Source organism: Tenrec ecaudatus, chromosome X, assembly GCF_050624435.1.
Source record: "Tenrec ecaudatus isolate mTenEca1 chromosome X, mTenEca1.hap1, whole genome shotgun sequence".
NCBI classification, from domain to species: Eukaryota; Metazoa; Chordata; class Mammalia; order Afrosoricida; family Tenrecidae; genus Tenrec; species Tenrec ecaudatus.
This window is the reverse complement of record NC_134548.1, coordinates 61,706,701-61,778,789: the sequence shown is the minus strand read 5'-3', so window position 1 is coordinate 61,778,789 and position 72,089 is coordinate 61,706,701.

Below are 72,089 nucleotides of genomic sequence, written 5' to 3'. Positions count from 1 at the left end.
CTAGCGGGCACTTGGACTATCTAGCTTACCTAGCAGGTACTAGGACTATGTACGTCCCCTAGCGGACACTTGGACTATTGAGGTTAACTAGAGGGACTTGGACTCTGTAGGTTAACTAGCGGGAACTTGGATTATCTAGGTTAACTAGCGGGCACTTGGACGATCAAGGTTAACTAGCGGGCACTTGGACTATCTAGATTAACTAGCGGGCCCTTGGACTATCTAGATTTAATAGCGGGCACTTGGACTATCTAGGTTAACTAGCGGCCACTTGGACTATGTAGTTTCCCTAGTGGGCTTTTGGATTACTTAGGTTATCTAGTGGGCACTTGGACTATGTAGGTTACTTAGCGGGCACTTGGACTATGTAGGTTAACTAGAAGACACTTGGACTATCAAGGTTACCTAGCGGGCCCTTGGACTATGTAGGTTACCAGTGGGCACTTGGACTATCTAGGTTAACGAACGTGCACTTGGACTATGTAGGTAACCCTAGCGGGCACTTGGACTGTCTAGGTTACCTAGCAGGCACTTGGCCTATCTAGGTTAAAGAACGGGCACTTGGACTATGTAGGTTAACTAGAGGACACTTCGACTATCTAGGTTAGCTAACGGGCAATTGGACTATCTAGGTTACCTAGCGGGCACTTGGACTATGTAGATTCCCTAGCGGGCACTTGGACAATTTAGATTACCTAGCAAGCACTTTGACTATCTAGGTTAACTAACGGGCACTTGGACTATGTAGGTTGCCTAGCGAGCACTTGGACTATGTAGGTTCCTTGCGGGCACTTGGACTATGTAGGTTCCCTATCAGGTACTTGGACTGTCTAGGTTAATTAGCCCGCAATTGGACTGTCTAGGTTACCTAGTGGGCATTTGGACTATGTAGTTTACCTAGCAGGCACTTGGACTATGTAGGTTACCTAACGGGCACTTTGACTATCTAGGTTACATAGCGGGCACTTAGACTATGTAGGTTAACTAGCGAGCACTTGGACTCTAGGTTACCTAGCGGGCACTTGGACTATCTAGGTTACCTAGCGGGCCCTTGGACTATGTAGGTTTCCTAGCGGGCACTTGGACTATGTAGGTTTCCTAGCGAGCACTTGGACTATGTATGTTCCCTTGCGGGCACTTGGACTATGTAGGTTCCCTATCGGGTACTTGGACTGTCTAGGTTAATTAGCCCGCAATTGGACTGTCTAGGTTACCTAGTGGGCATTTGGACTATCTAGGTTAACGAACGGGCACTTGGACTGTGTAGGTAACCTAGCGGGCACTTGGACAGTCTAGGTTACCTAGCGGGCACTTGGACTATCTAGGTTAACGAACGGGCAATTGGACAATGTAGGTAACCTAGCGGACACTTGGACATCTAGGTTACCTAGCGGGCAATTGGACTATGTAAGTTACCTAGCGGGCACTTGGACTATCTAGGTTACCTAGCAGGCACTTGGACTATGTACGTCCCCTAGCGGGCACTTGGACTATCGAGGTTAACTAGAGGGACTTGGACTGTGAAGGTTAACTAGCGGGCACTTGGATTATCTAGGTTAACTAGCGGACACTTGGACTATCAAGGTTACCTAGCGGGCCCTTGGACTATGTAGGTTACCAGCGGGCACTTGGACTATCTAGGTTAACGAACGTGCACTTGGACTATGTAGGTAACCCTAGCGTGCACTTGGACTGTCTAGGTTACCTAGCAGGCACTTGGCCTATCTAGGTTAAAGAACGGGCACTTGGACTATGTAGGTTAACTAGAGGACACTTCGACTATCTAGGTTAGCTAACGGGCAATTGGACTATCTAGGTTACCTAGAGGGCACTTGGACTATGTAGGTTCCCTAGCGGGCACTTGGACAATTTAGGTTACCTAGCAGGCACTTTGACTATCTAGGTTAACTAACGGGCACTTGGACTATGTAGGTTGCCTAGCGAGCACTTGGACTATGTAGGTTCCCTTGCGGGCACTTGGACTATGTAGGTTCCCTATCGGGTACTTGGACTGTCTATGTTAATTAGCCCGCAATTGGACTATCTAGGTTATCTAGTGGGCATTTGGACTATGTAGTTTACCTAGCAGGCACTTGGACTATGTAGGTTACCTAGCGGGCACTTGGACTATGTAGGTTAACGAACGGGCACTTGGACTATGTATGTAACCTAATGGTCATTTGGACTGTCTAGGTTACCTAGCGGGGATTTGGACTATGTAGGTTAACTAGCGGGCACTTGGACTATGTAGGATCCCTATCGGACATTTGGACTACTTAGGTTAACTAGCGGGCACTTTGACTATCTAGGTCTACTAGCGGGCCCTTGTACTATGTAGGTTAACTAGCGGGCACTTGGACTATCTTGGTTAACTAACGGACCTTGGAATATGTAGGTTAACTGCGGGCATTTGGACTATCTAGGTTACCTAGCGGGCACTTGGACTATGTCGGTTAACTAGCGGGCACTTGGACTATCTAGGTTACCGAACGGGCATTTGGACTATGTAGGTAACCTAGCATGAACTTGGACAGTCTAGGTTACCTAAAGGGCACTTGGATTTCTAGGTTAACGAACGGGAACTTGGACTATGTATGTTGCATAGCGGGCAATTGGACTATCTAGGTTAGGTAACGGGCATTGGACTATCTAGGTTACCTAGCGGGAACTTGGATTATGTAGGTGACCTAGCGGGCACTTGGACTATCTAGGTTAACGAACGTACACTTGGACTATGTAGGTAACCTAGCGGACAATTGGACAGTCTAGGTTACCTAGCGGGCACTTGGACTATCTAGGTTAACGAAAGGGCACTTGGATTATGTAGGTTACCTAGCGGGCACTTGGATTATCTAGGTTAGCTAACAGGAACTTGGAATATCTAGGTTACCTAGCGGGCACTTTGGACTATGTAGGTTACCTTGCGGGCACATGTACTATCTAGGTTACCTAACGGGAAATTGGACTATGTTAGTTAACTAGCGGACACTTGGAATATCTAGGTTAACTAGCGGGCACTTGGACTATCTAGGTTAATTAGCTGACCTTGGACTATGTAGGTTAACTTGCGGGCACTTGGACTATCTAGGTTAACTAGCTGACCTTGGACTATGTAGGTTAACTAGCGGGCACTAGCACAATGCAGGTTCCCTAGCGGGCACTTTGACTATGTAGGTTCCCTAGCGGGCACTTGGACTATCTAGGTTCCCTATGGGCACTTGGACTATCTAGGTTCCCTAACGGGCACTTGGAATATATAGGTTCCCTATCGGGCACTTGGACTATGTAGGTTCCTCAGCGGGCACTTGGACTATGTAGGTTCCCTATTGGGAATTGGACTATGTAGGTTAACTAGAAGGCCCTTGGACTATCTAGGTTACCTAGCGGGCACATGAACTATTTACATACCCTTGCAGGCACTTGGACTATCTAGGTTACCTAGCAGGCACTTGGACTATGTACGTCCCCTAGCGGGCACTTGGACTATGTAGGTTCCCTAGCGGGGACTTGGACAATTTAGGTTACCTAGCAGGCACTTTGACTATCTAGGTTAACTAACGGGCACTTGGACTATGTAGGTTGCCTAGCGAGCACTTGGACTATGTAGGTTCCCTTGCCGGCACTTGGACTATGTAGGTTCCCTATCGGGTACTTGGACTGTCTAGGTTAATTAGCCCGCAATTGGACTGTCTAGGTTACCTAGTGGGCACTTGGACTATGTAGGTTACCTAGCGGGCACTTGGACTATGTAGGTTAACTAGAAGGCACTTTTACTATCAAGGTTACCTAGCGGGCCCTTAGACTATGTAGGTTACCAGCGGGCACTTGACTGTCTAGGCTAACGAACGTGCACTTGGACTATGTAGGTAACCTAGCGGGCTTTTGGATTATTTAGGTTACCTAGCGGGAACTTGGTCTATGTAGGTAACCTAGCGGGCACTTGGACTGTCTAGGTGACCTAGCGGGCACTTGGACTATCTAGGTTAAATAGCGGGCACTTGGACTATCTAGGTTAACTAACGGACCTTGGAGTATGTAGGTTAACTGCGGGCACTTGGACTATGTACGTCCCCTAGTAGGCACTTGGACTATCTAGGTTAACTAGCAGGCACTTGGACTATGTAGTCTCCCTAGCGGGCATTTGGACTATTTATGTTACCATCGGGAACTTGGACTATGTAGGTTACCTAGCGGGCACTTGGACTATGTACGTACCCTAGTGGGCACTTGGACTATCTAGGTTAACTAACGGGCACTTGGCCTATGTAGGTTGCCTAGTGGGCACTTGGACTATGTAGGTTTCTAGCGGGCACTTGGATTATGTAGGTTCCCTATCGGGAACTTGGGTTATGTAGGTTCCCTACAGGGCACTTGGACTATGTAAGTTAACTAGCGGGCACTTGGACTGTCTAGGTAACCTAGGGGGCACTTGGACTATCTAGGTTAACGAACGGGCACTTGGACTATGTAGGTAACATAGCGGGCACTTGGACTGTCTAGGTAACCTAGGGGGCACTTGGACTATCTAGGTTAACGAACGGGCACTTGGATTATGTAGGTAACATAGCGGGAACTTGAACTATGCATATACCCTAGCGGGCACTTGGACTATCTAGGTTACCTAGCGGGCACTTGGACTATGTAAGTACCCTAGCGGGCTCTTGGACTATCTAGGTGAACTAGAGGGCCCTTGGACTATGTAGGTTAACTAGCGGGCACTTGGACTATCTAGGTTAACTAGCGGGCACTTGGACCATCTAGATTAACTAGCGGGCCCTTGGACTATCTAGGTTTACTAGCGGGCACTTGGACTATCTAGGTTAACTAGCGGGCACTTGGACTATCTAGGTTAACTAGCGGGCATTTGGATTACTTAGGTTACCTAGTCCGCACTTGGAGTATGTAGGTTATCTAGAGGCCACTTGGACTATGTAGGTTAACTGGAAGGCACTTGGACTATCAAGGTTTCCTAGCGGGCCCTTGGACTATGTAGGATACCAGGGGCACTTGGACTATCTAGGTTAACGAACGTGCACTTGTACTATGTAGGTAACCTAGCGGGCACTTGGACTGTCTAGGTTACCTAGCGGGCACTTGGCCTATCTAGGTTAACCAACGGGAACTTGGACTATGTAGGTTAACTAGCGGACACTTCGACTATCTAGGTTAGCTAACGGGCAATTGGACTATCTAGGTTACCTAGCGGGCACTTGGACTATGTAGGTTCCCTAGCGGGCACTTGGACAATTTAGGTTACCTAGCAGGCTCTTTGACTATCTAGGTTAACTAACGGACCTTGGACTATGTAGGTTAACTAGCGGGCACTTGGACTATGTACGTCCCCTAGTGGGCACTTGGACTATCTAGGTTAACTAACGGGCACTTAGACTATCTAGATTAACTAGCGGGCACTTGGACAATCTAGGTTACCTAGCAGGCACGTGGACTATGTAGGTTAACTAGTGGACACTTGCACAATCTAGGTTAACTAGCAGGCCCTTGCACTATGTAGGTTAACTAGCGGGCCCATGGATTATGTAGGTTTAGTAGCAGGCACTTGGACTATCTAGGTTAACTAGCAGGCACTTGGACTATGTAATTTCCCTAGCTGGCATTTGGACTATTTATGTTACCATCGGGAACTTGGACTATGTAGGTTACCTAGCGGGCACTGGGACTATTTACGTACCATAGTGGGCACTTGGACTATCTAGGTTAACTAACGGGCACTTGGACTATGTAGGTTCCCTAGCGGGCACTTGGATTATATAGGTTCCCTATCGGGCACTTGGATTATGTAGGTTCCCTATCGGGCACTTGGACTATGTAGGTTAACTAGCGGGCACTTGGACTATCTAGGTTAACGAACGGGCACTTGGACTATGTAGGTAACCTAGCGGGCACTTGGACTGTCTAGGTTACCTAGCGGGCACTTTGACTATCTAGGTTCACGAAAGGACACTTGGTCTATGTAGGTTACCTAGCGGGCACCTGGATTATCTAGGTTAGCTAACAGGAACTTGGAAGATCTAGGTTACCTAGCGCCCACTTGGATTATGTAGGTTACCTTGAGGGCACTTGTACTATCTAGGTTACCTAACGGGAACTTGGACTATGTAGTTTAACTAGCGGACACTTGGATGATCTAGGTTAACTAGCGGGCACTTGGAATATCTAGGTTAACTAGCGGGCCCTTGGACTATGTAGGTTAACTAGCGGGCACTAGGACTATCTAGGTTAACTAGCTGACCTTGGACTATGTAAGTTAACTGGCGGGCACTTGGACTATCTAGGTTAACTAACGGGCACTTGGAATATATAGGTTCCCTATCGGGCACTTGGACTATGTAGGTTCCTCAGCGGGCACTTGGACTATGTAGGTTCCCTATCGGGCATTGGACTATGTAGGTTAACTAGCAGGACCTTGGACTATCTAGGTTACCTAGCGGGCACTTGGACTATGTAGGTTAACTAGCGGACACTTGGACTATCTAGGTTACCTAGCAGGCACTTGGAATATGTACGTCCCCTAGCGGGCACTTGGACTATCGAGGTTAACTAGAGGGACTTGGACTATCTAGGTTACCTAGCGGGCACTTGGACTATGTAGGTTAACTAGCGGACACTTGGACAATCTAGGTTACCTAGCGGGCACTTGAACTATGTACATACCCTAGCGGGCACTTGGACTATCTAGGTTACCTAGCGGGCACTTGGACTATGTACGTACCCTAGCGGGCACTTGGAATATCTAGGTTAACTAGAGGGCCCTTGGACTATGTAGGTTAACTAGCAGGGACTTGGATTAGCTAGGTTAACTAGCGGGCACTTGGACTCTCTAGGTTAACTAGCGGGCACTTGGACTATGTAGGTTAACTAGCGGGCACTTGGATTATGTAGTTTCCCTAGCGGGCTTTTGGATTACTTAGGTTACCTAGTGGGCACTTGGACTATGTAGGTTACCTAGCGGGCACTTGGACTATGTAGGTTAACTAGAAGGCACTTGGACTATCAAGATTACCTAGCGGGCCCTTGGACTATGTAGGTTACCAGCGGGCACTTGGACTATCTAGGTTAACGAACGTGCACTTGTACTATGTAGGTAACCTAGCGGGCACTTGGACTGTCTAGGTGACCTAGCGGGCACTTGGCCTATCGAGGTTAAAGAACGGGCACTTGGACTATGTAGGTTAACTAGAGGACACTTCGACTATCTAGGTTAGCTAATGGGCAATTGGACTATCTAGGTTACCTAGCGGGCACTTGGACTATGTAGGTTCCCTAGCGGGCACTTGGACAATTTTGGTTACCTAGCAGGCACTTTGACTATCTAGGTTAACTAACGGGCACTTGGACTATGCAGGTTGCCTAGCGAGCACTTGGACTATGTAGGTTCCCTAGCGGGCACTTGGACTATGTAGGTTCCCTATCGGGTACTTGGACTGTCTAGGTTAATTAGCGCGCAATTGGACTGTCTAGGTTACCTAGTGGGCATTTGGACTATGTAGTTTAACTAGCAGGCACTTGAACTATGTAGGTTACCTAGCGGGCACTTGGACTATGTAGATTAACGAACGGGCACTTGGACTATGTATGTAAGCTAATGGTCACTTGGACTGTCTAGGTTACCTAGCGGGGACTTGGATTATGTAGGTTAACTAGCGGGCACTTTGACTATCTAGGTCAACTAGCGGGCCCTTGGACTATGTAGGTTATTAACTAGCGGGCCCTTGTACTATGTAGGTTAACTAGCGGGCACTTGGACTATCTAGGTTAACTAACGGACCTTGGAGTATGTAGGTTAACTGCGGGCACTTGGACTATGTACATCCCCTACTGGGCACTTGGACTATCTAGGTTAACTAGCAGGCACTTGGACTATGTAGTCTCGCTAGCGGGCATTTTGACTATTTATGTTACCATCGGGAACTTGGACTATGTAGGTTACCTAGCGGGCCCTTGGACTATGTACGTACCCTAGTGGGCACTTGGACTATCTAGGTTAACTAACTAACGGGCACTTGGACTATGTAGGTTGCCTAGTGGGCACTTGGACTATATAGGTTTCTAGCGGGCACTTGGATTATGTAGGTTCCCTATAGGGAACTTGGATTATGTAGGTTCCCTACCGGGCACTTGGACTATGTAGGTTAACTAGCGGGTACTTGGACTGTCTAGGTAACCTAGGGGGCACTTGGACTATCTAGGTTAACGAACAGGCACTTGGATTATGTAGGTAACCTAGCGGGCACTTGAACTATGCACATACCCTAGCGGGCACTTGGACTATCTAGGTTACCTAGCGGGCACTTGGACTATGTAAGTACCCTAGCGGGCTCTTGGACTATCTAGGTTAACTAGAGGGCCCTTGGACTATGTAGGTTAACTAGCGGGCACTTGGACTATCTAGGTTAACTAGCGGGCACTTGGACCATCTAGATTAACTAGCGGGCCCTTGGACTATCTAGGTTTACTAGCGGGCACTTGGACTCTCTAGGTTAACTAGCGGGCATTTGGATTACTTAGGTTACCTAGTCGGCACTTGGACTATGTAGGTTATCTAGAGGCCACTTGGACTATGTAGGTTAACTAGAAGGCACTTGGACTATCAAGGTTACCTAGCGGGCCCTTGAACTATGTAGGATACCAGGGGCACTTGGACTATCTAGGTTAACGAACATGCACTTGTACTATGTAGGTAACCTAGCGGGCACATGGACTATCGAGGTTAACTAGAGGGACTTGGACTATGTAGGTTAACTAGCGGGCACTTAGATTATCTAGGTTAACTAGCGGGCACTTGGACTATCAAGGTTAACTAGCGGGCCCATGGACTATCTAGATTAACTAGCGGGCCCTTGGACTATGTAGGTTAACTAGAGGACACTTCGACTATCTAGGTTAGCTAACGGGCAATTGGACTATCTAGGTAACCTAGCGGGCACTTGGACAATGTAGGTTCCCTAGCGGGCACTTGGACAATTTAGGTTACCTAGCAGGCACTTTGACTATCTAGGTTAACTAACGGGCACTTGGACGATGTAGGTTGCCTAGCGAGCACTTGGACTATGTAGGTTCCCTATCGGGTACTTGGACTGTCTAGGTTAATTAGCCCGCAATTGGACTGTCTAGGTTACCTAGTGGGCATTTGGACTATGTAGTTTACCTAGCAGGCACTTGGACTATGTAGGTTACCTAACGGGCACTTTGACTATCTAGGTTACATAGCGGGCACTTAGACTATGTAGGTTAACTAGCGAGCACTTGGACTCTAGGTTACCTAGCGGGCACTTGGACTATCTAGGTTACCTAGCGGGCCCTTGGTCTATGTAGGTTTCCTAGCGGGCACTTGGACTATGTAGGTTCCCTATCAGGTACTTGGACTGTCTAGGTTAATTAGCCCGCAATTGGACTGTCTAGGTTACCTAGTGGGCATTTGGACTATGTAGTTTACCTAGCAGGCACTTGGACTATGTAGGTTACCTAACGGGCACTTGGACTATGTAGGTTAACTAGCGGACACTTGGACTATCTAGGTTACCTAGCAGGCACTTGGAATATGTACGTCCCCTAGCGGGCACTTGGACTATCGAGGTTAACTAGAGGGACTTGGACTATCTAGGTTACCTAGCGGGCACTTGGACTATGTAGGTTAACTAGCGGACACTTGGACAATCTAGGTTACCTAGCGGGCACTTGAACTATGTACATACCCTAGCGGGCACTTGGACTATCTAGGTTACCTAGCGGGCACTTGGACTATGTACGTACCCTAGCGGGCACTTGGAATATCTAGGTTAACTAGAGGGCCCTTGGACTATGTAGGTTAACTAGCAGGGACTTGGATTAGCTAGGTTAACTAGCGGGCACTTGGACTCTCTAGGTTAACTAGCGGGCACTTGGACTATGTAGGTTAACTAGCGGGCACTTGGATTATGTAGTTTCCCTAGCGGGCTTTTGGATTACTTAGGTTACCTAGTGGGCACTTGGACTATGTAGGTTACCTAGCGGGCACTTGGACTATGTAGGTTAACTAGAAGGCACTTGGACTATCAAGATTACCTAGCGGGCCCTTGGACTATGTAGGTTACCAGCGGGCACTTGGACTATCTAGGTTAACGAACGTGCACTTGTACTATGTAGGTAACCTAGCGGGCACTTGGACTGTCTAGGTGACCTAGCGGGCACTTGGCCTATCGAGGTTAAAGAACGGGCACTTGGACTATGTAGGTTAACTAGAGGACACTTCGACTATCTAGGTTAGCTAATGGGCAATTGGACTATCTAGGTTACCTAGCGGGCACTTGGACTATGTAGGTTCCCTAGCGGGCACTTGGACAATTTTGGTTACCTAGCAGGCACTTTGACTATCTAGGTTAACTAACGGGCACTTGGACTATGCAGGTTGCCTAGCGAGCACTTGGACTATGTAGGTTCCCTAGCGGGCACTTGGACTATGTAGGTTCCCTATCGGGTACTTGGACTGTCTAGGTTAATTAGCGCGCAATTGGACTGTCTAGGTTACCTAGTGGGCATTTGGACTATGTAGTTTAACTAGCAGGCACTTGAACTATGTAGGTTACCTAGCGGGCACTTGGACTATGTAGATTAACGAACGGGCACTTGGACTATGTATGTAAGCTAATGGTCACTTGGACTGTCTAGGTTACCTAGCGGGGACTTGGATTATGTAGGTTAACTAGCGGGCACTTTGACTATCTAGGTCAACTAGCGGGCCCTTGGACTATGTAGGTTATTAACTAGCGGGCCCTTGTACTATGTAGGTTAACTAGCGGGCACTTGGACTATCTAGGTTAACTAACGGACCTTGGAGTATGTAGGTTAACTGCGGGCACTTGGACTATGTACATCCCCTACTGGGCACTTGGACTATCTAGGTTAACTAGCAGGCACTTGGACTATGTAGTCTCGCTAGCGGGCATTTTGACTATTTATGTTACCATCGGGAACTTGGACTATGTAGGTTACCTAGCGGGCCCTTGGACTATGTACGTACCCTAGTGGGCACTTGGACTATCTAGGTTAACTAACTAACGGGCACTTGGACTATGTAGGTTGCCTAGTGGGCACTTGGACTATATAGGTTTCTAGCGGGCACTTGGATTATGTAGGTTCCCTATAGGGAACTTGGATTATGTAGGTTCCCTACCGGGCACTTGGACTATGTAGGTTAACTAGCGGGTACTTGGACTGTCTAGGTAACCTAGGGGGCACTTGGACTATCTAGGTTAACGAACAGGCACTTGGATTATGTAGGTAACCTAGCGGGCACTTGAACTATGCACATACCCTAGCGGGCACTTGGACTATCTAGGTTACCTAGCGGGCACTTGGACTATGTAAGTACCCTAGCGGGCTCTTGGACTATCTAGGTTAACTAGAGGGCCCTTGGACTATGTAGGTTAACTAGCGGGCACTTGGACTATCTAGGTTAACTAGCGGGCACTTGGACCATCTAGATTAACTAGCGGGCCCTTGGACTATCTAGGTTTACTAGCGGGCACTTGGACTCTCTAGGTTAACTAGCGGGCATTTGGATTACTTAGGTTACCTAGTCGGCACTTGGACTATGTAGGTTATCTAGAGGCCACTTGGACTATGTAGGTTAACTAGAAGGCACTTGGACTATCAAGGTTACCTAGCGGGCCCTTGAACTATGTAGGATACCAGGGGCACTTGGACTATCTAGGTTAACGAACATGCACTTGTACTATGTAGGTAACCTAGCGGGCACATGGACTATCGAGGTTAACTAGAGGGACTTGGACTATGTAGGTTAACTAGCGGGCACTTAGATTATCTAGGTTAACTAGCGGGCACTTGGACTATCAAGGTTAACTAGCGGGCCCATGGACTATCTAGATTAACTAGCGGGCCCTTGGACTATGTAGGTTAACTAGAGGACACTTCGACTATCTAGGTTAGCTAACGGGCAATTGGACTATCTAGGTAACCTAGCGGGCACTTGGACAATGTAGGTTCCCTAGCGGGCACTTGGACAATTTAGGTTACCTAGCAGGCACTTTGACTATCTAGGTTAACTAACGGGCACTTGGACGATGTAGGTTGCCTAGCGAGCACTTGGACTATGTAGGTTCCCTATCGGGTACTTGGACTGTCTAGGTTAATTAGCCCGCAATTGGACTGTCTAGGTTACCTAGTGGGCATTTGGACTATGTAGTTTACCTAGCAGGCACTTGGACTATGTAGGTTACCTAACGGGCACTTTGACTATCTAGGTTACATAGCGGGCACTTAGACTATGTAGGTTAACTAGCGAGCACTTGGACTCTAGGTTACCTAGCGGGCACTTGGACTATCTAGGTTACCTAGCGGGCCCTTGGTCTATGTAGGTTTCCTAGCGGGCACTTGGACTATGTAGGTTCCCTATCAGGTACTTGGACTGTCTAGGTTAATTAGCCCGCAATTGGACTGTCTAGGTTACCTAGTGGGCATTTGGACTATGTAGTTTACCTAGCAGGCACTTGGACTATGTAGGTTACCTAACGGGCACTTTGACTATCTAGGTTACATAGCGGGCACTTAGACTATGTAGGTTAACTAGCGAGCACTTGGACTCTACGTTACCTAGCGGGCACTTGGACTATCTAGGTTACCTAGCGGGCCCTTGGACTATGTAGGTTTCCTAGCGGGCACTTGGACTATGTAGGTTTCCTAGCGAGCACTTGGACTATGTAGGTTCCCTTGCGGGCACTTGGACTATGTAGGTTCCCTATCGGGTACTTGGACTGTCTAGGATAATTAGCCCGCAATTGGACTGTCTAGGTTACCTAGTGGGCATTTGGACTATGTAGTTTACCTAGCAGGCACTTGGACTATGTAGGTTACCTAACGGGCACTTTGACTATCTAGGTTACATAGCGGGCACTTAGACTATGTAGGTTAACTAGCGAGCACTTGGACTCTAGGTTACCTAGCGGGCACTTGGACTATCTAGGTTACCTAGCGGGCCCTTGGACTATGTAGGTTTCCTAGCGGGCACTTGGACTATGTAGGTTTCCTAGCGAGCACTTGGACTATGTAGGTTCCCTTGCGGGCACTTGGACTATGTAGGTTCCCTATCGGGTACTTGGACTGTCTAGGATAATTAGCCCGCAATTGGACTGTCTAGGTTACCTAGTGGGCATTTGGACTATGTAGTTTACCTAGCAGGCACTTGGACTATGTAGGTTACCTAACGGGCACTTTGACTATCTAGGTTACATAGCGGGCACTTAGACTATGTAGGTTAACTAGCGAGCACTTGGACTCTAGGTTACCTAGCGGGCACTTGGACTATCTAGGTTAACGAACGGGCAATTGGACAATGTAGGTAACCTAGCGGACACTTGGACATCTAGGTTACCTAGCGGGCAATTGGACTATTTAGGTTAACGAACGGGCACTTGGACTATCTAGGTTACCTAGCGGGCACTTGGACTATGTAAGTTACCTAGCGGGCACTTGGACTATCTAGCTTACCTAGCAGGTACTAGGACTATGTACGTCCCCTAGCGGACACTTGGACTATTGAGGTTAACTAGAGGGACTTGGACTCTGTAGGTTAACTAGCGGGAACTTGGATTATCTAGGTTAACTAGCGGGCACTTGGACGATCAAGGTTAACTAGCGGGCACTTGGACTATCTAGATTAACTAGCGGGCCCTTGGACTATCTAGATTTAATAGCGGGCACTTGGACTATCTAGGTTAACTAGCGGCCACTTGGACTATGTAGTTTCCCTAGTGGGCTTTTGGATTACTTAGGTTATCTAGTGGGCACTTGGACTATGTAGGTTACTTAGCGGGCACTTGGACTATGTAGGTTAACTAGAAGACACTTGGACTATCAAGGTTACCTAGCGGGCCCTTGGACTATGTAGGTTACCAGTGGGCACTTGGACTATCTAGGTTAACGAACGTGCACTTGGACTATGTAGGTAACCCTAGCGGGCACTTGGACTGTCTAGGTTACCTAGCAGGCACTTGGCCTATCTAGGTTAAAGAACGGGCACTTGGACTATGTAGGTTAACTAGAGGACACTTCGACTATCTAGGTTAGCTAACGGGCAATTGGACTATCTAGGTTACCTAGCGGGCACTTGGACTATGTAGATTCCCTAGCGGGCACTTGGACAATTTAGGTTACCTAGCAAGCACTTTGACTATCTAGGTTAACTAACGGGCACTTGGACTATGTAGGTTGCCTAGCGAGCACTTGGACTATGTAGGTTCCCTTGCGGGCACTTGGACTATGTAGGTTCCCTATCAGGTACTTGGACTGTCTAGGTTAATTAGCCCGCAATTGGACTGTCTAGGTTACCTAGTGGGCATTTGGACTATGTAGTTTACCTAGCAGGCACTTGGACTATGTAGGTTACCTAACGGGCACTTTGACTATCTAGGTTACATAGCGGGCACTTAGACTATGTAGGTTAACTAGCGAGCACTTGGACTCTAGGTTACCTAGCGGGCACTTGGACTATCTAGGTTACCTAGCGGGCCCTTGGACTATGTAGGTTTCCTAGCGGGCACTTGGACTATGTAGGTTTCCTAGCGAGCACTTGGACTATGTATGTTCCCTTGCGGGCACTTGGACTATGTAGGTTCCCTATCGGGTACTTGGACTGTCTAGGTTAATTAGCCCGCAATTGGACTGTCTAGGTTACCTAGTGGGCATTTGGACTATCTAGGTTAACGAACGGGCACTTGGACTGTGTAGGTAACCTAGCGGGCACTTGGACAGTCTAGGTTACCTAGCGGGCACTTGGACTATCTAGGTTAACGAACGGGCAATTGGACAATGTAGGTAACCTAGCGGACACTTGGACATCTAGGTTACCTAGCGGGCAATTGGACTATCTAGGTTAACGAACGGGCACTTGGACTATCTAGGTTACCTAGCGGGCACTTGGACTATGTAAGTTACCTAGCGGGCACTTGGACTATCTAGGTTACCTAGCAGGCACTTGGACTATGTACGTCCCCTAGCGGGCACTTGGACTATCGAGGTTAACTAGAGGGACTTGGACTGTGAAGGTTAACTAGCGGGCACCTGGATTATCTAGGTTAACTAGCGGACACTTGGACTATCAAGGTTACCTACTGGGCCCTTGGACTATGTAGGTTACCAGCGGGCACTTGGACTATCTAGGTTAACGAACGTGCACTTGGACTATGTAGGTAACCCTAGCGTGCACTTGGACTGTCTAGGTTACCTAGCAGGCACTTGGCCTATCTAGGTTAAAGAACGGGCACTTGGACTATGTAGGTTAACTAGAGGACACTTCGACTATCTAGGTTAGCTAACGGGCAATTGGACTATCTAGGTTACCTAGCGGGCACTTGGACTATGTAGGTTCCCTAGCGGGCACTTGGATTATATAGGTTCCCTATCGGGCACTTGGATTATGTAGGTTCCCTATCGGGCACTTGGACTATGTAGGTTAACTAGCGGGCACTTGGACTATCTAGGTTAACGAACGGGCACTTGGACTATGTAGGTAACCTAGCGGGCACTTGGACTGTCTAGGTTACCTAGCGGGCACTTTGACTATCTAGGTTAACGAAAGGACACTTGGTCTATGTAGGTTACCTAGCGGGCACCTGGATTATCTAGGTTAGCTAACAGGAACTTGGAATATCTAGGTTACCTAGCGCCCACTTGGACTATGTAGGTTACCTTGAGGGCACTTGTACTATCTAGGTTACCTAACGGGAACTTGGACTATGTAGTTTAACTAGCGGACACTTGGATGATCTAGGTTAACTAGCGGGCACTTGGAATATCTAGGTTAACTAGCGGGCCCTTGGACTATGTAGGTTAACTAGCGGGCACTAGGACTATCTAGGTTAACTAGCTGACCTTGGACTATGTAAGTTAACTGGCGGGCACTTGGACTATCTAGGTTAACTAACGGGCACTTGGAATATATAGGTTCCCTATCGGGCACTTGGACTATGTAGGTTCCTCAGCGGGCACTTGGACTATGTAGGTTCCCTATCGGGCATTGGACTATGTAGGTTAACTAGCAGGACCTTGGACTATCTAGGTTACCTAGCGGGCACTTGGACTATGTAGGTTAACTAGCGGACACTTGGACTATCTAGGTTACCTAGCAGGCACTTGGAATATGTACGTCCCCTAGCGGGCACTTGGACTATCGAGGTTAACTAGAGGGACTTGGACTATCTAGGTTACCTAGCGGGCACTTGGACTATGTAGGTTAACTAGCGGACACTTGGACAATCTAGGTTACCTTGCGGGCACTTGAACTATGTACATACCCTAGCGGGCACTTGGACTATCTAGGTTACCTAGCGGGCACTTGGACTATGTACGTACCCTAGCGGGCACTTGGAATATCTAGGTTAACTAGAGGGCCCTTGGACTATGTAGGTTAACTAGCAGGGACTTGGATTAGCTAGGTTAACTAGCGGGCACTTGGACTCTCTAGGTTAACTAGCGGGCACTTGGACTATGTAGGTTAACTAGCGGGCACTTGGATTATGTAGTTTCCCTAGCGGGCTTTTGGATTACTTAGGTTACCTAGTGGGCACTTGGACTATGTAGGTTACCTAGCGGGCACTTGGACTATGTAGGTTAACTAGAAGGCACTTGGACTATCAAGATTACCTAGCGGGCCCTTGGACTATGTAGGTTACCAGCGGGCACTTGGACTATCTAGGTTAAAGAACGTGCACTTGTACTATGTAGGTAACCTAGCGGGCACTTGGACTGTCTAGGTGACCTAGCGGGCACTTGGCCTATCGAGGTTAAAGAACGGGCACTTGGACTATGTAGGTTAACTAGAGGACACTTCGACTATCTAGGTTAGCTAATGGGCAATTGGACTATCTAGGTTACCTAGCGGGCACTTGGACTATGTAGGTTCCCTAGCGGGCACTTGGACAATTTTGGTTACCTAGCAGGCACTTTGACTATCTAGGTTAACTAACGGGCACTTGGACTATGCAGGTTGCCTAGCGAGCACTTGGACTATGTAGGTTCCCTAGCGGGCACTTGGACTATGTAGGTTCCCTATCGGGTACTTGGACTGTCTAGGTTAATTAGCGCGCAATTGGACTGTCTAGGTTACCTAGTGGGCATTTGGACTATGTAGTTTAACTAGCAGGCACTTGAACTATGTAGGTTACCTAGCGGGCACTTGGACTATGTAGATTAACGAACGGGCACTTGGACTATGTATGTAAGCTAATGGTCACTTGGACTGTCTAGGTTACCTAGCGGGGACTTGGATTATGTAGGTTAACTAGCGGGCACTTTGACTATCTAGGTCAACTAGCGGGCCCTTGGACTATGTAGGTTATTAACTAGCGGGCCCTTGTACTATGTAGGTTAACTAGCGGGCACTTGGACTATCTAGGTTAACTAACGGACCTTGGAGTATGTAGGTTAACTGCGGGCACTTGGACTATGTACGTCCCCTACTGGGCACTTGGACTATCTAGGTTAACTAGCAGGCACTTGGACTATGTAGTCTCGCTAGCGGGCATTTTGACTATTTATGTTACCATCGGGAACTTGGACTATGTAGGTTACCTAGCGGGCCCTTGGACTATGTACGTACCCTAGTGGGCACTTGGACTATCTAGGTTAACTAACTAACGGGCACTTGGACTATGTAGGTTGCCTAGTGGGCACTTGGACTATATAGGTTTCTAGCGGGCACTTGGATTATGTAGGTTCCCTATAGGGAACTTGGATTATGTAGGTTCCCTACCGGTCACTTGGACTATGTAGGTTAACTAGCGGGTACTTGGACTGTCTAGGTAACCTAGGGGGCACTTGGACTATCTAGGTTAACGAACAGGCACTTGGATTATGTAGGTAACCTAGCGGGCACTTGAACTATGCACATACCCTAGTGGGCACTTGGACTATCTAGGTTACCTAGCGGGCACTTGGACTATGTAAGTACCCTAGCGGGCTCTTGGACTATCTAGGTTAACTAGAGGGCCCTTGGACTATGTAGGTTAACTAGCGGGCACTTGGACTATCTAGGTTAACTAGCGGGCACTTGGACCATCTAGATTAACTAGCGGGCCCTTGGACTATCTAGGTTTACTAGCGGGCACTTGGACTTTCTAGGTTAACTAGCGGGCATTTGGATTACTTAGGTTACCTAGTCGGCACTTGGACTATGTAGGTTATCTAGAGGCCACTTGGACTATGTAGGTTAACTAGAAGGCACTTGGACTATCAAGGTTACCTAGCGGGCCCTTGAACTATGTAGGATACCAGGGGCACTTGGACTATCTAGGTTAACGAACATGCACTTGTACTATGTAGGTAACCTAGCGGGCACATGGACTATCGAGGTTAACTAGAGGGACTTGGACTATGTAGGTTAACTAGCGGGCACTTGGATTATCTAGGTTAACTAGCGGGCACTTGGACTATCAAGGTTAACTAGCGGGCCCATGGACTATCTAGATTAACTAGCGGGCCCTTGGACTATGTAGGTTAACTAGAGGACACTTCGACTATCTAGGTTAGCTAACGGGCAATTGGACTATCTAGGTAACCTAGCGGGCACTTGGACAATGTAGGTTCCCTAGCGGGCACTTGGACAATTTAGGTTACCTAGCAGGCACTTTGACTATCTAGGTTAACTAACGGGCACTTGGACGATGTAGGTTGCCTAGCGAGCACTTGGACTATGTAGGTTCCCTATCGGGTACTTGGACTGTCTAGGTTAATTAGCCCGCAATTGGACTGTCTAGGTTACCTAGTGGGCATTTGGACTATGTAGTTTACCTAGCAGGCACTTGGACTATGTAGGTTACCTAACGGGCACTTTGACTATCTAGGTTACATAGCGGGCACTTAGACTATGTAGGTTAACTAGCGAGCACTTGGACTCTAGGTTACCTAGCGGGCACTTGGACTATCTAGGTTACCTAGCGGGCCCTTGGACTATGTAGGTTTCCTAGCGGGCACTTGGACTATGTAGGTTTCCTAGCGAGCACTTGGACTATGTAGGTTCCCTTGCGGGCACTTGGACTATGTAGGTTCCCTACCGGGTACTTGGACTGTCTAGGTTAATTAGCCCGCAATTGGACTGTCTAGGTTACCTAGTGGGCATTTGGACTATGTAGTTTACCTAGCAGGCACTTGGACTATGTAGGTTACCTAACGGGCACTTGGACTATCTAGGTTACATAGCGGGCACTTAGACTATGTAGGTTAACTAGCGAGCACTTGGACTCTAGGTTACCTAGCGGGCACTTGGTCTATCTAGGTTACCTAGTGGGTCCTTGGACTATGTAGGTTTCCTAGCGGGCACTTGGACTATCTAGGTTAACGAACGGGCACTTGGACTGTGTAGGTAACCTAGCGGGCACTTGGACAGTATAGGTTACCTAGCGGGCACTTGGACATCTAGGTTACCTAGCGGGCAATTGGACTATCTAGGTTAACGAACGGGCACTTGGACTATCTAGGTTACCTAGCGGGCACTTGGACTATGTAAGTTACCTAGCGGGCACTTGGACTATCTAGGTTACCTAGCAGGCACTTGGACTATGTACGTCCCCTAGCGGGCACTTGGACTATCGAGGTTAACTAGAGGGACTTGGACTATGTAGGTTAACTAGCGGGCACTTGGATTATCTAGGTTAACTAGCGGACACTTGGACTATCAAGGTTACCTAGCGGGCCCTTGGACTATATAGGTTACCAGCGGGCACTTGGACTATCTAGGTTAACGAACGTGCACTTGGACTATGTAGGTAACCCTTGCGTGCACTTGGACTGTCTAGGTTACCTAGAAGGCACTTGGCCTATCTAGGTTAAAGAACGGGCACTTGGACTATGTAGGTTAACTAGAGGACACTTCGACTATCTAGGTTAGCTAACGGGCAATTGGACTATCTAGGTTACCTAGCGGGCACTTGGACTATGTAGGTTCCCTAGCGGGCACTTGGACAATTTAGGTTACCTAGCAGGCACTTTGACTATCTAGGTTAACTAACGGGCACTTGGACTATGTAGGTTGCCTAGGGAGCCCTTGGACTATGTAGGTTCCCTTGCGGGCACTTGGACTATGTAGGTTCCCTATCGGGTACTTGGACTGTCTATGTTAATTAGCCCGCAATTGGACTGTCTAGGTTACCTAGTTGGCATTTGGACTATGTAGTTTACCTAGCAGGCACTTGGACTATGTAGGTTACCTAGCGGGCACTTGGACTATGTAGGTTTACGAACGGGCACTTGGACTATGTATGTAACCTAATGGTCTTTGGACTGTCTAGGTTACCTAGCGGGGACTTGGACTATGTAGGATCCCTATCGGACATTTGGACTACTTAGGTTAACTAGCGGGCACTTTGACTATCTAGGTCTACTAGCGGGCCCTTGTACTATGTAGGTTAACTAGCGGGCACTTGGACTATCTAGGTTAACTAACGGACCTTGGAGTATGTAGGTTAACTGCGGCCATTTGGACTATCTAGGTTACCTAGCGGGCACTTGGACTATGTCGGTTAACTAGCGGGCACTTGGACTATCTAGGTTACCGAACGGGCATTTGGACTATGTATGTAACCTAGCATGAACTTGGACAGTCTAGGTTACCTAAAGGGCACTTGGATTTCTAGGTTAACGAACGGGAACTTGGACTATGTATGTTGCATAGCGGGCAATTGGACTATCTAGGTTAGGTAACGGGCATTGGACTATCTAGGTTACCTAGCGGGAACTTGGACTATGTAGGTGACCTAGCGGGCACTTGGACTATCTAGGTTTTCGAACGTGCACTTGGACTATGTAGGTAACCTAGCGGACAATTGGACAGTCTAGGTTACCTAGCGGGCACTTGGACTATCTAGGTTAACGAAAGGGCACTTGGATTATGTAGGTTACCTAGCGGGCACTTGGATTATCTAGGTTAGCTAACAGGAACTTGGAATATCTAGGTTACCTAGCGGGCACTTGGACTATGTAGGTTACCTTGAGGGCACTTGTACTATCTAGGTTACCTAACGTGAACTTGGACTATGTAGGTTAACTAGTGGACACTTGGAATATCTAGGTTAACTAGCGGGCACTTGGACTATCTAGGTTAATTAGCTGACCTTGGACTATGTAGGTTAACTTGCGGGCACTTGGACTATCTAGGTTAACTAGCTGACCTTGGACTATGTAGGTTACCTAGCGGGCACTTGCACAATGCAGGTTCCCTAGCGGGCACTTTGACTATGTAGGTTCCCTAGCGGGCACTTGGACTATATAGGTTCCCTATGGGCACTTGGACTATCTATGTTCCCTAACGGGCACTTGGAATATATAGGTTCCCTATCGGGCACTTGGACTATGTAGGTTCCTCAGCGGGCACTTGGACTATGTAGGTTCCCTATTGGGCATTGGACTATGTAGGTTAACTAGCAAGCCTTTGGACTATCTAGGTTACCTAGCCGGCACTTGAACTATTTACATACCCTTGCAGGCACTTGGACTATCTAGGTTCCCTAGCAGGCACTTGGACTATGTACGTCCCCTAGCGGGCACTTGGACTATGTAGGTTCCCTAGCGGGCACTTGGACAATTTAGGTTACCTAGCAGGCACTTTGACTCTCTAGGTTAACTAACGGGCACTTGGACTATGTAGGTTGCCTAGCGAGCACTTGGACTATGTAGGTTCCCTTGCGGGCACTTGGACTATGTAGGTTCCCTATCGGGTACTTGGACTGTCTAGGTTAATTAGCCCGCAATTGGACTGTCTAGGTTACCTAGTGGGCACTTGGACTATGTAGGTTACCTAGCGGGCACTTGGACTATGTAGGTTAACTAGAAGGCACTTGGACTATCAAGGTTACCTAGCGGGCCCTTAGATTTTGTAGGTTACCAGCGGGCACTTGGACTATCTAGGTTAACGAACGTGCACTTGGACTATGTAGGTAACCTAGCGGGCATTTGGATTATTTAGGTTACCTAGCGGGAACTTGGTCTATGTAGGTAACCTAGCGGGCACTTGGACTGTCTAGGTTACCTAGCGGGCACTTGGCCTATCTAGGTTAAATATCGGGCACTTGGACTATGTAGGTAACTAGAGGACACTACGACTATCTAGGTTAGCTAACGGGCAATTGGACTATCTAGGTTACCTAGCGGGCACTTGGACTATGTAGGTTCCCTAGCGGGCACTTGGACAATTTAGGTTACCTAGCAGGCACTTTGACTATCTAGGTTAACTAACGGGCACTTGAACTATGTAGGTTGCCTAGCGAGCACTTGGACTATGTAGGTTCCCTAGCGGGCACTTGGACTATGTAGGTTCCCTATCGGGTACTTGGACTGTCTAGGTTAATTAGCGCGCAATTGGACTGTCTAGGTTACCTAGTGGGCATTTGGACTATGTAGTTTACCTAGCAGGCACTTGGACTATGTAGGTTACCTAGCGGGCACTTCGACTATGTAGGTTAACGAACGGGCACTTGGACTATGTATGTAGCCTAATGGTCACTTGGACTGTCTAGGTTACCTAGCAGGGACTTGGATTATGTAGGTTAACTAGCGGGCACATGGACTATATAGGATCCCTATCGGACATTTGGACTACTTAGGTAACTAGGGGGCACTTTGACTATCTAGGTCAACTAGCGGGCCCTTGTACTATGTAGGTTAAATAGCGGGCACTTGGACTATCTAGGTTAACTAACGGACCTTGGAGTATGTAGGTTAACTGCGGGCACTTGGACTATGTACGTCCCCTAGTGGGCACTTGGACAATCTAGGTTAACTAGCAGGCACTTGGACTATGTAGTCTCCCTAGCGGGCATTTGGACTATTTATGTTACCATCGGGAACTTGGACTATGTAGGTTACCTAGCGGGCACTTGGACTATGTACGTACCCTAGTGGGCACTTGGATTATCTAGGTTAACTAACGGGCACATGGCCTATGTAGGTTGCCTAGTGGGCACTTGGACTATGTAGGTTTCTAGCGGGCACTTGGATTATGTAGGTTCCCTATCGGGAACTTGGGTTATGTAGGTTCCCTACAGGGCACTTGGACTATGTAAGTTAACTAGCGGGCACTTGGACTGTCTAGGTAACCTAGGGGGCACTTGGACTATCTAGGTTAACGAACGGGCACTTGGACTATGTAGGTAACATAGCGGGCACTTGGACTGTCTAGGTAACCTAGGGGTCACTTGGACTATCTAGGTTAACGAACGGGCACTTGGATTATGTAGGTAACCTAGCGGGAACTTGAACTATGCATATACCCTAGCGGGCACTTGGACTATCTAGGTTACCTAGCGGGCACTTGGACTATGTAAGTACCCTAGCGGGCTCTTGGACTATCTAGGTGAACTAGAGGGCCCTTGGACTATGTAGGTTAACTAGCGGGCACTTGGACTATCTAGGTTAACTAGCGGGCACTTGGACCATCTAGATTAACTAGCGGGCCCTTGGACTATCTAGGTTTACTAGCGAGCACTTGGACTATCGAGGTTACCTAGCGGGCATTGGACTATGTAGGTTTCCTAGCGGGAACTTGGACTATCTAGGTTTTCGAACGTGCACTTGGACTATGTAGGTAACCTAGCGGACAATTGGACAGTCTAGGTTACCTAGCGGGCACTTGGACTATCTAGGTTAACGAAAGGGCACTTGGATTATGTAGGTTACCTAGCGGGCACTTGGATTATCTAGGTTAGCTAACAGGAACTTGGAATATCTAGGTTACCTAGCGGGCACTTGGACTATGTAGGTTTCCTTGAGGGCAATTGTACTATCTAGGTTACCTAACGGGAACTTGGACTATGTAGGTTAACTAGTGGACACTTGGAATATCTAGGTTAACTAGCGGGCACTTGGACTATCTAGGTTAATTAGCTGACCTTGGACTATGTAGGTTAACTTGTGGGCACTTGGACTATCTAGGTTAACTAGCTGACCTTGGAATATGTAGGTTAACTAGCGGGCACTTGCACAATGCAGGTTCCCTAGCGGGCACTTTGACTATGTAGGTTCCCTAGCGGGCACTTGGACTATATAGGTTCCCTATTGTCACTTGGACTATCTAGGTTCCCTAACGGGCACTTGGAATATATAGGTTCCCTATCGGGCACTTGGACTATGTAGGTTCCTCAGCGGGCACTTGGACTATGTAGGTTCCCTATTGGGCATTGGACTATGTAGGTTAACTAGCAAGCCCTTGGACTATCTAGGTTACCTAGCGGGCACTTGAACTATTTACATACACTTGCAGGCACTTGGACTATCTAGGTTACCTAGCAGGCACTTGGAATATGTACGTCCCCTAGCGGGCACTTGGACTATGTAGGTTCCCTAGCGGGCACTTGGACAATTTAGGTTACCTAGCAGGCACTTTGACTCTCTAGGTTAACTAACGGGCACTTGGACTATGTAGGTTGCCTAGCGAGCACTTGGACTATGTAGGTTCCCTTGCGGGCACTTGGACTATGTAGGTTCCCTATCGGGTACTTGGACTGTCTAGGTTAATTAGCCCACAATTGGACTGTCTAGGTTACCTAGTGGGCACTTGGACTATGTAGGTTACCTAGCGGGCACTTGGACTATGTAGGTTAACTAGAAGGCACATGGACTATCAAGGTTACCTAGCGGGCCCTTAGATTTTGTAGGTTACCAGCGGGCACTTGGACTATCTAGGTAAACGAACGTGCACTTGGACTATGTAGGTAACCTAGCGGGCATTTGGATTATTTAGGTTACCTAGCGGGAACTTGGTCTATGTAGGTAACCTAGCGGGCACTTGGACTGTCTAGGTTACCTAGCGGGCACTTGGCCTATCTAGGTTAAATATCGGGCACTTGGACTATGTAGGTAACTAGAGGACACTTCGACTATCTAGGTTAGCTAACGGGCAATTGGACTATCTAGGTTACCTAGCGGGCACTTGGACTATGTAGGTTCCCTAGCGGGCACTTGGACAATTTAGGTTACCTAGCAGGCACTTTGACTATCTAGGTTAACTAACGGGCACTTGGACTATGTAGGTTGCCTAGCGAACACTTGGACTATGTAGGTTCCCTAGCGGGCACTTGGACTATGTAGGTTCCCTATCGGGTACTTGGACTGTCTAGGTTAACTAGCGGGCAATTGGACTGTCTAGGTTACCTAGTGGGCACTTGGACTATGTAGTTTACCTAGCAGGCACTTGGACTATGTAGGTTAACTAGCGGGCACTTGGACTATCTAGGTTAACTAACGGACCTTGGAGTATGTAGGTTAACTGCGGGCACGTGGACTATGTACGTCCCCTACTGGGCACTTGGACTATCTAGGTTAACTAGCAGTCACTTGGACTATGTAGTCTCCCTAGCGGGCATTTGGACTATTTATGTTACCATCGGGAACTTGGACTATGTAGGTTACCTAGCGGACACTTGGACTATGTACGTACCCTAGTGGGCACTTGGACTATCTAGGTTAACTAACGGGCACTTGGACTATCTAGGTTAACGAACGTGCACTTGGACTATGTAGGTAACCCTAGCGTGCACTTGGACTGTCTAGGTTACCTAGCAGGCACTTGGCCTATCTAGGTTAAAGAACGGGCACTTGGACTATGTAGGTTAACTAGCGGACACTTCGACTATCTAGGTTAGCTAACGGGCAATTGGACTATCTAGGTTACCTAGCGGTCACTTGGACTATGTAGGTTCCCTAGCGGGCACTTGGACAATTTAGGTTACCTAGCAGGCACTTTGACTATCTAGGTTAACTAACGGACACTTGGACTATGTAGGTTGCCTAGGGAGCCCTTGGACTATGTAGGTTCCCTACAGGGCACTTGGACTATGTAGGTTCCCTATCGGGTACTTGGACAGTCTATGTTAATTAGCCCGCAATTGGACTGTCTAGGTTACCTAGTGGGCATTTGGACTATGTAGTTTTCCTAGCAGGCACTTGAACTATGTAGGTTACCTAGCGGGCACTTGGACTATGTAGGTTAACGAACGGGCACTTGGACTATGTATGTAACCTAATGGTCATTTGGACTGTCTAGGTTACCTAGCGGGGACTTGGACTATGTAGGTTAACTAGCGGGCACTTGGACTATGTAGGATCCCTATCGGACATTTGGACTACTTAGGTTAACTAGCGGGCACTTTGACTATCTAGGTCTACTAGCGGGCCCTTGTACTATGTAGGTTAACTAGCGGGCACTTGTGCTATCTAGGTTAACTAACGGACCTTGGAGTATGTAGGTTAACTGCGGGCATTTGGACTATCTAGGTTACCTCGCGGGCACTTGGACTATGTCGGTTAACTAGCGGGCACTTGGACTATCTAGGTTACCGAACGGGCATTTGGACTACGTAGGTAACCTAGCATGAACTTGGACAGTCTAGGTTACCTAAAGGGCACTTGGATTTCTAGGTTAACGAACGGGAACTTGGACTATTTATGTTGCATAGCGGGCAATTGGACTATCTAGGTTAGGTAACGGGCATTGGACTATCTAGGTTACCTAGCGGGAACTTGGACTATGTAGGTGACCTAGCGGGCACTTGGACTATCTAGGTTTTCGAACGTGCACTTGGACTATGTAGGTAACCTAGCGGACAATTGGACAGTCTAGGTTACCTAGCGGGCACTTGGACTATCTAGGTTAACGAAAGGGCACTTGGATTATGTAGGTTACCTAGCGGGCACTTGGATTATCTAGGTTAGCTAACAGGAACTTGGAATATCTAGGTTACCTAGCGGGCACTTGGACTATGTAGGTTACCTTGCGGGCACTTGTACTATCTAGGTTACCTAACGGGAACTTGGACTATGTAGGTTAACTAGCGGACACTTGGAATATCTAGGTTAACTAGCGGGCACTTGGACTATCTAGGTTAATTAGCTGACCTTGTACTATGTAGGTTAACTTGCGGGCACTTGGACTATCTAGGTTAACTAGCTGACCTTGGACTATGTAGGTTAACTAGCGGGCACTTGGACTATGTAGGTTAACGAACGGGCACTTGGACTATGTATGTAACCTAATGGTCACTTGGACTGTCTAGGTTACCTAGCGGGGACTTGGATTATGTAGGTTAACTAGCGGGCAAATGGACTATATAGGATCCCTATCGGACATTTGGACTACTTAGGTAACTAGGGGGCACTTTGACTATCTAGGTCAACTAGCGGGCCCTTGTAATATGTAGGTTAAATAGCGGGCACTTGGACTATCTAGGTTAACTAACGGACCTTGGAGTATGTAGGTTAACTGCGGGCACTTGGACTATGTACGTCCCCTAGTGGGCACTTGGACTATCTAGGTTAACTAGCAGGCACTTGGACTATGTAGTCTCCCTAGCGGGCATTTGGACTATTTATGTTACCATCGGGAACTTGGACTATGTAGATTACCTAGCGGGCACTTGGACTATGTACGTACCCTAGTGGGCACTTGGACTATCTAGGTTAACTAACGGGCACTTGGCCTATGTAGGTTGCCTAGTAGGCACTTGGACTATGTAGGTTAACTAGCGGGCACTTGGACTGTCTAGGTAACCTAGGGGGCACTTGGACTATCTAGGTTAACGAACGGGCACTTGGACTATGTAGGTAACATAGCGGGCACTTGGACTGTCTAGGTAACCTAGGGGGCACTTGGATTATCTAGGTTAACGAACGGGCACTTGGATTATGTAGGTAACCTAGCGGGAACTTGAACTATGCATATACCCTAGCGGGCACTTGGACTATCTAGGTTACCTAGCTGGCACTTGGACTATGTAAGTACCCTAGCGGGCTCTTGGACTATCTAGGTGAACTAGAGGGCCCTTGGACTATGTAGGTTAACTAGCGGGCACTTGGACTATCTAGGTTAACTAGCGGGCACTTGGACCATCTAGATTAACTAGCGGGCCCTTGGACTATCTAGGTTTACTAGCGGGCACTTGGACTATCTAGGTTAAATAACGGGCACTTGGACTATCTAGGTTAACTAGCGGGCATTTGGATTACTTAGGTTACCTAGTCGGCACTTGGACTATCTAGGTTAACTAGCGGGCACTTGGACTATCTATGTTAACTAGCGGGCATTTGGATTACTTAGGTTACCTAGTCGGCACTTGGATTATGTAGGTTATCTAGAGGCCACTTGGAATATGTAGGTTAACTGGAAGGCACTTGGACTATCAAGGTTACCTAGCGGGCCCTTGGACTATGTAGGATACCAGGGGCACTTGGACTATCTAGGTTAACGAACGTGCACTTGTACTATGTAGGTAACCTAGCGGGCACTTGGACTGTCTAGGTTACCTAGCGGGCACTTTGACTATCTAGGTTAACGAAAGGACACTTGGTCTATGTAGGTTACCTAGCGGGCACTTGGATTATCTAGGTTAGCTAACAGGAACTTGGAATATCTAGGTTACCTAGCGCCCTCTTGGACTATGTAGGTTACCTTGAGGGCACTTGTACTATCTAGGTTAACCAACGGGAACTTGGACTATGTAGGTTAACTAGCGTACACTTCGACTATCTAGGTTAGCTAACGGGCAATTGGACTATCTAGGTTACCTAGCGGGCACTTGGACTATGTAGGTTCCCTAGCGGGCACTTGGACAATTTAGGTTACCTAGCAGGCTCTTTGACTATCTAGGTTAACTAACGGACGTTGGACTATGTAGGTTAACTAGCCGGCACTTGGACTATGTACGTCCCCTAGTGGGCACTTGGACTATCTAGGTTAACTAACGGGCACTTAGACTATCTAGGTTAACTAGCGGGCACTTGGACTATCTAGTTTACCTAGCAGGCACGTGGACTATGTAGGTTAACTAGTGGACACTTGCACAATCTAGGTAACTAGCGGCCCTTGCACTATGTAGGTTAACTAGCGGGCCCATGGATTATGTAGGTTTACTAGCAGGCACTTGGACTATCTAGGTTAACTAGCAGGCACTTGGACTATGTAATTTCCCTAGCTGGCATTTGGACTATTTATGTTACCATCGGGAACTTGGACTATGTAGGTTACCTAGCGGGCACTTGGACTATGTACGTACCATAGTGGGCACTTGGACTATCTAGGTTAACTAACGGGCACTTGGACTATGTAGGTTGCCTAGCGGGCACTTGGACTATGTAGGTTCCCTAGCGGGCACTTGGATTATGTAGGTTCCCTATCGGGCACTTGGATTATGTAGGTTCCCTATTGGGCACTTGGACTATGTAGGTAACCTAGCGGGCACTTGGACTGTCTAGGTTACCTAGCGGGCACTTTGACTATCTAGGTTAACGAAAGGACACTTGGTCTATGTAGGTTACCTAGCGGGCACTTGGATTATCTAGGTTAGCTAACAGGAACTTGGAATATCTAGGTTACCTAGCGCCCACTTGGACTATGTAGGTTACCTTGAGGGCACTTGTACTATCTAGGTTACTTAACGGGAACTTGGACTATGTAGGTTAACTATCGGACACTTGGACGCTCTAGGTTAACTAGCGGGAACTTGGAATATCTAGGTTAACTAGCGGGCCCTTGGACTATGTAGGTTAACTAGCGGGCACTTGGACTATCTAGGTTAACTAGATGACCGTGGACAATATAGGTTAACTAGCGGGCACTAGGACTATCTAGGTTAACTAGCTGACCTTGGACTATGTAGGTTAACTGGCGGGCACTTGGACTATCTAGGTTAACTAACGGGCACTTGGAATATATAGGTTCCCTATCGGGCACTTGGACTAAGTAGGTTCCTCAGCGGGCACTTGGACTATGTAGGTTCCCTATCGGGCATTGGACTATGTAGGTTAACTAGCAGGACCTTGGACTATCTAGGTTACCTAGCGGGCACTTGGACAATGTAGGTTAACTAGCGGACACTTGGACAATCTAGGTTACCTAGCGGGCCCTTGAACTATGTACATACCCTAGCAGGCGCTTGGACTATCTAGGTTACCTAGCGGGCACTTGGACTATGTGCGTACCCTAGCGGGCACTTGGAATATCTAGGTTAACTAGAGGGCCCTTGGACTATGTAGGTTAACTAGCAGGCACTTGGATTAGCTAGGTTAACTAGCGGGCACTTGGACTCTCTAGGTTAACTAGCGGGCACTTTGACTATGTAGGTTAACTAGCGGGCACATGGACTATGTAATTTCCCTAGCGGGCTTTTGGATTAATTAGGTTACCTAGTGGGCACTAGGACTATGTAGGTTACCTAGCGGGCACTTGGACTATGTAGGTTAACTAGAAGGCACTTGGACTATCAAGATTACCTAGCAGGCCCTTGGACTATGTAGGTTACCAGCGGGCACTTGGACTATCTAGGTTAACGAACGTGCACTTGTACTATGTAGGTAACCTAGCGGGCACTTGGACTGTCTAGGTGACCTAGCGGGCACTTGTCCTATCGAGGTTAAAGAACGGGCACTTGGAATATGTAGGTTAACTAGAGGACACTTCGACTATCTAGGTTAGCTAACGGGCAATTGGACTATCTAGGTTACCTAGCGGGCACTTGGACTATGTAGGTTCCCTAGCGGGCACTTGGACAATTTAGGTTACCTAGCAGGCACTTTGACTATCTAGGTTAACTAACGGGCACTTGGACTTTGTAGGTTGCCTAGCGAGCACTTGGACTATGTAGGTTCCCTAGCGGGCACTTGGACTATGTAGGTTCCCTATCGGGTACTTGGACTGTCTAGGTTAATTAGCGCGCAATTGGACTGTCTAGGTTACCTAGTGGGCATTTGGACTATATAGTTTACCTAGCAGGCACTTGAACTATGTAGGTTACCTAGCGGGCACTTGGACTATGTAGGTTAACGAACGGGCACTTGGACTATGTATGTAACCTAATGGTGACTTGGACTGTCTAGGTTACCTAGCGGGGACTTGGATTATGTAGGTTAACTAGCGGGCACATGGACTATGTAGGATCCCTATCGGACATTTGGACTACTTAGGTTAACTAGGGGGCACTTTGACTATCTAGGTCAACTAGCGGGCCCTTGTAATATGTAGGTTAACTAGCGGGCCCTTGTACTATGTAGGTTAACTAGCGGGCACTTGGACTATCTAGGTTAACTAACGGACCTTGGAGTATGTAGGTTAACTGCGGGCACTTGGACTATGTACGTCCCCTACTGGGCACTTGGACTATCTAAGTTAACTAGCAGACACTTGGACTATGTAGTCTCCCTAGCGGGCATTTGGACTATTTATGTTACCATCGGGAACTTGGACTATGTAGGTTACCTAGCGGGCACTTGGACTATGTACGTACCCTAGTGGGCACTTGGACTATCTAGGTTAACTAACTAACGGGCACTTGGACTATGTAGGTTGCCTAGTGGGCACTTGGACTATATAGGTTTCTAGCGGGCACTTGGATTATGTAGGTTCCCTATCGGGAACTTGGTTTATGTAGGTTCCCTACCGGGCACTTGGACTATGTAGGTTAACTAGCGGGTACTTGGACTGTTTAGGTAACCTAGGGGACACTTGGACTATCTAGGTTAAAGAACGGGCACTTGGATTATGTAGGTAACCTAGCGGGCACTTGAACTATGCACATACCCTAGCGGGCACTTGGACTATCTAGGTCACCTAGCGGGCACTTGGACAATGTAAGTACCCTAGCGGGCTCTTGGACTATCTAGGTTAACTAGAGGGCCCTTGGACTATGTAGGTTAACTAGCGGGCACTTGGACTATCTAGGTTAACTAGCGGGCACTTGGACCATCTAGATTAACTAGCGGGCCCTTGGACTATCTAGGTTTACTAGCGGGCACTTGGACTATCTAGGTTAACTAGCGGGCACTTGGACTATCTAGGTTAACTAGCGGGCATTTGGACAATTTAGGTTACCTAGCAGGCACTTTGACTATCTAGGTTAACTAACGGGCACTTGGACTATGTAGGTTGCCTAGCGAGCACTTGGACTATGTAGGTTCCCTAGCGGGCACTTGGACTATGTAGGTTCCCTATCGGGTACTTGGACTGTCTAGGTTAACTAGCAGGCAATTGGACTGTCTAGGTTACCTAGTGGGCACTTGGACTATGTAGTTTACCTAGCAGGCACTTGGACTATGTAGGTTAACTAGCGGGCACTTGGACTATCTAGGTTAACTAACGGACCTTGGAGTATGTAGGTTAACTGCGGGCACTTGGACTATGTACGTCCCCTACTGGGCACTTGGACTATCTAGGTAAACTAGCAGGCACTTGGACTATGTAGTCTCCCTAGCGGGCATTTGGACTATTTATGTTACCATCGGGAACTTAGACTATGTAGGTTACCTAGCGGGCACTTGGACTATGTACGTACCCTAGTGGGCACTTGGACTATCTAGGTTAACTAACTAACGGGCACTTGGACTATGTAGGTTGCCTAGTGGACACTTGGACTATATAGGTTTCTAGCGGGCACTTGGATTATGTAGGTTCCCTATCGGGAACTTGGATTATGTAGGTTCCCTACCAGGCACTTGGACTATGTAGGTTAACTAGCGGGTACTTGGACTGTCTAGGTAACCTAGGGGGCACTTGGACTATCTAGGTTAACGAACGGGCACTTGGATTATGTAGGTAACCTAGCGGGCACTTGAACTATGCACATACCCTAGCGGGCACTTGGACTATCTAGGTTACCTAGCGGGCACTTGGACTATGTAAGTACCCTAGCGGGCTCTTGGACTATCTAGGTTAACTAGAGGGCCCTTGGACTATGTAGGAAAACTAGCGGGCACTTGGACTATCTAGGTTAACTAGCGGGCACTTGGACCATCTAGATTAACTAGCGGGCCCTTGGACTATCTAGGTTTACTAGCGGGCACTTGGACTATCTAGGTTAACTAGCGGGCACTTGGACTATCTAGGTTAAATATCGGGCACTTGGACTATGTAGGTTAACTGGCGGACACTTCGACTATCTAGGTTAGCTAACGGGCAATTGGACTATCTAGGTTACCTAGCGGGCACTTGGACTATGTAGGTTCCCTAGCGGGCACTTGGACAATTTAGGTTACCTAGCAGGCACTTTGACTATCTAGGTTAACTAACGGGCACTTGGACTATGTAGGTTGCCTAGCGAGCACTTGGACTATGTAGGTTCCCTAGCGGGCACTTGGACTCTGTAGGTTCCCTATCGGGTACTTGGACTGTCTAGGTTAACTAGCGGGCAATTGGACTGTCTAGGTTACCTAGTGGGCACTTGGACTATGTAGTTTACCTAGCAGGCACTTGGACTATGTAGGTTAACTAGCGGGCAATTGGATTATCTAGGTTAACTAACGGACCTTGGAGTATGTAGGTTAATTGCGGGCACGTGGACTATGTACGTCCCCTACTGGGCACTTGGACTATCTAGGTTAACTAGCAGGCACTTGGACTATGTAGTCTCCCTAGCGGGCATTTGGACTATTTATGTTACCATCGGGAACTTGGACTATGTAGGTTACCTAGCGGACACTTGGACTATGTACGTACCCTAGTGGGCACTTGGACTATCTAGGTTAACTAACGGGCACTTGGACTATCTAGGTTAACGAACGTGCACTTGGACTATGTAGGTAACCCTAGCGTGCACTTGGACTGTCTAGGTTACCTAGCAGGCACTTGGCCTATCTAGGTTAAAGAACGGGCACTTGGACTATGTAGGTTAACTAGCGGACACTTCGACTATCTAGGTTACCTAACGGGCAATTGGACTATCTAGGTTACCTAGCGGGCACTTGGACTATGTAGGTTCCCTAGCGGGCACTTGGACAATTTAGGTTACCTAGCAGGCACTTTGACTATCTAGGTTAACTAACGGGCACTTGGACTATGTAGGTTGCCTAGGGAGCCCTTGGACTATGTAGGTTCCCTTGCGGGCACTTGGACTATGTAGGTTCCCTGTCGGGTACTTGGACTGTCTATGTTAATTAGCCCGCAATTGGACTGTCTAGGTTACCTAGTGGGCATTTGGACTATGTAGTTTACCTAGCAGGTACTTGAACTATGTAGGTTACCTAGCGGGCACTTGGACTATGTAGGTTAACGAACGGGCACTTGGACTATGTATGTAACCTAATGGTCATTTGGACTGTCTAGGTTACCTAGCGGGGACTTGGACTATGTAGGTTAACTAGCGGGCACTTGGACTATGTAGGATCCCTATCGGACATTTGGACTACTTAGGTTAACTAGCGGGCACTTTGACTATCTAGGTCTACTAGCGGGCCCTTGTACTATGTAGGTTAACTAGCGGGCACTTGTGCTATCTAGGTTAACTAACGGACCTTGGAGTATGTAGGTTAACTGCGGGCATTTGGACTATCTAGGTTACCTCGCGGGCACTTGGACTATGTCGGTTAACTAGCGGGCACTTGGACTATCTGGGTTACCGAACGGGCATTTGGACTATGTAGGTAACCTAGCATGAACTTGGACAGTCTAGGTTACCTAAAGGGCACTTGGATTTCTAGGTTAACGAACGGGAACTTGGACTATTTATGTTGCATAGCGGGCAATTGGACTATCTAGGTTAGGTAACGGGCATTGGACTATCTAGGTTACCTAGCGTGAACTTGGACTATGTAGGTGACCTAGCGGGCACTTGGACTATGTAGGATCCCTATCGGACATTTGGACTACTTAGGTTAACTAGCGGGCACTTTGACTATCTAGGTCTACTAGCGGGCCCTTGTACTATGTAGGTTAACTAGCGGGCACTTGTGCTATCTAGGTTAACTAACGGACCTTGGAGTATGTAGGTTAACTGCGGGCATTTGGACTATCTAGGTTACCTCGCGGGCACTTGGACTATGTCGGTTAACTAGCGGGCACTTGGACTATCTGGGTTACCGAACGGGCATTTGGACTATGTAGGTAACCTAGCATGAACTTGGACAGTCTAGGTTACCTAAAGGGCACTTGGATTTCTAGGTTAACGAACGGGAACTTGGACTATTTATGTTGCATAGCGGGCAATTGGACTATCTAGGTTAGGTAACGGGCATTGGACTATCTAGGTTACCTAGCGTGCACTTGGACTATGTAGGTAACCTAGCGGACAATTGGACAGTCTAGGTTACCTAGCGGGCACTTGGACTATCTAGGTTAACGAAAGGGCACTTGGATTATGTAGGTTACCTAGCGGGCACTTGGATTATCTAGGTTAGCTAACAGGAACTTGGAATATCTAGGTTACCTAGCGGGCACTTGGACTATGTAGGTTACCTTGCGGGCACTTGTACTATCTAGGTTACCTAACGGGAACTTGGACTATGTAGGTTAACTAGCGGACACTTGGAATATCTAGGTTAACTAGCGGGCACTTGGACTATCTAGGTTAATTAGCTGACCTTGGACTATGTAGGTTAACTTGCGGGCACTTGGACTATCTAGGTTAACTAGCTGACCTTGGACTATGTAGGTTAACTAGCGGGCACTTGCACAATGCAGGTTCCCTAGCGGGCACTTTGACTATGTAGGTTCCCTAGCGGGCACTTGGACTATCTAGGTTCCCTATGGGCACTTGGACTATCTAGGTTCCCTATCGGGCACTTGGACTATGTAGGTTCCTCAGCGGGCACTTGGACTATGTAGGTTCCCTATTGGGCATTGGACTATGTAGCTTAACTAGCAGGCCCTTGGACTATCTAGGTTACCTAGCGGGCACTTGAACTATTTACATACCCTTGCAGGCACTTGGACTATCTAGGTTACCTAGCAGGCACTTGGACTATGTACGTCCCCTAGCGGGCACTTGGACTATGTAGGTTCCCTAGCGGGCACTTGGACAATTTAGGTTACCTAGCAGGCACTTTGACTATCTAGGTTAACTAACGGGCACTTGGACTATGTAGGTTGCCTAGCGAGCACTTGGACTATGTAGGTTCCCTTGCGGGCACTTGGACTATGTAGGTTCCCTATCGGGTACTTGGACTGTCTAGGTTAATTAGCCCGCAATTGGACTGTCTAGGTTACCTAGTGGGCACTTGGACTATGTAGGTTACCTAGCGGGCACTTGGACTATGTAGGTTAACTAGAAGGCACTTGGACTATCAAGGTTACCTAGCGGGCCCTTAGATTTTGTAGGTTACCAGCGGGCACTTGGACTATCTAGGTTAACGAACGTGCACTTGGACTATGTAGGTAACCTAGCGGGCATTTGGATTATTTAGGTTACCTAGCGGGAACTTGGTCTATGTAGGTAACCTAGCGGGCACTTGGACTGTCTAGGTTACCTAGTGGGCACTTGGCCTATCTAGGTTAAATATCGGGCACTTGGACTATGTAGGTTAACTAGAGGACACTACGACTATCTAGGTTAGCTAACGGGCAATTGGACTATCTAGGTTACCTAGCGGGCACTTGGACTATGTAGGTTCCCTAGCGGGCACTTGGACAATTTAGGTTACCTAGCAGGCACTTTGACTATCTAGGTTAACTAACGGGCACTTGAACTATGTAGGTTGCCTAGCGAGCACTTGGACTATGTAGGTTTCCTAGCGGGCACTTGGACTATGTAGGTTCCCTATCGGGTACTTGGACTGTCTAGGTTAATTAGCGCGCAATTGGACTATCTAGGTTACCTAGTGGGCATTTGGACTATGTAGTTTACCTAGCAGGCACTTGGACTATGTAGGTTACCTAGCGGGCACTTGGACTATGTAGGTTAACGAACGGGCACTTGGACTATGTATGTAACCTAATGGTCACTTGGACTGTCTTGGTTACCTAGCGGGGACTTGGATTATGTAGGTTAACTAGCGGGCAAATGGACTATATAGGATCCCTATCGGACATTTGGACTACTTAGGTAACTAGGGGGCACTTTGACTATCTAGGTCAACTAGCGGGCCCTTGTACTATGTAGGTTAAATAGCGGGCACTTGGACTATCTAGGTTAACTAACGGACCTTGGAGTATGTAGGTTAACTGCGGGCACTTGGACTATGTACGTCCCCTAGTGGGCACTTGGACTATCTAAGTTAACTAGCAGGCACTTGGACTATGTAGTCTCCCTAGCGGGCATTTGGACTATTTATGTTACCATCGGGAACTTGGACTATGTAGGTTACCTAGCGGGCACTTGGACTATGTACGTACCCTAGTGGGCACTTGAACTATCTAGGTTAACTAACTAACGGGCACTTGGACTATGTAGGTTGCCTAGTGGGCACTTGGACTATATAGGTTTCTAGCGGGCACTTGGATTATGTAGGTTCCCTATCGGGAACTTGGATTATGTAGGTTCCCTACCGGGCACTTGGACTATGTAGGTTAACTAGCGGGTACTTGGACTGTTTAGGTAACCTAGGGGACACTTGGACTATCTAGGTTAAAGAACGGGCACTTGGATTATGTAGGTAACCTAGCGGGCACTTGAACTATGCACATACCCTAGCGGGCACTTGGACTATCTAGGTCACCTAGCGGGCACTTGGACTATGTAAGTACCCTAGCGGGCTCTTGGACTATCTAGGTTAACTAGAGGGCCCTTGGACTATGTAGGTTAACTAGCGGGCACTTGGACTATCTAGGTTAACTAGCGGGCACTTGGACCATCTAGATTAACTAGCGGGCCCTTGGACTATCTAGGTTTACTAGCGGGCACTTGGACTATCTAGGTTAACTAGCGGGCACTTGGACTATCTAGGTTAACTAGCGGGCATTTGGACAATTTAGGTTACCTAGCAGGCACTTTGACTATCTAGGTTAACTAACGGGCACTTGGACTATGTAGGTTGCCTAGCGAGCACTTGGACTATGTAGGTTCCCTAGCGGGCACTTGGACTATGTAGGTTCCCTATCGGGTACTTGGACTGTCTAGGTTAACTAGCAGGCAATTGGACTGTCTAGGTTACCTAGTGGGCACTTGGACTATGTAGTTTACCTAGCAGGCACTTGGACTATGTAGGTTAACTAGCGGGCACTTGGACTATCTAGGTTAACTAACGGACCTTGGAGTATGTAGGTTAACTGCGGGCACTTGGACTATGTACGTCCCCTACTGGGCACTTGGACTATCTAGGTAAACTAGCAGGCACTTGGACTATGTAGTCTCCCTAGCGGGCATTTGGACTATTTATGTTACCATCGGGAACTTAGACTATGTAGGTTACCTAGCGGGCACTTGGACTATGTACGTACCCTAGTGGGCACTTGGACTATCTAGGTTAACTAACTAACGGGCACTTGGACTATGTAGGTTGCCTAGTGGACACTTGGACTATATAGGTTTCTAGCGGGCACTTGGATTATGTAGGTTCCCTATCGGGAACTTGGATTATGTAGGTTCCCTACCAGGCACTTGGACTATGTAGGTTAACTAGCGGGTACTTGGACTGTTTAGGTAACCTAGGGGACACTTGGACTATCTAGGTTAAAGAACGGGCACTTGGATTATGTAGGTAACCTAGCGGGCACTTGAACTATGCACATACCCTAGCGGGCACTTGGACTATCTAGGTCACCTAGCGGGCACTTGGACAATGTAAGTACCCTAGCGGGCTCTTGGACTATCTAGGTTAACTAGAGGGCCCTTGGACTATGTAGGTTAACTAGCGGGCACTTGGACTATCTAGGTTAACTAGCGGGCACTTGGACCATCTAGATTAACTAGCGGGCCCTTGGACTATCTAGGTTTACTAGCGGGCACTTGGACTATCTAGGTTAACTAGCGGGCACTTGGACTATCTAGGTTAACTAGCGGGCATTTGGACAATTTAGGTTACCTAGCAGGCACTTTGACTATCTAGGTTAACTAACGGGCACTTGGACTATGTAGGTTGCCTAGCGAGCACTTGGACTATGTAGGTTCCCTAGCGGGCACTTGGACTATGTAGGTTCCCTATCGGGTACTTGGACTGTCTAGGTTAACTAGCAGGCAATTGGACTGTCTAGGTTACCTAGTGGGCACTTGGACTATGTAGTTTACCTAGCAGGCACTTGGACTATGTAGGTTAACTAGCGGGCACTTGGACTATCTAGGTTAACTAACGGACCTTGGAGTATGTAGGTTAACTGCGGGCACTTGGACTATGTACGTCCCCTACTGGGCACTTGGACTATCTAGGTAAACTAGCAGGCACTTGGACTATGTAGTCTCCCTAGCGGGCATTTGGACTATTTATGTTACCATCGGGAACTTAGACTATGTAGGTTACCTAGCGGGCACTTGGACTATGTACGTACCCTAGTGGGCACTTGGACTATCTAGGTTAACTAACTAACGGGCACTTGGACTATGTAGGTTGCCTAGTGGACACTTGGACTATATAGGTTTCTAGCGGGCACTTGGATTATGTAGGTTCCCTATCGGGAACTTGGATTATGTAGGTTCCCTACCAGGCACTTGGACTATGTAGGTTAACTAGCGGGTACTTGGACTGTCTAGGTAACCTAGGGGGCACTTGGACTATCTAGGTTAACGAACGGGCACTTGGATTATGTAGGTAACCTAGCGGGCACTTGAACTATGCACATACCCTAGCGGGCACTTGGACTATCTAGGTTACCTAGCGGGCACTTGGACTATGTAAGTACCCTAGCGGGCTCTTGGACTATCTAGGTTAACTAGAGGGCCCTTGGACTATGTAGGAAAACTAGCGGGCACTTGGACTATCTAGGTTAACTAGCGGGCACTTGGACCATCTAGATTAACTAGCGGGCCCTTGGACTATCTAGGTTTACTAGCGGGCACTTGGACTATCTAGGTTAACTAGCGGGCACTTGGACTATCTAGGTTAAATATCGGGCACTTGGACTATGTAGGTTAACTGGCGGACACTTCGACTATCTAGGTTAGCTAACGGGCAATTGGACTATCTAGGTTACCTAGCGGGCACTTGGACTATGTAGGTTCCCTAGCGGGCACTTGGACAATTTAGGTTACCTAGCAGGCACTTTGACTATCTAGGTTAACTAACGGGCACTTGGACTATGTAGGTTGCCTAGCGAGTACTTGGACTATGTAGGTTCCCTAGCGGGCACTTGGACTATGTAGGTTCCCTATCGGGTACTTGGACTGTCTAGGTTAACTAGCGGGCAATTGGACTGTCTAGGTTACCTAGTGGGCACTTGGACTATGTAGTTTACCTAGCAGGCACTTGGACTATGTAGGTTAACTAGCGGGCAATTGGATTATCTAGGTTAACTAACGGACCTTGGAGTATGTAGGTTAATTGCGGGCACGTGGACTATGTACGTCCCCTACTGGGCACTTGGACTATCTAGGTTAACTAGCAGGCACTTGGACTATGTAGTCTCCCTAGCGGGCATTTGGACTATTTATGTTACCATCGGGAACTTGGACTATGTAGGTTACCTAGCGGACACTTGGACTATGTACGTACCCTAGTGGGCACTTGGACTATCTAAGTTAACTAACGGGCACTTGGACTATCTAGGTTAACGAACGTGCACTTGGACTATGTAGGTAACCCTAGCGTGCACTTGGACTGTCTAGGTTACCTAGCAGGCACTTGGCCTATCTAGGTTAAAGAACGGGCACTTGGACTATGTAGGTTAACTAGCGGACACTTCGACTATCTAGATTACCTAACGGGCAATTGGACTATCTAGGTTACCTAGCGGGCACTTGGACTATGTAGGTTCCCTAGCGGGCACTTGGACAATTTAGGTTACCTAGCAGGCACTTTGACTATCTAGGTTAACTAACGGGCACTTGGACTATGTAGGTTGCCTAGGGAGCCCTTGGACTATGTAGGTTCCCTTGCGGGCACTTGGACTATGTAGGTTCCCTGTCGTGTACTTGGACTGTCTATGTTAATTAGCCCGCAATTGGACTGTCTAGGTTACCTAGTGGGCATTTGGACTATGTAGTTTACCTAGCAGGTACTTGAACTATGTAGGTTACCTAGCGGGCACTTGGACTATGTAGGTTAACGAACGGGCACTTGGACTATGTATGTAACCTAATGGTCATTTGGACTGTCTAGGTTACCTAGCGGGGACTTGGACTATGTAGGTTAACTAGCGGGCACTTGGATTATGTAGGATCCCTATCGGACATTTGGACTACTTAGGTTAACTAGCGGGCACTTTGACTATCTAGGTCTACTAGCGGGCCCTTGTACTATGTAGGTTAACTAGCGGGCACTTGTGCTATCTAGGTTAACTAACGGACCTTGGAGTATGTAGGTTAACTGCGGGCATTTGGACTATCTAGGTTACCTCGCGGGCACTTGGACTATGTCGGTTAACTAGCGGGCACTTGGACTATCTAGGTTACCGAACGGGCATTTGGACTATGTAGGTAACCTAGCATGAACTTGGACAGTCTAGGTTACCTAAAGGGCACTTGGATTTCTAGGTTAACGAACGGGAACTTGGACTATTTATGTTGCATAGCGGGCAATTGGACTATCTAGGTTAGGTAACGGGCATTGGACTATCTAGGTTACCTAGCGTGAACTTGGACTATGTAGGTGACCTAGCGGGCACTTGGACTATCTAGGTTTTCGAACGTGCACTTGGACTATGTAGGTAACCTAGCGGACAATTGGACAGTCTAGGTTACCTAGCGGGCACTTGGACTATCTAGGTTAACGAAAGGGCACTTGGATTATGTAGGTTACCTAGCGGGCACTTGGATTATCTAGGTTAGCTAACAGGAACTTGGAATATCTAGGTTACCTAGCGGGCACTTGGACTATGTATGTTACCTTGCGGGCACTTGTACTATCTAGGTTACCTAACGGGAACTTGGACTATGTAGGTTAACTAGCGGACACTTGGAATATCTAGGTTAACTAGCGGGCACTTGGACTATCTAGGTTAATTAGCTGACCTTGGACTATGTAGGTTAACTTGCGGGCACTTGGACTATCTAGGTTAACTAGCTGACCTTGGACTATGTAGGTTAACTAGCGGGCACTTGCACAATGCAGGTTCCCTAGCGGGCACTTTGACTATGTAGGTTCCCTAGCGGGCACTTGGACTATCTAGGTTCCCTATGGGCACTTGGACTATCTAGGTTCCCTAACGGGCACTTGGAATATATAGGTTCCCTATCGGGCACTTGGACTATGTAGGTTCCTCAGCGGGCACTTGGACTATGTAGGTTCCCTATTGGGCATTGGACTATGTAGCTTAACTAGCAGGCCCTTGGACCATCTAGGTTACCTAGCGGGCACTTGAACTATTTACATACCCTTGCAGGCACTTGGACTATCTAGGTTACCTAGCAGGCACTTGGACTATGTACGTCCCCTAGCGGGCACTTGGACTATGTAGGTTCCCTAGCGGGCACATGGACAATTTAGGTTACCTAGCAGGCACTTTGACTATCTAGGTTAACTAACGGGCACTTGGACTATGTAGGTTGCCTAGCGAGCACTTGGACTATGTAGGTTCCCTTGCGGGCACTTGGACTATGTAGGTTCCCTATCGGGTACTTGGACTGTCTAGGTTAATTAGCCCGCAATTGGACTGTCTAGGTTACCTAGTGGGCACTTGGACTATGTAGGTTACCTAGCGGGCACTTGGACTATGTAGGTTAACTAGAAGGCACTTGGACTATCAAGGTTACCTAGCGGGCCCTTAGATTTTGTAGGTTACCAGCGGGCACTTGGACTATCTAGGTTAACGAACGTGCACTTGGACTATGTAGGTAACCTAGCGGGCATTTGGATTATTTAGGTTACCTAGCGGGAACTTGGTCTATGTAGGTAACCTAGCGGGCACTTGGACTGTCTAGGTTACCTAGCGGGCACTTGGACTATCTAGGTTAACTAGCGGGCACTTGGACCATCTAGATTAACTAGCGGGCCCTTGGACTATCTAGGTTTACTAGCGGGCACTTGGACTATCTAGGTTAAATAGCGGGCACTTGGACTATCTAGGTTAACTACCGGGCATTTGGATTACTTAGGTTACCTAGTCGGCCCTTGGATTATGTAGGTTATCTAGAGGCCACTTGGACTATGTAGGTTAACTGGAAGGCACTTGGACTATCAAGGTTACCTAGCGGGCCCTTGAACTATGTAGGATACCAGGGGCACTTGGACTATCTAGGTTAACGAACGTGCACTTGTACTATGTAGGTAACCTAGCGGGCACTTGGACTGTCTAGGTTACCTAGCGGGCACTTGGCCTATCTAGGTTAACCAACGGGAACTTGGACTATGTAGTTTAACTAGCGGACACTTCGACTATCTAGGTTAGCTAACGGGCAATTGGACTATCTAGGTTACCTAGCGGGCACTTGGACTATGTAGGTTCCCTAGCGGGCACTTGGACAATTTAGGTTACCTAGCAGGCTCTTTGACTATCTAGGTTAACTAACGGACGTTGGACTATGTAGGTTAACTAGCCGGCACTTGGACTATCTAGGTTAACTAGCGGGCACTTGCACAATGCAGGTTCCCTAGCGGGTACTTTGATTATGTAGGTTCCCTAGCGGGCACTTGGACTATACAGTTTCCCTATGGGCACTTGGACTATCTAGGTTCCCTAACGGGCACTTGGAATATAGGGGTTCCCTATCGGTCACTTGGACTATGTAGGTTCCTCAGTGGGCACTTGGACTATGTAGGTTCCCTATTGGGAATTGGACTATGTAGGTTAACTAGCAGGCCCTTGGACTATCTAGGTTACCTAGCGGGCACTTGGACTATTTAGGTTAACTAGCGGACACTTGGACAATCTAGGTTACCTAGCGGGCACTTGAACTATTTACATACCCCAGCAGGCACTTGGACTATCTAGGTTACCTAGCAGGCACTTGGACTATGTACGTCCCCTAGCGGGCACTTGGACTATCTAGGTTAAATAGAGGGACGTGGACTATGTAGGTTAACTAGCGGGCACTTGGATTATCTAGGTTAACTAGCGGGCACTTGGACGATCAAGGTTAACTAGCGGGCACTTGGACTATCTAGGTTAACTAGAGGACACTTGGACTATCTAGATTAACTAGCGGGCCCTTGGACTATCTAGGTTTACTAGCGGGCACTTGGACTATCTAGGTTAACTAGCGCGCACTTGGACTATGTAGTTTACCTAGCGGGCTTTTGGATTACTTAGGTTACCTAGTGGGCATTTGGACTATGTAGGTTACCTAGTGGGCACTTGGAATATGTAGGTTAACTAGAAGGCACTGGGACTATCAAGGTTACCTAGCGGGCCCTTGGACTATGTAGGTTACCAGCGGACACTTGGACTATCTAGGTTAACGAACGTGCACTTGGACTATGTAGGTAAACTAGCGGGCACTTGGACTGTCTAGGTTACCTAGCGGGCACTTGGATTATCTAGGTTTCCTAGCGGGCCCTTGGACTATGTAGATATCCTAGCGGGCACTTGGACAATCTAGGTTAACGAACGGGCACTTGGACTATGTAGGTAACCTAGCGGGCACTTGGACATCTAGGTTACCTAGCGGGCAATTGGACTATGTAAGTTGCCTAGCGGGCACTTGGACTATGTAGGTTAACTAGCGGGCACTTGGACTATCTAGGTTACCTAGCGGGAACTTGGACTATGTAGGTTACCTAGCGGGCACTTGGACTATCTAGGTTAATGAATGTGCCCTTGAACAATGTAGGTAACCTAGCGGACAATTGGACAGTCTAGGTTACCTAGCGGTCACTTGGACTATCTAGGTTAACGAAAGGGCACTTGGATTATGTAGGTTACCTAGCGGGCACTTGGATTATCTAGGTTAGCTAACAGGAACTTGGAATATCTAGGTTACCTAGCGGGCACTTGGACTATGTAGTTTACCTAACGGGAACATGGACTATGTAGGTTAACTAGCAGACACTTTGAATATCTAGGTTAACTAGCGGGCCCTTGGACTATGTAGGTTAACTAGCAGGAACTTGGACTGTCCAGGTTAACTAGCTGACCTTGCACTATGTAGGTTAACTGGCGGGCACTTGGACTACCTAGGTTAACTAGCGGGCACTTGCACAATGCAGGTTCCCTAGCGGGCACTTTGACTATGTAGGTTCCCTAGCGGGCACTTGGACTATATAGGTTCCCTACGGGCACTTTGACTATCTAGTTTCTCTAACGGGCACTTGGAATATATAGGTTCCCTATCGGGCACTTGCACTATGTAGGTTCCTCAGCGGGCACTTGGACTATGTATTTTCCCTATCAGGCATTGGACTATGTAGGTTAACTAGCAGGCCCATGGACTATCTAGGTTACCTATCGGGCACTTGGACTATGTAGGTTAACTAGCTGACTCTTGGACAATCTAGGTTACCTAGCGGGCACTTGAACTATGTACATACCCTAGCGGGCACTTGGACTATCTAGGTTAACTAGAGGGACTTGGACTATGTAGATCAACTAGCGGGCACTTGGATTATCTAGGTTAACTAGCGGGCACTTGGACGATCAAGGTTAACTAGCGGGCACTTGGACTATCTAGTTTAACTAGAGGGCACTTGAACTATCTAGATTACTTAGCGGGCCCTTGGACTATCTAGGTTTACTAGCGGGCACTTGGACTATCTAGATTAACTAGCGGGCACTTGGACTATGTAGTTTCCCTAGCGGGCATTTGGATTACTTAGGTTACCTAGTGGGCACTTGGACTATGTAGGTTACCTAGTGGGCACTTGGACTATGTAGGTTAACTAGAAGGCACTTGGACTATCAAGGTTACCTAGCGGGCCTTTGGACTATGTAGGTTACCAGCGGGCACTTGGACTATCTAGGTTAACGAACGTGCACTTGGACTATGTAGGTAACCTAGCGGGCACTTGGACTGTCTAGGTTACCTAGCGGGCACTTGGCCTATCTAGGTTAACTAACGGGCACTTTGACTATCTAGGTTACATAGCGGGCACTTGAACGATGTAGGTTAACTAGCGAGCATTTGGACTCTAGGTTACCTAGCGGGCACTTGGACTATCTAGGTTACCTAGCGGGCCCTTGGACTATGTAGGTTTCCTAGCGGGCACTTGGACTATCTAGGTTAACGAACGGGCACTTGGACTATGTAGGTAACCTTGCGGGCACATGGACAGTCTAGTTTACCTAGCGGGCACTTGGACTATCTAGGTTAAAGAACGGGCCCTTGGACTATGTAGGTAACCTAGTGGACACTTGGACATCTAGGTTACCTAGCGGGCAATTGGACTATCTAGGTTAACGAACGGGCACTTGGACTATCTAGGTTACCTAGCGGGCACTTGGACTATGTAGGTTAACTAGCGGGCACTTGGACTATCTAGGTTACCGAACGGGCATTTGGACTATGTAGGTAACCTAGTGTGAACTTGGACAGTCTAGGTTACCTAGCGGGCACTTGGACTTCTAGGTTAACGAACGGGCACTGGGACTATGTATGTTGCATAGCGGGCAATTGGACTATCTAGGTTAGGTAACGGGCATTGGACTATCTAGGTTACCTAGCAGGCACTTGGACTACGTAGGTTACCTTGCGGGCACTTATACTATCTAGGTTACCAAACGGGAACTTGGACTATGTAGGTTAACTAGCGGACACTTGGAATATCTAGGTTAACTAGCTGACCTTGGACTATGTAGGTTAACTAGCGGGCACTTGGACTATCTAGGTTAACTAGCTGACTTTGGACTATGTAGGTTAACTAGCGGGCACTTGGACTATCTAGGTTAACTAGCAGGCACTTGCACAATGCAGGTTCCCTAGCGGGCACTTTGACTATGTACGTTCCCTAGCGGGCACTTGGACTATATAGGTTCCCTATGGGCACTTGGACTATCTAGGTTCCCTAACGGGCACTTGGAATATATAGGTTCCCCATCGGGCACTTGGACTATGTAGGTTCCCTATCGGGCATTGGACTATGTAGGTTAACTAGCAGGCCCTTGGACTCTCTAGGTTACCTAAAGGGCACTTGGACTATGTACGTTAATTAGCGGACACTTGGACAATCTAGGTTACCTAGCGGGCACTTGGACTATCTAGGTTAACTAGAGGGACTTGGACTATGTAGGTTAACTAGCAGGCACTTGGATTATCTAAGTTAACTAGTGGGCACTTGGACTATCTAGGTTAACTAGAGGGCATTTGGACTATCTAGATTAACTAGCGGGCCTTTGGACTATCTAGGTTTACTAGCGGGCATTTGGACTATCTAGGTTAACTAGCGGGCACTTGGACTATGTAGTCTTCCTAGCGGGCATTTGGATTACTTAGGTTACCTAGTGGGCACTTGGACTATGTAGGTTACCTAGAAGGCACTTGGACTATGTAGGTTAACTAGAAGGCACTTGGACTATCAAGGTTACCTAGCGGGCCCTTGGACTATGTAGGATACCAGCGGGCACTTGGACTATCTAGGTTAACGAAAGTGCACTTGGACTAGGTAGGTAACCTAGCGGGCACTTGGACTGTCTAGGTTACCTAGCAGGCACTTGGCCTATCTAGGTTAACGAACGGGCACTTGGACTATGTAGGTTAACTAGCGGACACTTCGACTATCTAGGTTAGCTAACGGGCAATTGGACTATCTAGGTTACCTAGCGGGCACTTGGACTATGTAGGTTCCCTAGCGGGCACTTGGACAATTTAGGTTACCTAGCAGGCACTTTGACTATCTAGGTTATCTAACGGGCACTTGGACTATGTAGGTTGCCTAGTGAGCACTTGGACTATGTAGGTTCCCTAGCGGGCACTTGGACTATGTAGGTTCCCTATCGGGTACTTGGACTGTCTAGGTTAACTAGCGGGCAATTGGACTGTCTAGGTTACCTAGTGGGCATTTGGACTATGTAGTTTACCTAGCAGGCACTTGGACTATGTAGGTTAACTAGCGGGCACTTGGACTATCTAGGTTACCTAGAGGGCACTTGAACTATGTACGTTCCCTGCTGGCACTTGGGCTATCTACGTTACCTAGTGGGCACTTGGACTATGTAGGTTAACGAACGGGCATGTGGACTATGTAGGTAACCTAATGGTCACTTGGACTGTCTAGGTTACCTAGCGGGGACTTGGACTATGTAGGTTAACTAGCGGGCACTTGGACTATGTAGGATCCCTATCGGACATTTGTACTACTTAGGTTAACTAGTGGGCACTTTGACTATCTAGGTCAACTAGCGGGCCCTTGTACTATGTAGGGTAACTAGCGGGCACTTGGACAATCTAGGTTAACTAACGGACCTTGGTCTATGTAGGGTTACTAGCAGGCACTTGGACTATGTACGTCCCCTAGCGGGCACTTGGACTATGTAGGTTAACTAGCAGGCCCTTTTACTATCTAGGTTACCTAGCAGGCACTTGGACTATGTAGGTTAACTAGCGGGAACTTGCACTCTCTAGGTTACCTAGCGGGCACTTGGACCATGTACCTTCCCTAGCGGGCACTTGGACTATCTACGTTAACTAGCGGGCATTTGGACTATGTAGTTTACCTAGCAGACACTTGCACTATGTAGGTTACCTAGCGGGCACTTGGACTATGTAGGCTAACTAGAGGACACTTGGACGATCTAGGTTAACTAGTGGGCCCTTGGACTATGTAGGTTAACTAGCCAGTACTTGGACGATCTAGGTTAACTAGCGGGCACGTGGACTATCAAAGTTAACAAGCGAGCCCTTGGACTATGTAGGTTAACTAGCGGGCCTTAGGACTATCTAGGTTACCTAGATAGCACTTGGAATATATAGGTTCCCTAGCGGGCACTTGGACTATCTATGTTAACGAACGGGCACTTGGACTATGCAGGTAAACTAGCGGGCACTTGGACTGTCTAGGTTACATAGCGGGCACTTTGACTTCTAGGTTAACGATCGGGCACTTGGACTATGTAGGTTGCCTAGCGGGCACTTGGACTATCTAGGTTAGGTAACGGGCACTTGGACTATCTAGGTTACCTAGCAGGAACTTGGACTATCTAGGTTGCCTAGCAGGCACTTGGATTATGAAGGATCCCTAGCGGGCACTTTGACTATCTAGCTTACCTAGCGGACACGTGGACTATGTACGTCCCCTAGTGGGCACTTGGACTATCTAGGTTTACTAAAGCGCACTAGGACTATCTAGGTTAACTAGCGGGCACTTGGACTATCTAGGTTACCTAGCAGGCACTTGGATTATGAAGGATCCCTAGCGGGCACTTGGACAATCAAGGTTACCTAGCGGCAACTTGGACTATGTAGGTTAACTAGCGGACACTTGCACGATCTAGGTTAACTAGTCGGCCCTTGCACTATGTAGGTTAACTAGCGAGCCCATGGATTATGTAGGTTTACTAGCAGGCACTTGGACTATCTAGGTTAACTAGCGGGCACTTGGACTATGTATGTTCCCTACGGACACTTGAACTCTGTTAGTTAACTACCGGGCACTTGGACTATGTATGTTAACTAGCGGGCCCTTGGACTATCTAGGTTAACTAACGGGCACTTGGACTATGTAGTTTCCCTAGCGGGCATTTGGAATATTTAGGTTACCAAGCGGGCACTTGGACTATGTAGGTTACGTAGCGAGCACTTGGACTATCTAGGTTACCTAGCAGGCACTTTGACTATCTAGGTTAACTAACGGGCACTTGGACTATGTCGGTTGCCTAGCGGGCACTTGGACTATGTAGGTTCCCTAGCGGGCACTTGGATTATTTAGGTTACCTAGCGGGCACTTGGACTATCTAGGTTAACTAGCGGGCACTTGGACTATCTAGGTCAACTAGTGGGCACTTGTACTATGTAGGTTAACTAGCGAGCACTTGGACTATCTAGGTTAACTAGCGGACCTTGGACTATGTAGGTTAACTAGCGGTCCCTTGGACTATGTAGGTTAACTAGCATGCACTTGGACTATCTAGGTTAACTAGCGGGCACTTGGATGATCAATGTTAACTAGCGGGCACTTGGACTATCTAGGTTAGCTAACGGGCACTTTGACTAAGTATGTCCCCTAGTGGGCACTTGGACACTCTAGGTTAACTAACGGTCACTAGGACTATCTATGTTAACTAGCGTGCACTTGGACTATCTAGGTTACCTAGCTGGCACTAGGACTATGAAGGTTCCCTAGCGGGCACTAGGATTATCTTGGTTACCTAGCGGGCACTTGGACTATGTAGGTCAACTAGCGGGCACTTGGATTATGTAGGTTCCCTATCGGGCACTTGGACTATGTAGGTAAACTAGAGGGCATTTGGACTATGTAGGTTACCTAGCGGGCACTTGGACAATGTAGGATCCCTATGGGGCACTTGGAAAATGTAGGTTAACTAGGGGGGACTAGGACTATGTAGGTTACCTAGCGGGCCCTTAGACTATCTAGGTTACCTAGCAGGCATTTGGACTATGTAGGCTCCCTATCGGTTATTTGGACTATATAGATTACATAGCGGGCACTTAGACTTTGTAGGTTACCTAGCGGGCACTTGGACTATCTAGGTTACCTGGCAGGCACTTGAAATATTTACGTTACCTAGCGGGTACTTGGAGTATGTAGGTTACCTACCGGGCTGTTGGACCCTCTAGGTTGCCTAGCGGGTACTTGGACTATCTAGGTTAACTAACGGGCACTTGGACTATGTAGGTTACCTAGCGGGCACTTGGACTATGTAGGTTAACTAGCGGGCACTTGGACTATCTAGGTTACCGAACGGGCATTTGGACTATGTAGGTAACCTAGTGTGAACTTGGACAGTCTAGGTTACCTAGCGGGCACTTGGACTTCTAGGTTAACGAACGGGCACTTGGACTATGTATGTTGCATAGCGGGCAATTGGACTATCTAGGTTAGGTAACGGGCATTGGACTATCTAGGTTACCTAGCAGGCACTTGGACTACGTAGGTTACCTTGCGGGCACTTATACTATCTAGGTTACCAAACGGGAACTTGGACTATGTAGGTTAACTAGCGGACACTTGGAATATCTAGGTTAACTAGCTGACCTTGGACTATGTAGGTTAACTAGCGGGCACTTGGACTATCTAGGTTAACTAGCTGACTTTGGACTATGTAGGTTAACTAGCGGGCACTTGGACTATCTAGGTTAACTAGCAGGCACTTGCACAATGCAGGTTCCCTAGCGGGCACTTTGACTATGTACGTTCCCTAGCGGGCACTTGGACTATATAGGTTCCCTATGGGCACTTGGACTATCTAGGTTCCCTAACGGGCACTTGGAATATATAGGTTCCCCATCGGGCACTTGGACTATGTAGGTTCCCTATCGGGCATTGGACTATGTAGGTTAACTAGCAGGCCCTTGGACTCTCTAGGTTACCTAAAGGGCACTTGGACTATGTAGGTTACATAGCGGGCACTTGAACGATGTAGGTTAACTAGCGAGCACTTGGACTCTAGGTTACCTAGCGGGCACTTGGACTATCTAGGTTACCTAGCGGGCCCTTGGACTATGTAGGTTTCCTAGCGGGCACTTGGACTATCTAGGTTAACGAACGGGCACTTGGACTATGTAGGTAACCTTGCGGGCACATGGACAGTCTAGTTTACCTAGCGGGCACTTGGACTATCTAGGTTAAAGAACGGGCCCTTGGACTATGTAGGTAACCTAGTGGACACTTGGACATCTAGGTTACCTAGCGGGCAATTGGACTATCTAGGTTAACGAACGGGCACTTGGACTATCTAGGTTACCTAGCGGGCACTTGGACTATGTAGGTTAACTAGCGGGCACTTGGACTATCTAGGTTACCGAACGGGCATTTGGACTATGTAGGTAACCTAGTGTGAACTTGGACAGTCTAGGTTACCTAGCGGGCACTTGGACTTCTAGGTTAACGAACGGGCACTTGGACTATGTATGTTGCATAGCGGGCAATTGGACTATCTAGGTTAGGTAACGGGCATTGGACTATCTAGGTTACCTAGCAGGCACTTGGACTACGTAGGTTACCTTGCGGGCACTTATACTATCTAGGTTACCAAACGGGAACTTGGACTATGTAGGTTAACTAGCGGACACTTGGAATATCTAGGTTAACTAGCTGACCTTGGACTATGTAGGTTAACTAGCGGGCACTTGGACTATCTAGGTTAACTAGCTGACTTTGGACTATGTAGGTTAACTAGCGGGCACTTGGACTATCTAGGTTAACTAGCAGGCACTTGCACAATGCAGGTTCCCTAGCGGGCACTTTGACTATGTACGTTCCCTAGCGGGCACTTGGACTATATAGGTTCCCTATGGGCACTTGGACTATCTAGGTTCCCTAACGGGCACTTGGAATATATAGGTTCCCCATCGGGCACTTGGACTATGTAGGTTCCCTATCGGGCATTGGACTATGTAGGTTAACTAGCAGGCCCTTGGACTCTCTAGGTTACCTAAAGGGCACTTGGACTATGTACGTTAATTAGCGGACACTTGGACAATCTAGGTTACCTAGCGGGCACTTGGACTATCTAGGTTAACTAGAGGGACTTGGACTATGTAGGTTAACTAGCAGGCACTTGGATTATCTAAGTTAACTAGTGGGCACTTGGACTATCTAGGTTAACTAGAGGGCATTTGGACTATCTAGATTAACTAGCGGGCCTTTGGACTATCTAGGTTTACTAGCGGGCATTTGGACTATCTAGGTTAACTAGCGGGCACTTGGACTATGTAGTCTTCCTAGCGGGCATTTGGATTACTTAGGTTACCTAGTGGGCACTTGGACTATGTAGGTTACCTAGAAGGCACTTGGACTATGTAGGTTAACTAGAAGGCACTTGGACTATCAAGGTTACCTAGCGGGCCCTTGGACTATGTAGGATACCAGCGGGCACTTGGACTATCTAGGTTAACGAAAGTGCACTTGGACTAGGTAGGTAACCTAGCGGGCACTTGGACTGTCTAGGTTACCTAGCAGGCACTTGGCCTATCTAGGTTAACGAACGGGCACTTGGACTATGTAGGTTAACTAGCGGACACTTCGACTATCTAGGTTAGCTAACGGGCAATTGGACTATCTAGGTTACCTAGCGGGCACTTGGACTATGTAGGTTCCCTAGCGGGCACTTGGACAATTTAGGTTACCTAGCAGGCAGTTTGACTATCTAGGTTATCTAACGGGCACTTGGACTATGTAGGTTGCCTAGTGAGCACTTGGACTATGTAGGTTCCCTAGCGGGCACTTGGACTATGTAGGTTCCCTATCGGGTACTTGGACTGTCTAGGTTAACTAGCGGGCAATTGGACTGTCTAGGTTACCTAGTGGGCATTTGGACTATGTAGTTTACCTAGCAGGCACTTGGACTATGTAGGTTAACTAGCGGGCACTTGGACTATCTAGGTTACCTAGAGGGCACTTGAACTATGTACTTTCCCTGCTGGCACTTGGGCTATCTACGTTACCTAGTGGGCACTTGGACTATGTAGGTTAACGAACGGGCATGTGGACTATGTAGGTAACCTAATGGTCACTTGGACTGTCTAGGTTACCTAGCGGGGACTTGGACTATGTAGGTTAACTAGCGGGCACTTGGACTATGTAGGATCCCTATCGGACATTTGTACTACTTAGGTTAACTAGCGGGCACTTTGACTATCTAGGTCAACTAGCGGGCCCTTGTACTATGTAGGGTAACTAGCGGGCACTTGGACAATCTAGGTTAACTAACGGACCTTGGTCTATGTAGGGTTACTAGCAGGCACTTGGACTATGTACGTCCCCTAGCGGGCACTTGGACTATGTAGGTTAACTAGCAGGCCCTTTTACTATCTAGGTTACCTAGCAGGCACTTGCACTATGTAGGTTAACTAGCGGGAACTTGCACTCTCTAGGTTACCTAGCGGGCACTTGGACCATGTACCTTCCCTAGCGGGCACTTGGACTATCTACGTTAACTAGCGGGCATTTGGACTATGTAGTTTACCTAGCAGACACTTGCACTATGTAGGTTACCTAGCGGGCACTTGGACTATGTAGGCTAACTAGAGGACACTTGGACGATCTAGGTTAACTAGTGGGCCCTTGGACTATGTAGGTTAACTAGCCAGTACTTGGACGATCTAGGTTAACTAGCGGGCACGTGGACTATCAAAGTTAACAAGCGAGCCCTTGGACTATGTAGGTTAACTAGCGGGCCTTAGGACTATCTAGGTTACCTAGATAGCACTTGGAATATATAGGTTCCCTAGCGGGCACTTGGACTATCTATGTTAACGAACGGGCACTTGGACTATGCAGGTAAACTAGCGGGCACTTGGACTGTCTAGGTTACATAGCGGGCACTTTGACTTCTAGGTTAACGATCGGGCACTTGGACTATGTAGGTTGCCTAACGGGCACTTGGACTATCTAGGTTAGGTAACGGGCACTTGGACTATCTAGGTTACCTAGCAGGAACTTGGACTATCTAGGTTGCCTAGCAGGCACTTGGATTATGAAGGATCCCTAGCGGGCACTTTGACTATCTAGCTTACCTAGCGGACACGTGGACTATGTACGTCCCCTAGTGGGCACTTGGACTATCTAGGTTAACTAAAGCGCACTAGGACTATCTAGGTTAACTAGCGGGCACTTGGACTATCTAGGTTACCTAGCAGGCACTTGGATTATGAAGGATCCCTAGCGGGCACTTGGACAATCAAGGTTACCTAGCGGCAACTTGGACTATGTAGGTTAACTAGCGGACACTTGCACGATCTAGGTTAACTAGTCGGCCCTTGCACTATGTAGGTTAACTAGCGAGCCCATGGATTATGTAGGTTTACTAGCAGGCACTTGGACTATCTAGGTTAACTAGCGGGCACTTGGACTATGTATGTTCCCTACGGACACTTGAACTCTGTTAGTTAACTACCGGGCACTTGGACTATGTATGTTAACTAGCGGGCCCTTGGACTATCTAGGTTAACTAACGGGCACTTGGACTATGTAGTTTCCCTAGCGGGCATTTGGAATATTTAGGTTACCAAGCGGGCATTTGGACTATGTAGGTTACGTAGCGAGCACTTGGACTATCTAGGTTACCTAGCAGGCACTTTGACTATCTAGGTTAACTAACGGGCACTTGGACTATGTCGGTTGCCTAGCGGGCACTTGGACTATGTAGGTTCCCTAGCGGGCACTTGGATTATTTAGGTTGCCTAGCGGGCACTTGGACTATCTAGGTTAACTAGCGGGCACTTGGACTATCTAGGTCAACTAGTGGGCACTTGTACTATGTAGGTTAACTAGCGAGCACTTGGACTATCTAGGTTAACTAGCGGACCTTGGACTATGTAGGTTAACTAGCGGTCCCTTGGACTATGTAGGTTAACTAGCATGCACTTGGACTATCTAGGTTAACTAGCGGGCACTTGGATGATCAATGTTAACTAGCGGGCACTTGGACTATCTAGGTTAGCTAACGGGCACTTTGACTAAGTATGTCCCCTAGTGGGCACTTGGACACTCTAGGTTAACTAACGGTCACTAGGACTATCTATGTTAACTAGCGTGCACTTGGACTATCTAGGTTACCTAGCTGGCACTAGGACTATGAAGGTTCCCTAGCGGGCACTAGGATTATCTTGGTTACCTAGCGGGCACTTGGACTATGTAGGTCAACTAGCGGGCACTTGGATTATGTAGGTTCCCTATCGGGCACTTGGACTATGTAGGTAAACTAGAGGGCATTTGGACTATGTAGGTTACCTAGCGGGCACTTGGACAATGTAGGATCCCTATGGGGCACTTGGAAAATGTAGGTTAACTAGGGGGGACTAGGACTATGTAGGTTACCTAGCGGGCCCTTAGACTATCTAGGTTACCTAGCAGGCATTTGGACTATGTAGGCTCCCTATCGGTTATTTGGACTATATAGATTACATAGCGGGCACTTAGACTTTGTAGGTTACCTAGCGGGCACTTGGACTATCTAGGTTACCTGGCAGGCACTTGAAATATTTACGTTACCTAGCGGGTACTTGGAGTATGTAGGTTACCTACCGGGCTGTTGGACCCTCTAGGTTGCCTAGCGGGTACTTGGACTATCTAGGTTAACTAACGGGCACTTGGACTATGTAGGTTCCCTAGCGGGCCCTTGAACTATGTAAGTTCCCTAGGGGGCACTTGGACTATGTGGCTTCCCTAGCAGGCATTTGGACTATCTAGGTTACCTAACGGGCACATGGACTATGTAGGTTCCCTAGCGGGCACTTGGATTATGTAGGTTCCCTATCGGGCACTTGGACTATGTAGGTTAACTAGCGGGCATTTGGACCATGTAGGTTACCTAGCGGGCACTTGGACTATGTAGGTTCCCTATCGGGCACTTCGAGAATGTAGGTTAACTAGGGGGCACAAGGACAATGTACGTTACCTAGCGGGCCCTTGGATTATCTAGGTTACCTTGTGGGAACCTGAACTATGTAGGTTAACTAGTGGGCACTTGGTCTATCTAGGTTAACTAGCGGGCACTTGTACTATCTAGGTTAACTAGCGAGCACTTGGACTATCTAGGAAAACTAGCGGGCACTTAGACTACTAGGGTCCCTAGGGGGCATTTGGACTATTTTGGTTACATAGTGGGCACTTGGACTATGTAGGTTAACGAACGGGCACTTGGACTATGTAGGTAACCTAGTGGTCACTTGAAATGTCTAGGTTACCTCGCGGGCACTTGGACTATGTAGGTTAACTAGCGGGCACTTGGACTATGTAGGTTAACTAGCGGGCCCTTGGACTATGTAGGTTAACTAGCGGGCCCTTGGACTATGTAGGTTACCTAGTGGCACTTGGACGATCTAGGTTAACTAGCGGGTACTTGGAATATGTAGGTTAACCAGCGGGCCCTTGAACTATGTAGATTAACGAGCGGCACTTGGACTATCTACATTAACTAGCGGGCCCTTGGACTATGTAGATTGCCTAGCGGTCCCTTGGACTATGTAGGTTCCCTAGCGGGCACTTGGACTCTGTATGTTCCCTACGGACACTTGAACCATGTAAGTTAACTAACGGGCACTTGGACTATGTAGGTTAAGTAGCGGGCCCTTGGACTATCTAGGTTACCTAGCGGGCACTTGGACTGTGTAGGTTAATTACCGGGCACTTGCACAATCTAGGTTACTGAACGGACATTTGGACTATGTAGGTAACCTAGCGGGCACTTGGAGAGTCTAAGTTACCTAGCGGGCACTTGAACTTCTAGGTTAAAAAAAACGGGCACTTGGATTATGTATGTTGCATAGCGGGAAATTGGACTATCTAGGTTAGGTAACGGGCACTTGGACTATCCAGGTTTCTTAGCGGGCACTTGGACGATCTAGGTTAACTAGAGGGCACTTGGACTATCGAGGTTAACTAGCGTGCATTTGGACTATCTAGGTTTTTAGCGGGTACTTGGACTATGTAGGTTAACTAGCGGGCCCTTGGACTATGTAGATTAACTAGCGGCACTTGGACTATCTACGTTAACTAGCGGGCCCTTGGACTATGTAGATTCCCTAGCAGGCATTTGGACTATATAGATAACGTAGCGGGCAATTAGACTTTGTAGGTTACCTAGAAGCACAAGTACTATCTAGGTTACCTAGCTGGCACATGAACTATCTTCGTTATAGCGGGTTCTTGGAGTATGTAGGTTACCTAGCGGGCTGTTGGACTATCTAAGTTACCAAGCGGGCACTGGGACTATCTAGGTTAACTAACAGGCACTTGGACAATGTAGTTCCCTAGCGGGCCCTTGGACTATGTAGGTTCCCTAGCGGGCACTTGGACCCTGTGGGTTCCCTAGCGGGCACATGGATTATGAAGGTTCCCTATCTGGCACTTGGACTATGTAGGTTAACTAGCGGGCATTTGTACTATGTAGGTTACCTAGCGGGCACTTGGACTATGTAGGTTACCTAAAGGGCACTTGGACTATCTAGGTTATCTAGCTGGCACTAGGACTATGAAGGTTCCCTAGTGGGCACTAGGATTATCTAGGTTACCTAGCGGGCACTTGCACTATGTAGGTCAACTAGCGGGCACTTGGATTATGTAGGTTCCCTATCGGGCACTTGGACTATGTAGGTTAACTAGAGGGCATTTGGACTATGTAGGTTAACTAGCGGGCACTTGGGGGCTATGTAGACTCCCTATCGGGCATTTGGAAAAAGTAGGTTAACTAGGGGTTACTAGGACTATGTAGGTTACCTAGCGGGCCCTTAGACTATCTAGGTTACCTAGCGGGCATTTGGACTATGTAGGCTCCCTAGCGGTTATTTGGACTATATAGATTACTTAGCGGGCACTTAGACTTTGTAGGTTACCTAGCGGGCACTTGGACTATCTAGGTTACATGGCAGGCACTTGAACTATCTACATTACCTAGCGGGTACTTGGAGTATGTAGGTTACCTACCGGACTGTTGGACTATCTAGGTTACCTAGCGGTCACTTGGACTATCTACGTTAACTAACGGGCACTTAGACTATGTAGGTTCCCTAGCGGGCCCTTGGACTTTGTAAGTTCCAGATCGGGCACTTGGACTCTGTGGGTTCCCTAGTTGGCATTTGGACTATCTAGGTTACCTAACGGGCACTTGGACTATGTAGGTTCCCTAGCGAGCACTTGGATTATGTAGGTTCCCTATCGGGCACTTGGACTATGTAGGTTAACTAGCGGGCATTTGGACCATGTAGGTTCCCTATCGGGCACTTGGAGAATGTAGGTTAACTAGGGGGCACTAGGACAATGTAGGTTACCTAGCGGGCCCTTGAACTATCTAGGTTACCTAGGGGGAACCTGGACTATGTTGGTTAACTAGTGGGCACTTGGACTATCTAGGTTACCTAGCAGGCATTTGGACTATGTACGTTCCCTAGCAGGCCCTTGGACTATCTAGGTTACCTAGCGGGCACGTAGACTATGTATGTTACCTAGCGGGCACTTGGACTATGTACGCTTCTTAGCGGGTACTTGGACTATATAGGATCCCTAGCGGGCACTTGGTCTATCTAGGTTAACTAGCGGGCACTTGGACTGTCTAGGTTAACTAGCGAGCACTTGGACGATCTAAGTTAACTAGCTGGCATTTGGACTATTAGGGCCCCTAGCGGGCATTTGGACTATATTGGTTACCTAGCGGGCACTTGGACTATGTAGGTTAACGAACGGGCACTTGGACAATGTAGATTCCCTAGTGGGCACTTGGACTATGTATGTTCCAGTGCGGGCACATGGACTATGTAGGTTCCCTAGCAGTCACTTGGACTATGTAGGTTCCAGAGCGGGCACTTGTACTATCTAGGTTCCCTAGCGGGCCCTTGAACTATGTAGATTAACTAGCGGCACTTGGACTATCTACATTAACTAGCGGGCCCTTGGACTATGTAGATTGCCTAGCGGGCACTTGGACTATGTAGGTTCCCTGGCGGGCACTTGGACTCTGTATGTTCCCTACGGACACTTGAAGTATGTAAGTTAACTACCGGGCACTTGGACTATGTAGGTTAATTAGCGGGCCCTTGGACTATCTAGGTTACCTAGCGGGCACTTGGACTATGTAGGTTAACTACCGGGCACTTGCCCTATCTTTGTTACCGAACGGGCATGTGGACCATGTAGGTAACCTAGTGGGCACTTGGAGAGTCTAGGTTACCTAGCGGGCACTTGGACTTCTGGGTTAACGAACGGGCACTTGGACTATGTATGTTGCATAGTGGGCAATTGGACTATCTAGGTTAGGTAACGGGCACTTGGACTATCTAGGTTTCTTAGCGGGCACTTGGACAATCTAGGTTAACTAGAGGGTACTTGGACTATCTAGGTTAACTAGCGTGCACTTGGACTATCTAGGTTTTTAGCGGGTACTTGGACTATCTACGTTAACTAGCGGGCCCTTGGACTATGTAGATTCCCTAGCTGGCATTTGGACTATATAGATAACGTAGCGGGCACTTAGACTTTGTAGGTTACCTAGCGGCACAAAAACTATCTAGTTTACCTAGCTGGCTCTTGAACTATCTACGTTATAGCGGGTTCTTGGGGTATGTAGGTTACCTAGCGGGCTGTTGGACTATCTAAGTTACCAAGCGGGCACTGGGACTATCTAGGTTAACTAACGGGCACTTGGACTATGTAGGTTCCCTAGCGGGCCCTTGGACTATGTAGGTTCCCTATCGGGTACTTAGACTATGTAGGTTAACTACCGGGCATTTGGACCATATAGGTTACCTAGCGGGCACTTGGATTATGTAGGTTCCCTATCGGGCACTTGGAGAATGTAGGTTAACTAGGGGGCACTAGGACAATGTAGGTTACCTAGCGGGCCCTTGGACTATCTAGGTTACCTAGGGGGAACCTGGACTATGTAGGTTAACTAGTGGGCACTTGGACTATCTAGGTTACCTAGGAGGCATTTGGACTATGTACGTTCCCTAGCAGGCCCTTGGACTATCTAGGTTAACTAGCGGGCACTTAGACTATGTATGTTACCTAGCGGGCACTTGGACTATGTACGCTTCCTAGCAGGTACTGGGACTAGATAGGATCCCTAGCGGGCACATGCTCTATCTAGGTTAACTAGCGGGCACTTGGACTATCTAGATTAACTAGCGAGCACTTGGACTATCCAGGTTAACTAGCGGGCATTTGGACTATGTAGGTTACCTAGCGGTCAATTGGACTGTGTAGGTTGCTTAGCGGTCACTTGAACTATATAGGTTCCCTATCGGGCATTTGGACTATGTAGGTTACCTAGCGGGCCCTTGGACTATCTAGGTTACCAAGGGTGAACCTGGACTATGTAGGTTAACTAGTGGGCACTTGGACTATCTAGGTTACCTAGCAGGCACTTGGACTATGTAGGTTAACTAGCGGGCACTTGAACTATCTAGGTTAATTAGCGGGCCCTTGGACGATGTAGGTTAACTAGGAGGCCCTTGCACTATGTAGGCTAACTAGCGGGCCCATGGATTATGTAGGTTTACTAGCAGGCACTTGGACTATCTAGGTTAACTAGAGGGCACTTGGACTATGTAGTTTCCCTAGCGGGCATTTGGACTATTTAGGTTACCTAGCGGGCACTTGGACTATGTAGGTTACCTAGCGGGCACTTGGACTATCTAGGTTACCTAGCAGGCACTTTGACTATCTAGGTTAACTAACGGGCACGTGGACTATGTAGGTTGCCTAGCGGGCACTTGGATTATGTAGGTTCCCTATCGGGCACTTGGACTATGTAGGTTAACTAGCGGGCACTTGGAATGTCTAGGTTTCCTAGTGGGCACTTGGATTATCTCGGTTAACGAACGGGCACTTCGATTATCTACTTTAACGAACGGGCACTTGGACTATGTAGGTTACCTAGCCGCCACTTGGACTATCTAGGTTAGCTAACAGGCACTTGGACTATATAGGATCCCTAGCGGGCACTTGTACTATCTTGGTTACCTATCTGGCACTTTGACTATGTAGGTCAATAGCGGGCCCTTGGAATATCTAGGTTAGCCAACGGGCACTTAGATTATGTAGGTTATCTAGCGGGAACTTGGTATATGTAGGTTAAGTAGCGGACACTTGCACTATGAAGGTTAAGTAGCGGGCCTATGGACTATGTATGTTTACTAGCGGGCCCTTGGACTATCTAGGTTCCCTAAAGGGCACGTGGACGATCTAGGTTACCTAGCGGGCACTTGGACTATGTAGGCTAACTAGGGGGCACTTTGACGATCGAGGTTACCTAGCGGGTACTTGAACTATCTAGGTTAACTAGCGGGCATTTGCACTCTCTAGGTTACCTAGCGGGCACTTGGACTATGTACGTTCCCTAGCGGGCACTTGGACTATCTATGTTAACTAGCGGGCACTTGGAATATGTAGGTTAACTAGCGGACACTTGCACTATGTAGGTTACCTAGCAGGCACGTTGAGTATCTAGGTTAACTAGCGGGCACTTGTACTATCTAGGATATCTAGCGTGCACTTGGACTATGTAGGTTCATTAGCGGGCGCTTGGACTATCTAAGTTGCCTAGCGGGCACTTGGACGATATAGTTTAACTAGCGTGCCCTTGGAATATCTAGGTTACGTAGCGGGCACTTGGTATATAGGTTAACTAGCGGGCACTTGGACTATGTAGGTTAACAAGAGGACACTTGGACTATCTAGGTTAACTAGTGGGCCCTTGGACTATGTAGGTTAACTAGCGGGCACTTGGACAATCTAGGTTAACTAGAGGGTACTTGGAAGATCTAGGTTAACTAGCGGGCACTTGGACTATCAAAGTGAACAAGTGAGGTCTCGGACTAGGTAGGTTAACTAGCGGGCCCTTGGACTATCTAGGTTACCAAGTGGGCACTTGGACTATCTAGGTTAACGAATGGGCACTTGGAATATGCCGGTAACATAGCGGGCACTTTGACGGTCTAGGTTATCTAGCGGGCACTTGGACTTCTAGTTTAACGAAGAGGCTCTTGGACTATGTAGTTTGCCTAGCGGGCACTTGGACTATCTAGGTTAGGGAACGGGCACTTGGACTATCTAGGTTACCTAGCGGGAACTTGGACAATGTAAGTTACCTAGCGGGCACTTGGACTATCTAGGTTACCTAACGGGCACTTTGACTATCTAGGTTACATAGCGGGCCCTTGTACTATGTAGGTTAACTAGCGAGCACTTGGACTATCTAGGTTAACTAGCGGACCTTGGACTATGTAGGTTAACTAGCGGGCCTTTGGACTATGTAGGTTAACTAGCGGGCACTTGGACGATCTAGGTTAACTAGAGGGCACTTGGACTATCTAGGTTAACTAGCGTGCACTTGGACTATCTAGGTTAACTAGCGGGCACTTGGATGATCAATGTTAATTAGCGGGCACTTGGACTATCTAGGTTAGCTAATGGGCACATGGAATAAGTACGTCCCCTAGTGGGCACTTGGACTATCTAGGTTAACTAACGGGCACTTGGACTATCTAGGTTACCTAGCAGGCACTTGGACTATGAAGGTTCCCTAGGGGGCACTTGGATTATCTAGGTTACCCAGCGGGCACTTGGACTATGTAGGTCAACTAGCGGGGCCTTGGACTATTTAGGTTAGCTAACTGGCACGTGGACTATGTAGGTTAACTAGCGGACACTTGCTTGATCTAGGTTAACTAGCGGGCTCTTGCACTATGTAGGTTAACTAGCGGGCCCATTGACTATTTAGGTTAACTAGCGGGCACTTGGAGGATCTAGGTTAACTAGCGGGCACTTGGATGATATAGGTTAACTAGCGGGCACTTGGATTATCTAGGTTAGCTAGCGGGCTCTTGCACTATGTAGGTTAACTAGCGGGCCCATTGACTATGTAGGTTAACTAGTGGGCATTTGGACGATCTAGGTTGACTAGCGGGCACTTGGACGATATAGGTTAACTAGAGGGCACTTGGATTATCTAGGTTACCTAACGGGCACTTGGACTATGTAGGTTCCCTAGCGGGCATTTCGACTATATAAATAACCTAGCAGGCACTTAGACTTTGTAGGTTACCTAGCGGGCACTTGGACTATCTAGGTTACCTAGCTGGCACTTGAACTATCTACGTTGCCTAGCTGGTTCTGGAGTATGTAGGTTACCTAGCGGGCTGTTGGACTATCTAGGTTACCTAGCAGGCATTGGACTATCTAGGTTAACTAACGGGCACTTGGACTATGTAGGTTCCCTAGCGGGCCCTTGGACTATGTAAGTTCCCTATTGGGCACTTGGACTAGGTAGGTTTCCTAGCGGGCACTTGGTCTATCTAGGTTAACTAGTGGGCACTTGGACTATCTAGGTTAACTAGCGAGCACTTGGACTATCTAGGATAACTAGCGGGCAATTGGACTATTAGGGTCCATAGCGGGCATTTGGACTATATAGGTTACCTAGCGGGCACTTGGACTATGTAGGTTAACGAACAGGCACTTGGACTATGTAGGCAACCTAGTGGTCACTTGAACTGTCTAGGTTACCTAGCGGGCACTTGGACTATGTAGGTTAACTAGCGGGCACTTGGACTATGTAGGTTAACTAGCGTGCATTTGGAAGATCTAGGTAAACTAGCGGGTACTTGGTCTATGTAGGTTAACTAGCAGGCCTTTGGACTATGTAGATTAACTAGCAGCACTTGGACTATCTACGTTAACTAGCGGGCCCTTGGACTATGTAGATTCACTAGCGGGCACTTGGACTATGTGTGTTCCAGAGCGGGCACTTCAACTATGTAGGTTCCCTAGCAGGCACTTGGACTATGTAGGTTCCAGAGCGGGCACTTGGACTATCTAGGTTCCCTAGCGGGCACTTGGACTATGTAGGTTAACTAGCGGACACTTGGACGATCTAGGTTAACTAGCAGGTACTTGGATTATGTAGGTTAACTAGGGGGCCCTTGGACTATGTAGATTAACTAGCAGCACTTGGACTATCTACGATAACTAGCGGGCCCTTGGACTATGTATGTTCCCTAGCGGTCACTTGGACTATGTATGTTCCCTACGGACACTTGAACTATGTAAGTTAACTACCGGGCACTTGGACTATGTATGTTAATTAGCGGGCCTTTGGACTACTTAGGTTAACTAGCGGACACTTGCACTATGTAGGTTACCTAGCGGGCACTTGGACTATGTAGGTTAACTAGCGGGCACTTGCACTCTCTAGGTTACCTAGCGGGCACTTGGACTATGGTCCTTCCCTAGCGGGCACTTGGACTCTCTATGTTAACTAGCGGGCATTTGGACTATGTAGTTTACCTAGCAGACACTTGCACTATGTAGGTTACCTAGCGGGCTCTTGGACTATGTAGGCTAACTAGAGGACACTTGGACGATCTAGGTTAACTAGTGGGCCCTTGGACTATGTAGGTTAACTAGCCAGTACTTGGACGATCTAGGTTAACAAGCGGGCACTTGGACTATGTAGGTTAACTAGCCAGTACTTGGACGATCTAGGTTAACTAGCGGGCACTTGGACGATCTAGGTTAACTAAGGGGCACTTGGACTATCAAAGTTAACAAGCGAGACCTTGGAATATGTAGGTTAACTAGCGGGCCCTTGGACTATCTAGGTTACCTAGATAGCACTTGGACTATATAGGTTCCCTAGCGGGCACTTGGACTATCTATGTTAACGAACGGGCACTTGGATTATGCTGGTATCTTAGCGGGCACTTGGACTGTCTAGGTTACATAGCGGGCATTTTGACTTCTAGGTTAACGAACGGGCACTTGGACTATGTAGGTTGCCTAGCGGGCACTTGGACTATCTAGGTTTGGTAACGGGCACTTGGACTATATAGGTTACCTAGCGGCAACTTGGACTATTTAGGTTGCCTAGCAGGCACTTGGATTATGAAGGATCCCTAGCGGGCACTTGGACTATCTAGGTTACCTAGCAGACACTTGGACTAAGTACGTCCCCTAGCGGCCACTTGGACTATGTAGGTTAACTAGCGAACACTTGCATGATCTAGGTTAACTAGCGGGCCCTTGCACTATGTATGTTAACTAGCGGGCCCATGGATTATGTAGGTTTACTAGCAGCCACTTGGAATATGTATGTTCCCTAGCGGGCACTTGGACTATGTATGTTCCCTACGGACACTTGAACTATGTAAGTTAACTACCGGGCACTTGGACTATGTATGTTAACTAGCGGGCCCTTGGACTATTTAGGTTACCTAGCGGGCACTTGGACTATGTAGTTTCCCTAGCGGACATTTGGACTATTTAGGTTACCAAGCAGGCACTTGGAGTATGTAGGTTACCTAGCAAGCACTTGGACTATCTAGGTTACCTAGCAGGCCCTTTGACTATCTAGGTTAACTAACGGGCACTTGGACTATGTAGATTCCCTAGCGGGCACTTGGACTATGTAGGTTCCCTATCGGGCACTTGGACTATGTAGGTTACCTAGCGGGCACTTGGATTATCTAGGTTAACGAATGGGCACTTGGACTATGTAGGTTACCTAGCCGTCACTTGGACTATCTAGGTTAGCTAACAGGCACTTGGACTATTTAGGTTCCCTAGCGGGCACTTGTACTATCTAGGATACCTAGCTGGCACTTGGACTATGTAGGTCAACTAGCGGGCCCTTGGACTATCTAGGTTAGCTAACAAGCACTTAGATTATGTAGGTTAACTAGCGGGCACTTGGAATATGTAGGTTAACTACCGGGCCCATGGACTATGTAGGTTTACTTGTGGGCCCTTGGACTATCTATGTTCCCTAAAGGGCACTTGGACTATCTAGGTTACCTAGCGGGCACTTGGACTATGTAGGCAAACTAGGGGGCCCTTGGACGAACTAGGTTACCTAGCGGGTACTTGAACTATCTAAGTTAACTAGCGGGCACTTGGACTATGTACGTTCCCTAGCGGGCACTTGGACTATCTATGTTAACTAGCGGGCACTTGGAATATTTAGGTTAACTAGCGGACACTTGCACTATGTAGGTTACCTAGCAGGCACTTGGACTATCTAGGTTAACTAGCAGGCACTTGGACTATCTAGGTTAACTAGCGTGCACTTGGACTATGTAGGTTCCTTAGCGGGCACTTGGATTATCTATGTTGCCTAGCGGGCACTTGTATTATGCAGGTTAACTAGCGTGCCCTTGAACTATCTAGGTTACGTAGCGGGCACTTGGTATATAGTTTAACTAGCGGGCACTTGGACTATATAGGCTAACTAGCGGACACTTGCACGATCTAGGTTAACTAGCGGGCCCTTGCACTATGTAGGTTATCCAGCGGGCCCATGGATTATGTAGGTTTAATAGCAGGTACTTGGACTATCTAGGTTAATTAGCAGGCACTTGTACTATGTAGTTTCCCTAGCAGGCATTTGGACTATTTAGGTTACCTAGCGGGTACTTTGATTATCTAGGTTACCTAGCAGGTACTTTGACTATCTAGGTTAACTAACGGGCACTTGGACTATAAAGGTTGCCTAGCGGGCACTTGGATTATGTAGGTTCCCTATCGGGCACTTGGACTATGTAGGTTAACTAGCGGGCACTTGGACTGTCTAGGTTACCTAGCGGGCACTTGGATTATCTAGGTTAACGAACGGGCACTTGGACTATGTAGGTTACCTAGCCGCCACTTGGACTATCTAGGTTAGCTAACAGGCACTTGGACTATCTAGGTTCCCTAGCGGGCACTTGTGCTATCTAGGCTACCTAGCTGGCACTTAGATTATGTAGGTTAAATAGCGGGTACTTGGAATATGTAGGTTAACTTGCGTACACTTGCACTATGTAGGTTAACTAGAGGGCCCATGGACTATGTAGGGTTACTAGCGGGCCCTTGGACTATCTAGGTTCCCTAAAGGGCACTTGGACTATCTAGGTTACCGAATGGGCAAAGGACTATCTAGGTTACCTAGCGGGCACTTGCACTATGAAGGCTAACTAGGGGGCCATTGGACGATTTAGGTTACCTAGCGGGTACTTGAACTATCTAGGTTAACTAGCAGGCAATTGCACTATCTAGGTTACCTAGCGGGCACTTGGAATATGTAGGTTAACTAGCGGGCACTTGGAATATCTAGGTTAACTCGCGTGCACTTGGACTATGTAGGTTCCTTAGCGGGCACTTGGACTATCTAGGTTACCTAGCGGGCACTTGGATTATGTAGGTTAACGAGCGTGCCCTTGGACTATCTAGGTTACGTAGCGGGCACTTGGTATATAGGTTAACTAGCCTCCACTTGGACTATGTAGGTTAACTAGAGGACACTTGGACTATCTAGGTTAACTAGTGGGCCCTTGGACTATGTAGGTTAACTAGCGGGCACTTGGACAATCTAGGTTAACTAGCGGGTACTTGGAGGATCTAGGTTAACTAGTGGGCACTTGGACTATGTAGGTTACCTAGTGGGCACTTGGACTATCTAGGTTGACGATCCGGCACTTGGAATATGCAGGTAACCTAGCAGGCACTTGGACTGTCTAGGTTAACGAACGGGCACTTGGACTATGTAGGTTGCTTAGCGGGCACTTGGACTATATAAGTTCAGTATTGGGCACTTTGAGTATCTAGGTTGCCTAGCGGGAACTTGGACAATATAAGTTACCTAGCGGGCACTTGGACTATCTAGGTTAGCTAACAGGCACTTGGACTATCTAGGTTCCCTAGCGGGCACTTGTACTATCTAGGTTACCTAGCTGGCACTTAGATTATGTAGGTTAAATAACGGGCACTTGGAATATGTACGTTAACTTGCGTACACTTGCACTATGTAGGTTGACTAGAGGGCCCATGGACTATGTAGGTTTACTAGCGGGCCCTTGGACTATCTAGGTTCCCTAAAGGGCACTTGGACTATCTAGGTTACCGAATGGGCAAATGGACTATCTAGGTTACCTAGCGGGCACTTGGACTATGTGGGCTAACTAGGGGGGATTGGACAATTTAGGTTACCTAGCGGGTACTTGAACTATCTAGGTTAACTAGCGGGCACTTGCACTATCTAGGTTACCTAGCGGGCACTTGGAATATGTAGGTTAACTAGTGGACACTGGCACTATGTAGGTTACCTAGCAGGCACTTGGACTATCTAGGTTAACTAGCGGGCAATTGGAATATCTAGGTTAACTCACGTGCACTTGGACTATGTAGGTTCCTTAGCGGGCACTTGGACTAGTTAGGTTGCCTAGCGGGCACTTGGGCTAAGTAGGTTAACTAGCGTGCCCTTGGACTATCTAGGTTTCATAGCGGGCACTTGGTATATAGGTTAACTAGCGGGCACTTGGACTATGTAGGTTAACTAGAGGACACTTGGACAATCTAGGTTAACTAGTGGGCCCTTGGACTATGTAGGTTGCTTAGTGGGCACTTGGACTATCTAGGTTAAGTAATGGGCACTTTGAGTATCTAGGTTACCTAGCGGGAACTTGGACAATATAAGTTACCTAGCGGGCACTTGGACTATCTAGGTTACCTAACGGGCACTTTGACTATCTAGGTTACATAGCGGGCACTTGGACTATCTAGGTTACCTAGCGGGCACTTGGACTATCTAGGTTACCTAGCGGGCCCTTGGACTATGTAGGTTTCCTAGCGGGCACTTGGACTATCTAGGTTTACGAACTGACACTTGGACTATGTAGGTAACCTAGCGGGCACTTGGACAGTCTAGGTTACCTAGCGGGCACTTGGACTTTCTAGGTTAACGAACGGGCACTTGGACTATGTAGGTTACCTAGCGGGCACGTGGACTATGTAGGATCCCTATCGGACATTTGGACTACTTAGGTTACCTCGCGGGCACTTGGACTATCTAGGTTAACTAGCGGGCACTTGGACTTTGTAGGTTTCCTAGCGGGCTCTTGGACTATGTATGTTAACTAGCGGGCCCTTGGACTATGTAGGTTACCTAGTGGGCACTTGGACGATCAGGTTAACTAGCGAGTACTTGGACTATGTAGGTTAACTAGCCGGCCCTTGGACTATGTAGATTAACTAGCGGCACTTGAACTATCTACGTTAACTAGCGGTCCCTTGGACTATGTAGATTTCCTAGCGGGCATTTGGACTATATAGATAACCTAGCGGGCACATAGACTTTGTAGGTTACCTAGCGGGCACTTGGACTATCTAGGCTACCTAGCTGGCACATGAACTATCTGCGTTACCTAGCGGGTTCTTGGAGTATGTAGGTTAGCTAGCGGGCTGTTGGACTATCTAGGTTACCAAGCGGGCACTTCGATTATCTAGGTTAACTAAAGGGCACAGGGACTATGTAGCTTCCCTAGAGGGCCCTTGGACTATGTAAATTCCCTAGCGGGCACTTGGACTATGTGTGTTTCCTGGCGGGCATTTAGACTATCTAGGTTACCTAACGGGCACTTGGACTATGTAGGTTAACTAGCGGGCCCTTGGATTATGTAGGTTAACTAGCGTGCACTTGGAAGATCTAGGTAAACTAGCGGGTACTTGATCTATGTAGGTTAACTAGCGGGCCTTTGGACTATGTAGATTAACTAGCGGCACTTGGACTATCTACGTTAACTAGCGGGCCCTTGGACTATGTAGATTTCCTAGCGGGCACTTGGACTATGTATGTTCCAGAGCGGGCACTTCAACTATGTAGGTTCCCTAGCAGGCACTTGGACTATGTAGGTTCCAGAGCGGGCACTTGGACTATCTAGGTTCCCTAGCGGGCACTTGGACTATGTAGGTTAACTAGCGGACACTTGGAAGATCTAGGTTAACTAGCAGGTACTTGGATTATGTAGGTTAACTAGGGGGCCCTTGGACTATGTAGATTAACTAGCAGCACTTGGACTATCTACTTTAACTAGCGGGCCCTTGGACTATGTATGTTCCCTAGCGGTCACTTGGACTATGTATGTTCCCTACGGACACTTGAACTATGTAAGTTAACTACCGGGCACTTGGACTATGTATGTTAACTAGCGGGCCTTTGGACTACTTAGGTTAACTAGCGGACACTTGCACTATGTAGGTTACCTAGCGGGCACTTGGACTATGTAGGTTAACTAGCAGGCCCTTGGACTATCTAGGTTACCTAGCAGGCACTTGGACTATGTAGGTTAACTAGCGGGCACTTGCACTCTCTAGGTTACTTAGCGGGCACTTGGACTATGTACCTTCCCTAGCGGGCACTTGGACCCTCTATGTTAACCAGCGGGCATTTGGACTATGTAGTTTACCTAGCAGACACTTGCACTATGTAGGTTACCTAGCAAGCTCTTGGACTATGTAGGCTAACTAGAGGACACTTGGACGATCTAGGTTAACTAGTGGGCCCTTGGACTATGTAGGTTAACTAGCCAGTACTTGGACGATCTAGGGTAACTAGCGGGCACTTGGACTATGTAGGTTAACTAGCCAGTACTTGGACGATCTAGGTTAACTAGCGGGCACTTGGACGATCTAGGTTAACTAAGGGGCACTTGGACTATCAATGTTAACAAGCGAGCCCTTGGACTATGTAGGTTAACTAGCGGGCCCTTGGACTATCTAGGATACCTAGATAGCACTTGGACTATATAGGTTCCCTAGCGGGCACTTGGACTATCTATGTTAACGAACGGGCACTTGGATTATGCTGGCATCTTAGCGGGCACTTGGACTGTCTAGGTTACATTGCGGTCACTTGGACTGTCTAGGTTACATAGCGGGCATTTTGACTTCTAGGTTAACGAACGGGCACTTGGACTATGTAGGTTGCCTAGCGGGCACTTGGACTATCCAGGTTAGGTAACGGGCACTTGGACTATCTAGGTTACCTAGCGGGAACTTTGACTATCTAGGTTGCCTAGCAGGCACTAGGATTATGAAGGATCCCTAGCGGGCACTTGGACTATCTAGGTTACCTAGCAGGCCCTTGGACTAAGTACGCCCCCTAGCGGACACTTGGACTATGTAGGTTAACTAGCGGACACTTTCACGATCTAGGTTAACTAGCGGGCCCTTGCACTATGTAGGTTAACTAGCGGGCCCATGGATTATGTAGGTTTACTAGCAGGCACTTGGACTATGTATGTTCCCTGGCGGGCACTTGGACTATGTATGTTCCCTACGGACACTTGAACTATGTAAGTTAACTATCGGGCACTTGGACTATGTATGTTAACTAGCGGGCCCTTGGACTATCTAAGTTAACTAGCGGGCACTTGGACTATGTAGTTTCCCTAGCGGACATTTGGACTATTTAGGTTACCAAGCAGGCACTTGCAGTATGTAGGTTACCTAGCCAGCACTTGGACTATATAGGTTACCTAGCAGGCACTTTGACTATCTAGGTTAACTAAAGGGCACTTGGAATATGTAGGTTGCCTAGCGGGCACTTGGACTATGTAGATTCCCTAGCGGGCACTTGGACTATGTAGGTTCCCTAGCGGGCACTTGGATTATGTAGGTTCCCTATCAGGCACTTGGACTATGTAGGTTACTAGCGAGCACTTGGACTGTCTAGGTTACCTAGGGGCACTTGGATTATCTAGGTTAACGAATGGGCACTTGGACTATGTAGGTTACCTAGCCGTCACTTGGACTATCTAGGTTAGCTAACAGGCACTTGGACTATTTAGGTTCCCTAGCGGGCACTTGTACTATCTAGGATACCTAGCTGGCACTTGGACTATGTAGGTCAACTAGAGGGCCCTTGGACTGTCTAGGTTAGCTAACAAGCACTTAGATTATGTACGTTAACTAGCGGGCACTTGGAATATGTAGGTTAACTACCGGGCCCATGG